Source organism: Haliaeetus leucocephalus, unplaced genomic scaffold, assembly GCF_000737465.1.
Source record: "Haliaeetus leucocephalus isolate CR32 unplaced genomic scaffold, Haliaeetus_leucocephalus-4.0 Scaffold450, whole genome shotgun sequence".
Lineage (NCBI taxonomy): Eukaryota > Metazoa > Chordata > Aves > Accipitriformes > Accipitridae > Haliaeetus > Haliaeetus leucocephalus.
Window position 1 is genome coordinate 16,657,619 of NW_010972886.1, and position 72,089 is coordinate 16,729,707.

Genomic DNA, 72,089 nt, shown 5'->3' on the forward strand with positions numbered 1-72,089 from the left:
CTGAAAGTTGTTGAAAAACATAATAGATTAAAAAATTTATTGGTTTATTTGGTTGCTTTTTTTAATTGGAAGAAGGACGTGGGGAAAACACATCTTGAAGACAATATCCTTATAGACCAGGCAACTGGTGCAGTGTTTTGGAAAAGCCATCTTTTTAAGTGAAAACCCGAACGAAAGACCATAGAGATGTCAGAATTTGACATAGAGATCACACGGTCTGAGCAAAGTAACGGAAATCAGTTTGGCCCACTTCACTTGGGCTCTAAGTTCAAAGGCCCAGTTCTCTTCAGCAATGACGCACTGAACAATCCAAAGACATACTGACATTCCTTTCAAATTTAGCCCAACAGAACAAAGCACATTTAAATAATACTTCTATGAGCATTTCATCACCATATGCAGCACTACAGTATGACATATGATACTATGCAGCAGTGGTTTGAAAGGGGAACAAAGATCCCAGGCGCAAAATTAAAACCAAAAAACACCATAACATAATGAAGAATTTGGGGATTTCACTAACATTCCCAAGAATTTCCCAATAACCTGGATAACATGAACTTACGATGGACAGGACACTAGCAAGCAACAGGCAGGGTGCTGGTGCCCACTGAAAGCTTGACACTGCAATTTAACTCTAACTTTTGCAAAGACATTCAACAAGAGATTTTATTTTCCTACCATTGAGCAGTTGGCCTTGTCTCACCAAGTTACAAGAGCATTCTCAAGGCCACAATCTATATCAGATACATGATTCCCCTAAACAAGCTAGCTCAACTCATTGACCTGCCTTCCTACTCCTTCTCCTTGTCCATCATACATTACAAAACTAATTCTAAAATATGATTCCTCTAGATATTAGATAAGAGCTTATTAATACCTTAAGCCATGTCAGGATTAAAAAGAAAAAAGATAGATAAGCATTGATAAAATTACTCTATTTCAGTCAGGAAAAACATGCTTCAAGTAAGAAAATCTATTCATTAATTATCATGAAGATGACGGAGCAGGGAGGATACATCTGGAAAAGAAATTATTTGTATAGCTAAAAAAGGATACAAATATAGAATGGACCAAAGTTAAGATTTTTACTGAAAAATGATTGCACAAAAAAAGGGAAGTGTTTTAAAGTATTAAAACTAGAGGAAAAAAAAGACCAAGACATTTGCTCCTAATTACCATCCTCTACTTTAGCCAGCATGCAACTATTTAAATAGGCTATTTCAGACTATCCTTACCCAAGTATTCTATCAAAAGAAGGAACAGTATAATTTTCTAGCACTGTGTATTGCAAAAAATACATAATTATTTTCTTCAAAGTCCACAGCCAAAGTCAGAAAGTGGTTTTCATTCCCAAAGTACAAACAATTTAAATGCATGAACTATTTCTTGAAAAATTATATGATGGAAAAATATGGAAAAAGACATCTGAAATGCACATTATTCTAAATTCTACTTCTTTTCTAATGTGAAATATAGTCTTTATCCAAAAAAGACAGTGATGGTACAGACAGATCCTTTGAAATCATGATATTCACGTTCACCTCCCACCATCAGAAAACTTGTCTAGTTTCTAAAAGCATTTTCATTTTGAGAAGCTCAGGGCACTGTTTTTCAGAAGGTCCTAGCAGGCCTTACTAGTATAACCTGTAAACATCAACTCCCCTAAGTATTTCAGAGGATTTTTAGTGAAGCTCTGTTGAGGCAATACATCATAAAACCAAACTGCAACCTGTCTTTCGCACCAACCTAAGTTCTCAGGAGTCACAGGCTCCCTCTTGCACGCATATCTGAACCCCGTGTTTCGTTGTGTGGCACCAGTGTTACTTGCAAACGTGCAGCAAGTATACAATGCATTCACGTCAGCAGAAAAATGACATGTAAAACCCTAAGCCAAACCTTCTCCAGCACCAGAGATGGCAAAGTCGCACTTGGGTGTCAGCAAGTCTGTGCTGCCAATGGACTCACCCCAGTTTACTCCAAACTCAGAGCAACGAGAAAATGGAAAAATGTAAAGTTCTCTTCCACTTTCCTTCCCAGAATTTACACCACTTGACTGCTACAAATGACAACACAGGGAGATACTGAAGCTAATGGCATATAGTAAGGAAAAGAACATATACAGTGATTCAGGCTTTGCATCTATGTTTACAACTGCTTTCATGCATGCATTTCTGTGCAAACAGAAACGGATGACTTCTCAAAGGGAGTGCTCATACTGTCAAATTCAGAATACAGGACACTTGAAAATTTTGTCCAGTATAAACATTAAGGGAATCATTACTCAATTTCTTGGTAAATTCACAACAGTAAAACTGCATTATAAGCTTCAAACTGAATTACTGTTCCCTTTAGCTATAATGGGCGGGGAGTATTGTGTTCAAGGCATACTGGTTTTGTGGGGCTTGGTTGTTTTTTAAGAGCTTAGGAAATTTCAGCTCAAGGGATGAATGTTTAGGGAAGTTATGAGTATGATGGCAAACAAGAGTTATGACAAAAAATATTTCCCACTTCTTGTGTCTGCTATAATAAATCCTTTACTGTAATAAGTAGTAAAAATCTATTCAACTGTCTTTAAAGTATTAATTTTAGTGCCATGATTACAAGATTGTTATTACCTTAATAAAATTCATTCAGTTTACAAGCTAAAAGGTCTATGGTTTGAATATTAGAATAATCCAATTTAATTAGGATAACAATGTGAAAACCGCTCACATAACAATTGTGAACAATTTTCTAATGGACTTAAATTATGTGTTGTAAAGTAAATATATCATCTGTCAATGTCCTTTCCCTAGGAGCACACTGGAGATCTTTAAAGGAGGAATGTCTAAGCCAGAGCGGATTTCGATACCTCAACATGTCTTAAAATTGTGGGTCCAAACCAAAGGTATTATCCAGGTCCCCTCTACCTTTGGTGACTCAGAGTTGATAAGAATAAAGACAGCCCAACTTTCTCCATCTCCCTTGAAAATAAAGAACAACAATTATGTCTTAGACAACAACAATAATTAGTGTCTATATAGCCATTTACAACTGAAAAGTGCTATCCAGGTAATTAAAGATAACAAGCAGTTGGATACCACCATATGGCTAGTTAGTTGAATAAGCTCCTTTCAAAAAGTTTGAACAAACAATTACAGATATTAACGAGCCCAGTGTTAGTCAAGAAGCATACTTTCAATGATAGAAAAGAGAGGGTCTGAATTTCAGCAAACCCAGCTTACATTATTCTTCATATACTGCTCTCAAGGGCCAGGAGACTCTACACTCTAAAGTGTGGACAGAGTGCTATTTCGGATCAGACAGAATACTACTTTCTGATCTTAGAGGCCTAGTGCTTGGCTCAGTCTGGAACAACACATGTTCTGAACATACTGAGCACACTGTCAATGCTTGAAAAATTAGTAATAATTGTTGAAATCTTTGCAGGACTTTTTCCTGTGCCATAGAAGAGAGTTACTGCAATCTGCTCCATTTTAAATTCTTTAAAGAATAGTTCTTGTGCTCCTGGCAGGCTACCAATGGGACCCTGATTTTGGCAAAGCATTGGGTCTTAAGTGTTACACATAACATACAGCTTGTAAGGATGCATTTCCTGATGAAGGTCCTCTTCTCTCAAATGTCTGAGGGCAACAGCTAACCTTGATTTAACTCCACTGATTTCAAGGAAATTCAACTGAAGGGATGAATTTGGAACAAACTCAGAGCTGAGTGCCATCGTATCACAGGGCAATTTATAAGGAATTGTCTCTCCTCATGTTCTTGGTACCTTCCACAATGAGCAAAGTCTAAATACTGATAATTCTTGGACTTATTAGTGAAATCAAGATGAACAGGAAATGAACTTGATTCAAATCATAATATTCAAATAAAATGTAAAAAAGAGTTCACCTATCAGAAGTTTTATCGGAAAACTAAATAATAATCCTTATTGTACACTCCAGTAAAATGATTTATGGCTGTCTTTGTTTTCAAAAGTTTTAAAAACCCAAAGGTGAATTTAAAATAATTATGCAGGTAGGCACTTACTTTAAAAGATGACACACTGATGTAAAGTAATAATGTAACAACTGATTCAAAAATTGTCTGCATTTAGATAAAATATGGTTCTGTATTTCATCATCAGATATTTCTGAGCCTAGTGACAAGAGAAAGAAAAAGACCCTCAAGACTCTCCACAACCATAACCAGAAATGAAATTCTCAGGAAAACAAATACAGTAAGATGTTTAGTGGAATGAAAATATAGGTCTTTCAGAATAAATATTTATGTGTGGTTTTAGAATCAATATACATATAAATATGGGGGGGAGTGCATACATATAGACTGTTTGCATAAATGCTTAACACATGTTTGCATGCCATGTGTATTTAATACACTTTATGAATTTCTACACAGCTGTATGAATTCCCAGCATTTTTTTCCCCATTGTAAGTTAAGGGTTAATGATGTGATCAGTTTGAAAAGAGCAAGTTTTAAATTGAACGCCGAAGTTAGTGGCTACTATTAGACTTGGTTTGTTTTCATCTTCATTGCACAATGGTTTTGTGAAGCTAACAGAAATTGCTGTAATATTTTCTCTTGCAAAGTCTGTTTGCTAATCAGTAGTGGATCTAATCAAGGACCTAATAAGTGCATAATGGTACATTTGCTTCCCAGGAGAAACCACTGTTTCTCATCATACCGGAAAATACCCCCTTGCAAGGTGCAACCAGGATGCATGGACTCACTGCAACAGTCTAATAATTTAATTGCAAGCCCTTAGGCAGGGATAACTTAAATTACAATTAGAGAGCTCTAGCACTGCTGCTAACATTTGTGTGATGAACACTGTACTGATTAAAGGTTTTTAAAAGAGAACTCGGCACTTCACACTCCAGAACAAGTCACTACACTAACTTTGAAGTCTTCTATCTTACTATTTTAATACTTGTGATGCACTCTGCTAGTCTTTTCTGTGGGGATTCAAAGGATCCAAGCTCAGTGTGGTGTCTGCCCTTTGAAAGGCCTATAGGGGCGTGCTTACATTAGAAACAGCTTTTTTGCAGGTGGAATGCACGCAACGGAAAGCCGTTCTACAGCACTACCAGCAAAGCGCCGTGCACAAACACCGCCTTGCCACCACCTCCAAAAACACGGTAAGCGTTGGAAGAACGCAGAGATCCTACAGCAGCAGAAACACAAGGGCTGTCCCCGTTCTCTGCACCGCCGCGCAGCTCCCGCTCCTGCGGTGGGACTCTTCAGCGGAGCACCCGGAGCCGCCCGGGCCGGAGCCGCCGGAGCCCTCCCTCTAGTGGAGCCCAGCCCCGGTTTGCGCTCACATCCATGCAACGCCTCGGCACGAAGGCGGGTTTTTGCACAAGCCAGTGATTTTCCTGCCGGCCTACAGGATTGCAGCGTGTAATATAAAGCACAGAAATAACAGCAGACGTGGGACGTGTAAGTATGTTCAAGACTAACCGGAGCAGAAGTGTTCATGAACGTCGTGACAAATAGCAGGACTCAACAGCAACCTTCCCAGCGGATGAAGAAGTTCAGCAAGCAGCCACAGTGGCACTACGTAGAAACCCTCTCCCAGGTTACTACTCCGTGCCATCTGGTGAAGGCTGAGCCACCCTGCTACACAGAGATGCACACTTCTTCTACAGCCACATGCATAACAAGAACCCTGTAGCAGTGAGACCGTGCCTATGGTACCGACAAAGTCGGCAACACGTAAAGCAATGGTGAACAACTTCCCTCTATTTTACTGCGGTCACCATAACATCACCGTAACAGAGCAGAAGGATGACGCCCAAAGAAATATAAGAAACCGCAGAACCTCTTCCAGATACTGCTAGGCTTCTGGATTGTCCAAAGGGAAAATCATAACCCATCTTACACACTTCATTTTGCGCCATATGTAAACGTATTTAAATAGTTTGTACTTTATACATGCTTTTCTGCTAAAAAGCTTGCACTTGGCGATGACCTACCAATATTAGACCTCCTACAGTGTGGAGCTCTGTTATGGGGGAAGCCCTGCAACACCCTAAAAAGAGAAAACACAGGTACTCAAACTATTCCTCTGCTCCCATCCCCCGTACAACCCACACATTTGGATGAATGACATCAATGTGAAACACCAGCAATCAGACTCAGCCTTATCAAAGCAGGCTGTAGATACATTTTTCTTCAGTTTTTCCACCCTGACTGATTTAATTAAAGTTGTATAAGAAAAGCCACTAGATTCCTTTGAAACCCTGAACCAATGCTTTATAGGTTCCGATTCACTATTTCTTTGCAGCAGTATAAAGTAGGTAAGAACTTCATCAGGTAGGGCTCAGCACATTTTATAGCCTTTATGAAGTGCTAACAAACACCACAAAGCCAGCTCCCTACCTCCTGACCAAGCAAAAAGATGCAGCTGGTGCTTGTTTAGCCCAAGTGGCAGGATACTGCCCACTTCCATAGCTCTAGTAAGAATCCTGCAACTATGTTTTTTAAACTGTTGGGATAAAAATCTGTTGGGTTCAAAACTGGTCCACTCTGTGGAAAAAATCAAAACACTCAAGGGTGCATATAGCACACGGACAACAGATTTTATGATCCAAGCAAGTTATTCCCTTCCAGATAAGCCCTTTTAGGCTTTAGGGAGGGGAAAATATGGTGGCACTACAACTGTTTTTGAGGCAACAGCAAAACCCACCCTCAGAAGATGACACAGCAGATTGTTTCCTTACAGACAGTACCTCTAAGAGTGTGTTGCTCTATGTTTATCTGTCTCCAATACGAGCTTAAATACATGGTCATTCCTCCAAGAAAAATTTGGAACTGCCCCACCAGCAATTCTGCCTACCTGCATACACAATGGAGTTTCCATTCAAGAGCTCTAATAAAGCTTACATTTACTGAAATTTTTTTAAAAGTCATCTCCCCATTCTTACTTTGATGTTCTTGAAGCCCTTCTTCATGAAACACTCTCCAGTGGGTAAATTAAAAGAGAGCCACCTTGCTAGGGACACAAATAGTGTCACCTCACCAGTACCATACTAATGACTGCAGCGGTCAGTCAAGGACTGTTACTTTAGAACAGGAAGACCCCAAAGACCCAATTTCTGGCCTATTATGTAGGTACAAAACTCAGAAAGCAATGAAGGTCCAAGTACCAAGTGGGCCATGAATTTATTCCAATCCTGCCCACAAAGATGCAGTGCTCCAATATGCAGTCTTCCATCCCAAAAGCAGTAACCCATCAGTGGATGGCTGTATCATGAGCTAATCATTCTTCATGGCATATTTTTAAGAAGCCCAACTTTCCCAGCCTGCCTGCAAAGCAGAGAAGCTCCTGTTTGACCCACAACATGCTTACAGCTTGGGAAGCAGTCTCCTCTGTTGGAGAGGGCAGCAGTCCTAGAGAAATGCAAATATTGCATACATGAAGCAAAGGAACTGTGATATGTAACTTTGATTTTGTGAAACACTATGCAAAACTCAGCAATGCATAAGGGTGACAGAGCCTGAAGTATGTGAATAGAAACAGTTTCCCTTTTCTGACAGGAAATTCCACTGTTGGAGACAACAAAACAGAAAGAGCAGCAGCCCTTAAGATACAGCCCACACAAAATAAACTTTTTTTTTTTTAAAAGAAGAATAATCTTGGCATATGGTAACAAAAACTATATAATTCTCTTGATCTTTAATCTCTATGCCAATGTCTGTTTTACAGATTATGGCCTCAGCTACTGACAAATCTGCTTAGTGAGTTTTTGGCTGACAAATCTGGCAACACAAATGCTGTCTGAAATACATTCAAAAGGCTAAACATTTTCATAATAGCTACTTTACACAGCTTAGTAGGTTTCCCTTTAGGACACCAATTTGATTTTTTTAAAGTGACAGTGTTAATTTTTATGATTACACACAGAACTGAGATTTTTATTTAATACAGTGGGTCTTCTAAAGCTTTTCAAGGGGATCAACCACTTTGCCAACAGACGGGTGTTACAGCAGGGGTGATTATAGTAATTTTTCATGTAATTGGGAGTCACCATTTGGTTGCTATCTTTCACATGCTTGTTGCCTCATCGTATAATCCTTCATAATGGGGGTTTGTTGTGTGTCACAAGAATGTGCCAAGCAGCCGGGAAATAATAAACAGAGGAACCCCCTGGCTCATGGGTAGCACGAGTGCTTTAACATCTGCCCAGCTTCTTTCAACTGCAATAAATTTCAGCTGATAGCAGTGACCCAATATGAAGGCATTTTGTGGTTGTTGGTTTTAGGACAAAAATCTTGAACATCACACTTCATTATCTCAGCTACAGTGGCACAATCTGTAAGGACACAACTTGCTGACAAATGACATCGCCTGATGTGAAAGATCATGATTCGTCAGAAATTAGTAGAGACATCAAGTTCTTGCCCCAAGACGTCTGGGCTGTCTGTGAACTGCAAGAGTTGTCCTTTACAATTATTGGCTGTAGCTTGCTTACATTAAATTATAAATAATTTCAGAGGAAATTCTGAAGCCATGCCACCTCTGGTTGTGATCTTATTGAGTCTCCTCCAGCAAAGAAAGAATAAACAGGGTCAGTACACTACAATGGGAGTTCTCACAGGGTTACCAAGTTCAGCCTGACACAACAAAACACATAAGCACCTGCTTAACACTAAACCCAAGAACTGCTCCATTAAAGTTAATAGGACCACTCATTGGCACAAAGTCGAGGAAGTAGAAATGCACTTCGCCTATTCCAAGCCTTTGGGAGACTGCTGGAAGAGAAAATAATTCCCTTTGGGCCATTTATGTTATATGGCTCCATCAGCTGGTCACAGCAGCATGTCAGTACTACCTGAAATAGGACATCATTGTTTTATGGTATAAACAGGTGGCACATGCACCAAAAATGGTCCTGATATAATGCTGCAACCTTCCCTCTATGCCAAAAAGAGATACCAAGTTTCCGGAATGAGTAACCAGCAAAACAAAATTCAGGTACTGCAAAACTATTTTCAGTGATTTAAGAGCATTATGACTCAATAGGAAATGAACGGCCTAGAAAACAGAGATCACTGTATCATATCCTGGATAAGCTATGTGGTACAAGCAAGACCTTGTCCTGCTGTGGTCACTGAAGATCCTATGGACCCACTGTGCTGCAATGCCAGTGTTAGCCCTGGGCCTGGGCAAATCCAGACCAGGGAGTGGTAGTCTGCAAAGTGGACTGCAGATCTAACAGTGAAAGACTCAAATATCAGTGTCTGGAATATTTAGCTCCCATTAACTTCAGTTTGGTGCTCTCAGTGACCTCATTGGAGTTCAAGTATATTCAGCACATCCCAAAATAATCCCAAGGGATTCCGTAAATTTGGGGCCTTATTTGTGATGACAAAGGCAAAATCCAGATTTAAGTTCTTGGTTTTCCTAAGTTAAAAAACAAACAGACAAACCAAAACAACAACACAAAAAAAACCAATCAAAAACCCCAAAAGCAAACACCACAAGAATTATTTCAGATTACCATCAAAATAAACCCACCTCTAATATGTTACTAACTAGAAGAATGCCATTTACCACACTGAATTATTCCTCTCACTTTTAGATTTACGGGTTTTTACATTGTCTCTTCAACTTTCATAGAATGAGATGGACAATACACTAGCTGATACACATAAGCCCTCTGTAGCCATCTATCCTAAAAGCAGCAAAATAGCCTGTCACACAGTGCATTTTACCTTGCCTGTAGTCAGTTGCTGGAATTTCACTTCCTAGATCATTATAATGAGAGTGCAATTTTTCACAGCTATGCTTCAGTGAAATCTTCTCATATTACATCTACTTCTTGCTGACTAAGAAAATGCATATAGATTCACATTCCAATTCTTGCAAAGCTTTTTAAAGTATGCACAAGCAAACAGTACTTAAATTTGTAGAACAAAGTCCTTTGCTGAGGAATAGTTTTAAAGAACACAGGTGACTGCCCTACTGGCCCTTCTGTCTTTCCCATCTAGCTCAAGAGCACAGCAGCATGTTTTGGCAAGTCTGAGAAGCCTATTTCTTCATTACTTGTAAATTAATTCCATAACAAAATGCAGTCAATGCACACATGGTTGGCCTCTTTCATCCTTCATATAGACACACTGATGTCAGTAATAGTAATACAGCATCAATGTATGTATGGTACTAATTACATCAAATAGAAAACTAAACAAGAATCTGAAATACAAAAGGCACTATTTACTACATTAAGACATACATAAAACTGGCTAATGCTCAAGCAGCAGAAGCAAGCCACTGTATCTAGCAAGAGGAAGAAAAGATTATGACATATCCCAAGTATTTTGCAGTTGGTGTAGAAGAAATTAACTTATCTATGGCTGGACATTATTCAGTTTTGCATTAGAAACAGACAAAAGTGCCTTAGGGTCTGAAATGGCATGGACTTGCACTAATGCTCTCACCTAACCTGTACAAAGCTCCTTTTGTTTTTTACTACTGTGATATTTTCAAAATCGGGGGTTTGAAAAGAATGCTTTTGCTGCTATACACTAACAGATACATGCCAATGTAAAGATGTCTTGTGTCAGGAAAGGGAACAAGCTGTCCAGGATGCACCGGGACATGTGCATTCAAAGTAGTGAAATCATATTCATAGTAGGAGTGGTGATAACATCTGTGAAGGCACTGATGAGGTGATGTAATGCATGTGAACAGATAAAGACAGTAGCGAGTTCAGGCTTCAGAGTCAAATAAATTAGGGAGCCTGTCATGTAAAGGAACGGAATGGATCCTGGAAAAATCAGCACAGAACAAAATGGAGGGACAGAAGAGAAATCACAAGACTGTCATGTAGCGGTGAGTGTAAACAGACCTGTCCACTATTCAGGTGGATCCCAATGAGATGTGCAGGGAGGATGACCTCAGGGAGCATATAACTCCTGGAATAGAATAGAGAATTGTAAGATCTGCCTCAAGTAAAGGAAAATGCATAGTACATGTCACACAGAGTGCCTGCATTGCATTGGAGAACAAAACAAAAATTCCCAGGCCGGGACAATGCATTCTGACTGCAGTGTCTTTGAAATGGACAGTTTCTTGAGACAAAATACTTTCAACTCCAGGATGATCCTATTAAGAAACTTAAGCTTCATTGAACTTGGTAGATTCGAACGTTAACATCCTAAACCTGACATTTATCTTGGAGCCAAACTGATTTTTATTTCTGCTAGTCCCACAGTTTCAATATTCAGTATTACAGAAAGTTCTTGCACTGATTTTTGACCAGTTCTATAACAGAAATTGTAGATCTCAGCAGCAAATAGTGTTTGGGCTTTCTGTACCAGAGGGAGCTTAGGAAGGTAGTCTGGGACAGCAGGACAAACATATTATCTTGATGTTCCTGCTAACTGATGGGTTGTTATTAACTGTTGAACTGCTTAATTAGGTTTTATAGTTAACAGCCTGTTATGATTAGAGGGGACAATGCATGTGCATTGTTGAGCTATTGTTTCAAACCATTTGCAAATTCAGAAGAAGCATCACTCAATTCACGCTTGGGAGGCTCTCTCAGCAAGCTGAAAGGAGAGAAGCTTTCTCTTCTACAGAAGAAAACTCTCACTTTAGGCATGAAGTGGGTGGATTCCCCAAACCAACTACGTCCCCCAAAGGATAACAGAGCACCCTGTCTTGGCACATGGGGCCCTGACAGCCCTCCTCCTGCCCTGCAGCACCATCCACATCCCTAGGTCTGACCTTCACTGCATGCCAGAGATCACTGGCCAGCTGACCAGGGCTGACAGTGTGGTTTCAATAGAGTAATTTCACTGGACTCGGGCACCTCAGCTTTGTTTCCATTTTCTGGGAGTTAACACTCACTCGGTTCACCTGCTTTTTAAATTACATTTTCCCTATGCATCTTGATGCCACAGCACAGTCCTTTCCTGCTATTTTAGGCTCTTTCATACTCTTTTTAGAATTCCCATACAGAAGCTCCTTTCTACACTTTCTCCTACTTACCTTTTCTAGTCACCAGCTGGTACTTTTCATCTCTCCCTGGAAGCCACTCAGTCTCCCAATTTAGTCACACATTCATTCCGTTCCTCCTGGCCAGCTGCCACACCTTCCAAGCTTACTTCATCCTCCTCTTTAAAGACATGAAACCCTTCACACAATCTTTGCTAGACTGTCTAGCAAACCCATGCCCTCCAGAAAGACTGCAACTGATAAAAATTTCAGAAGGTACTATCAAATGCCTATTGAACCCATCACTGCTTGTTGTCACCCTTTCTTCTTACTTCGTGTATTCATCATTTCTTCTCAGTTTTATCCAGCCACACAATTGAGAGACGATAACTGCACTCTTGATTTTATAATTATACAAACAGTGCATAACTACACGTTGGGAAAAACTCTCAAATAAATCCTGTTAAGTGAAGATAACATCGTAGGCTGCTCGGGGGAAAATCAGGTCAAGATACATTCTGCATAACCTTCACAATCCTCTTTAACACAAAGATAATAGTGGGCTAAAAAAAAATATTTCAAGCCATCTGATTCTTCCCCTCCAACTATTCAGATGTTACATGCACTTTTGCCCCATTTTTATATAAGCATAGGTCAGCAGAATCACCATCTGTACTATACAGCTAAAATAGTGCTCCATGCCCCTTAAGCACCCTGTTCTAAAACCCTGTAAGGGCATGTCCTTTCCTTTGTGAGAAAATGGACTTTTATGTAAAATGCATACTGCTAAGGAGCAAATTTCTCTTATTCACTGACTAGCCAGTAAAATAAAGGTTCAGTTTCTTTCCACGTTGAGTCTTGACCTTTCTTCAGGTGGAAATTGTGTACAATATGAGGTAGACATATACCTATTGAAAGACAGAATGACTCTCACAAATTATTTCACTCAGTCTAGAGAAAACAGGTGGTAATAATTTTCATTAACTACAGCTCTATGCTAGAGTTGATCCCACAACCCAGCACTTAGAAGTTCTCAATGCAAATTCTCAGCTGCTGCCATCATTCCATTGACTTCAGTATTGATTGATTTCAATCGTACCTCACATCAACGGATTCTGCCTCTAAATCCTGTTGTCCAAAGTATCAAGCATTGAAAATGTTGAAATCGATGTAACGCTAACAAATTCCTCAATCTTCTCTCCAGTCACCAAATAATACCAGAACTACTTTAATTAATACAGTCATATAATTACTTTATGACATAAATTCCTGGCTACATACAGAACAGAAACTCTGCATGTTTCAGCTCCATGGGAATGGCACAGAATGGATTCCAGACAAATAAGGTTTGCCAGCTTGTTTGGTATTCCTCTCTATTTCACTTGTTGCTGTCAGAGACACAGACTTTTCACCAAAAAATAAACTCAGACATTAAATCATTAAGAGGTGGTTTACCATGTTCAAAGCCTGTTTTGGCAATCCACAAAATGATACAAAGGCATCAGGATCCATTAGGTCCCCAGCCTGGGAAATGTTATTCAATACCAAGATAATACAAGACTTACACCTCACTTCTCTAATAATCTTCAACAACTTGGCCCTTATTTTTTTACCTAGCTGAGCCCTCCTAAAACTTTTAAGCAATGCTTTCACACTAGTGATTTAAATTGGAGCAAAATCCAGCATAAAAAAACCCCTCATGAATAAATTTCACCAACTGCAAGCTCCCTGCTACAGGTTTTTCTGAATATTCTAGAAAAAAATTTGTTGCTAATTATGTTATCTATGAAGATGGAAGACAACTGAAATGCTTCAGTTGTCAACCAGTACATGCAACTTTGCTTCCAAATTGAGGCAGTTTTAAAACACTCCCTCCAAGAAGGCAGGAGTTCAGTTGAGTTGTCAGGCGCCAACTGTTAGTGACCACACACAAATTGAAGCCTTTTTCCACATGTGCAGGCCAGACAGTCATTTTTCTGAGCTGTAAATTAATGCTCTGGGTTCTTGACAGACATGGGTTTTTTTTAAGGTGCTGATTTTCTTGAGAAACCTATTTTGTACTGTGCTTGCTTTAAATGAAGACTTCAGAAGGGGTTTTAAGAGGGCCTCTGAAGTAATTATTAAGTACTGCTATTTCCGCAATAAACTGGATTTACATGGTAAGTCATGATTGCACATGTGGATCTGCTGCAGTCCAGAGACTGCCAAAATTCACAAAGAGTAGTGCTGCTCTCTTGCTTTCCGGGCAAACACACAAAATCTTTGCAACAGTGACATGTGAAACAGTTTGTCTAAAGAGCGAGGAACATGTTATCAACCATGTATGATATTACTAACTGCAACTAAGTAAATGCAACTAAGATAGTGGCTGCACACCAAGTGCTTATTTAAGCACGTAGTGCCTTGAGATACCTGCTTTGGGACACAAGCAACTTGACGAGTCACAGCAGCTCTATTCAACCCAACTGGAGATGTTTAAGAAGCCCCAAAATTAGGTGCCATGTGTCAAAAATTGGCCACATGGTGCAAAGCACTAACCCAGCTGCTCAGTACAAGGGACTTCTGTGCTGAACGACATCATGAAAGCTAAAGTTAATCTCTTATCCAAAGGACAGAGAAAAGTAGGGGGGGGTTATGATATTACATACACCTTGGTAGTCCTAAGAGTCTGGGAATCTAGAATATAGTCTCTCATAAGTACACAGGAGAAAAGAATAAAATTGCAGCCAACTGCTACTTCATAAGGAAGAAACCACTTAATTCTGACTATGCAGCAATTGGTGCTATCTCCTGCAACATCTGTCTGGTTTCTTCCAATACATTCTAGTTTATTACTATGAATACAAACAATGTCACTATTTTCTCTGGCTCCATTGCTTCTGCTTTCTTCAGAGCCAGTCTTGGTAGAAATCATCTTTCTTCTACTGCTATAAAGGCTGCATCTGCCAGACAGAGACAGTGCTGATGTCTACAAACAGGTCAAAAGTGTGATTCAGTTCCTATAAAATGAGTAGGAGTCTTGATGCTGATGTTAACGGCGACTGGATCCAGATCCAGAAGTTCTAACTTTTCTGCTGGAAGCCTTCCAAAACCTCCCAAATGTCTGAACTCAGGCTAAAAGAATGAAGATAGCCTCACTAACCAATAAAACACCAAGTACACATGCAAATCCCTACAAAAGCCTTTTTGCCCTTTGTGTCCTTGATCATCCTTTCTCCTACTCTTACCTGACTGTCAGGTCCCTTACGTAGGCATGGTATAGCACTTTGCACAGAAATATTCATAAATGATTCGTGGGTATAAAACACTACTGTTATATTTTGGTGCAGCACCTGCTGTGTACTTATTTGCACAGGTGTGAATGACGATACGAAGGGAAAGGCAATGGTGAATCAGAGAACCATTCGGCGCTCATGCTGGTATGCTGCTGTGCTCCATGCTCCAGCAACGGTCTGTCACAAGCTCTACCCTGACTACATATTGTGCATATACTGAATAGCAGCTGCCAAAGCCACAGCATTTTCTTTCCACCCTCTCGCCAAGTGCACCTGCTGCCCAGAGCCCTCACTCTGCTCCTGCCAGAGCTGCTTGTTGCCTTTACTCTGTTATTTCCTCTCATGCCTGAAGTGCATAATACATTCCTTCAGCAGCGGCAGAAGGAATATTTAATCATTTTAGTTAGTGGAGGATGGACACTGTTGGTCAGCGACTTACAGGGCTTGTGCCACATTTTGTTTTGTTTGCCTGGCTCCAGCTTCCCCGAGGCTAGATTCTGGTCCTGCAGACGTCCGAGGTGGATGTGGGGATAGAGTGGTCCACCTGGACTTTGTTGCAGCACTGCGACCTCTTCTGTGATAGGCATCTACAGATTGCTGCTATTTTACATCCTTGCTGCTGCTGCTACCTTTGTGGATCTGCTGATCATTTTACACTTGCTACTTCCATCACAAGCTTTCCAAGTTGGATTTTCTCACAAAAGCAAACACTCCTTTCAATTTGAAAATGCAACCTCTACAGCCATCTCTAATTGCTGCAAAGTTCAAAACCATCCATCCTCATCATGTAACAAAAGGAAAATGACACAAAAAATGTAAAACCCACACTTAACCAATGCTAATGGCCAGCACCACAAAAACAAGCTGAACTTATGAACCATGAGCCTCATTTGTCCTTTACTGTGAGTGATCTCGTCTTCTGTTGACAGGGATCCGTCACGTTCTCAGCATTACTTGAACTCAGGGGTGTCTGTCTACGAGTGCATAATACAAAGCCTGGCAAACAGTCTTAAAAGTACAAGTAGTCGCACTCACTGAGATCCAGTGAGCCTGCAGGGAGCAAGCTGCTTCACTCTGAGGAGCAAAGTCTTTCATGACAGCCGCTAGCTTTTTCTTCTCTTAAAAAATAAAACAAAATAAAATAAAATAAAATAAAATCAATGGCACAACTGCACCATTGCTGGTGCTAAAAGGATCAGGCCCCTCTGGTGATTTCAGATGTTGCTCATTTACTCAGAAATTAATCCTCCCTCCCCTCATATTCAGAGTCACTTAACGCCAACCAACAATTATGCCATCTGATCACTAAAAATAAAATAACTTTTCTTCTTTGTCTCTGAATGTATTCCTTCAGGACCCATTTTTTTCTGCTGTTCAGTGAGCCAGAGAGAAGGATATTATGAGTTCTGGGTGTTTAACAAACAACATGACATGCCACTCTTGGAGAATACAAGTACAAGTCTTCAGCTTTCACAACAATGGATCTTATTTGGGGGGTAAAAATAAAAGGCATGATTTTAATTTGTTAAATCTTTTGGTTAAGTAAGAAATGTAGTCATAGTCACCATAATAGCATTGAAATACAAGTCATGGTCTGTCCAGAGAAGGAACACTTACGTTTTATAAGCAGCGTTGAAAAGATAAACTGCATTTTTAAAAAAAAAAAACAAAACAAAACACTCATGAAAGACCAGAATAAACATTACGTTATTCTTGGTACATATGTAACAATTAGGAGCTAGGTCTTACAACCTTTATTCCCAACAATATCAATAGGATTACTAAGTAATCCTCAGAGGGCTTCAGGATCAGACAATAGTGTTCTGCTCAGTTCTCATATAACAACATATCTCAACACATCTTTCAACATTTTTAGCCAGAAAGTAAATTGGTCGTGTAGCTATTCTCCGCGAAGGTAGAACAGAAAAGGCTGTCGTACCTCTCTGCACAGAAAGGCACCTTAATACTTAATGTGATTAATTGAGGGTAGATTAATGACTGAGTCAACAATAATTCCCATACGGAGTGTTTGCATAGGAGTGTGTGGGTATGCTTGCAGTAGTATACTTGTGTGCAAAAATCAAACACAAAACCTGATCACATGTTCACAGCTGGAAACAGTGTTAGGCTTTATTCAGTAAGGTATAAGGCACTGTCATTTAGCTCTCCCACAGCAGGAGGAAAAATGGTGCCACAGAAGAGAACTATCACATCAGACACACTCCAGGGGTCTCTTTTACCTACATTGTTCCTCTCCCAAATGTAGCTCTTTAAATTTTAAATAGAAAAAGACGACACAGAAACATTGTACAGCACAAAAATGTCACAGTGAAAAAATGTGGAAAACATTTCTCATTAAGCAAGGTAAATACCCTAAAGTTCACATGTAGCTTTGATGGTGCAGTGTGTGCCTTTAAGACTTAAAGAAACACCCACATCAAAGTGTTGTCTTAAGATGTTGGGGCTTTAGTTCAAACATAGCCAAGTTGTACAATAGATGATGTAGTGAATGTCTACTCTATTTTTATACCGAATAAAAGATGGCAAAAATACAGGCTGGACAGAACATTTTAAATTTGTCTCAATTTTTTTAAATTTACAGAGGATAATAAGTGTATGTTCATATTTTTATAGCGAGCTATGCCCAAAACATCAGCTCAGCCTTATACACTTACTTGTATTTAAAATACAGCCTGAAACGTTCAGAAGGCTAAATGCACAGAAACCTAGCAGAAACACTGGCAAAGCACAAGAATCCCACAAGTGTAAATAAATACATAATATATTTTTTTATTCTCAGTGTATTTTTCAAGGTCGAAAACACATTCTGAGAATTCAGATCTGTATCACTAAGGAAGAGATTTCCTCTAGAAGATACTCAGTATATTTCTCTCTCATCTTGCCTATTCATGTATATCCATTTACCAATACAGCTTCACTGTGCTTTTTTTAATTCCAGTGCACACAGACAACAAACATGCTTCTCTTCATGCCACATCTGAGCCTGTACCTGGCTCCTGGGGAGCATGGGAGCCTCACTGCCTCTCACTGCCAGGGACAAGGACCCCTCAAGTCCCTGCATCTCATGCCCCATTGCTGTACCAACCATGGGAAAAAGCTATGCAGAGCCAGTGAAGGTGCTTTGGAAAGCAAGTGGGACATCACCCGACGGAAGAATAAATGCTTATCACATATGATCCAGAAGAAGTTGGTAGCACTCAAAAAACTTTGAATATCCTTTAACCTACAAATTTCAAGTGTTAAGCATTATCAGAGCTTTCTAGCATTGGCCCCATTTCAGTGAGAATAGGCTTTGGGAAACAATGACTGCTTTTGAAAATCCCACCTATAGAACATTTCAGTATTTCCTATACCTTTTATAGGAGATGCCTAGGATTTTAACGATAGTGCCCTGAGCAACTATTGTTTATTTTTCTATTTATCACATTTAGCTGAAATACAGCTGAAGAAAAATAAACTGTTGTTCACATTGCTTGATGTTTGTTAAATATCAATACGAGCCACTTGAAATGATAGACTGTGTAATTAAAAATAGAGATGAAAAAGTGTAAAATTACTGTTTATCTAAGAGAGCTAAAAAAAGTTCACAAGAGAAATATTGTCAGAGTGCAAACATGAACTGTCAGACCTACGTTCTCTGGTATCAAATTCTGAATAAAAATATATCCATTAAACAAAGGTTTAAAGATAAATTATTTAAAAATACATCAATAAAACATTAAGCAATGCTGGTTGCTAAAGAAATATCCTACAAGGCCAGGCAACCATACCGTAAGATACCTTCCTCAGCCATGATGAAATCATAGAAGAAGAAAAAAAAAACAACAACAACAACAAAAAAAACATAAACCACTTCATGTAGCTCAGTGATGTATTATTTGATAGGGAACACTTTACTGCGAGTGTCCATTAACTGATGCTTACACTGTAACTCACCGTATATGACATCCATATGAATCTCAAATGAATTCACTACTATCAATGCTGTTTAAATGAATACTATGTGGATTGGGGCTCTTTTTTGAACAGATGCAATCTGTTCATGTATGATGAGCTATATCTGAATTGAAGGGGTTGCAGTGTGCTGGGTACAAGGAAAATACAGAAACTAGTACAAGAGGTTTAATCTGGCAGCGTAGGGAGATCAGGAAGCCTGTGTATGTTCTGTGAAATGGGAAGGAAAAAGCAACTGCAGAAGATGACAAAAATCAGATCTTAGCAATGATATTAAGAGCAACAGGAATGCATACACAAAGAATAAGAACTGTTACTGTGTATTGACAGAAGAGAGAGAAACAATGCACCAGAGCGTGAGAGAAAGCTGCTGTTGGGAAAAAAATTTGGAACAGAAGGGAAGTGAACAGCCTTATGGTGTGTAAAGATTAGGTAGTGATTGAGGACATGTTAGAAAAAACAACCTGTGAGGTAGACTAATCGTGACCAAAGATAAAGATAATAAAAGGCCTGAAAAAAACAGCAGAAACAGGTACAAACTCTTGTTTCAGAGACAACAGCATAGGGCCAGTCTAGTATCCCAGGACAGGGATTTCTCTGGGAATGGCCCACAACCAGATGAGGGGAATAGAAATCAAACAGGTCTGCCACACAGGAAGAACAACCTGGTTTTTTCCATAATTAGCCAAGTAGACAGCAGAAATAGTAAAGTAACAGCCAAAGAGTTAGGGCTTAGTCCCACAGAAAACCACTACTTTTTATTCAACCAGCCTGCCAGTTGAGCTAATCCTGTAACCAGCCATGCTGGCAGTCATGATCCAACTCTATAAAGTATCATTGGAACTGCTGCTGCTGCCACTTGTAGCTCCTGCTGCTCATTCTTCACTTCATAGTATTTCTAAAACAGATTGTCTTGGGCTCTGAAGAGTTTACTCAACAGGGAGATGAGCAAAGAAGAAGGAAAAGGGGTTGAAGTTCCGCTACTGATATGGCTCAGAAGTAGGACTGGTTTACTTAAGTTGTCTTCCAGAATTGATACTGCATTTTTTAATGAACGTATCATTTGGGGGATTTATTCCCCATAAATGCTGGCTGACACAGAAATAGGTTAGGTAACCCAAACAGGCTGAACCACTCTCTTTCTCCATCAATGCAAACACATGCACACACACAAAAGACTGAACTGCAACATGAAAATGGCAGTTGTCAACAGATGAGTCTTTGTACTGTTTTGTCCTGTCTAGGCCACAAATGATTTCAGTTTTACATCAATCTGCAATGATCAAAATAAACAGATTTACAGCAAAGGGCAGAAGAAACACAATATACATAGGAGAGTGGTATTCCCTCTTTCATTATTTTTCAGGAAAAAAAAAGGGGGGGGGGACCCAGATATACTTTATCTTTCCTGCATGCCTCCATAAAAGCACAGTTTGTGTCAGCATTTTTAAAAATTGCTTTCTGCCCTTCTTTTTTGATGTTTTTCAACCTTTCTGTTAAGGTAGCTACTTTCTCCCAGAGACACATGCCAATCTTCGCTAAAGACAAATATCCTTGCCAGAATAATAAGCAGAAGGTTTGAAATTGCCACAAAATAAAGCCTGATCTAAAATAAATAGTGTTTGATACAGAGTTCAACAACTTAAGACCTGGAGCAGTTTGCCTGGACACCACTAGTTCACAGGCTGAACACAGCTCTGACATACTTTGTCTCCCTGATTTTGAAGATGGCAATACTGGATCATTGTCACTTATAGTCTCTGCCCTATGGACTGCTGGGATAAAATACCCACTGAAGTTATTAGAAGAGCTTTACATAAAGTCTTGAAGACTGGGACACAGCAGCCACATCTACGTTAGCAGGTATTGCAGTCCACAAAAAGCAGCTCTCTGGGGTGTTACAGCTGATGCTGAAGTCCCCACACACATTTTGGGATATTTACTTGAAAACTGCTTGGTCTCAAAACTGAATGCCCGTAAGTGGTACATGCATATGTGGAGTGTACCCTTATGCTTAGTTTCATGCGGTTCATGGCCAGTCCAAACTGCTCTGCACCGTGAACCAAAGCGCAGGATGTGGAGCCAAGAGGAGATGTACTTCAAAAGCACGCTCCTGATCCTCACTAAAACCCTGGAGTAGAGACCCCCGGGTTGGGCTGTCAGCCTTTTTGTACAATTTAGTTAAAACTGTTTCACACGATATTTTAAAAATACATGAAATCATTGAAAAACTGAAATCGGGGGGGGGGGGGGGGGGGGGGATCCTGACTGTTCTATAGTTAATGCTACATTCAACAGTAATTACTTAACACATGCAAAGCTCAATTGCATAACCTACAGTTCTCCCACTTTGCGTAGGCTCCTTTGCTTCTACTTTAAATAAAAGAAATTCTTTTCATTTTGTCAAGAAAACTTTTCTCTACCTCACTACTGCATGACAAGGGAACAGATGGCAATTTAAGGGGAGAATTTATGAGAGCCACAATCTTAATGTTGCATAAAGAAAAGAAAAAGACTCGCATCAAAACCACTGACAAATGTACTTGCTAATATTAATGCACTCCCCATTCATCCAATATGCTTCCTAATTGCTTTTCTGTACATAATAATGTGGCACCTGCTGCTCAACATTGCAAGCGCATCAGGATTTCTCCAAAGTCAAACAGCTCTGCAACTGGCCCTCTCCCAGTGATAAATGTAGAGCACTGTATCACGCACAGTTCCTGTCAGTGGCATAATTAAAATTTTATACTTACAGAAAAAGATAGTAAACAATCAGTTCTTAAATGGATTCACAAGAGGAACTCTTGTTACAGCCAACTTTATAATTAGTATGCATCATGTAATGCTAATATATCCATGACAAGAAAATAGGAAAAATGTAGAAACTCAGTTGTTCTCTTTAATGCAATGTTAAACTACACAAAAAAATTGAAAGCAATCAGCCTATTGTTATTTCAGTCTTCTATTTCTGCTCTTCATTTTCCATTGAAAATAGCTCGGCACATTTTGCACTGGAATGATGGTTGCTCCCTAGTGCCACATCTCTGGAATTTTCAAACAGCCACTAGGATAGGTTTCAGCTTTATGATATTTATTCATTTTAATTTTACATTAGACAAAAAAAAATGTAATTTATTTTTAACAGAGTTAGGGCCAAAACACACAATCTTTATTAGCTGACAAAACTCCCACTGACAAAGATATCTGAAACATATAAATGTATTTTTCTGCTGCTGTCGTTATGCATCATCCAAAATGTGACATGCTATAAGCAAAAAAAAATAAGCATTCACGTCAAGTGTCCTAAATTAACTCCTGAGCCTGACAATATTAAGCAGAACTGAGATGCCATATGCTTTGTTTCATAGTGAAACTATTCTATGTCTATCTGATATAGAATACACATATATATTTGCATAATGCATGGATACTATGTACATTTCAGATTATAATCTGAATATTTATGATAAAATTTCATTCTGCAGATATACAACTTACATATATTTTTGCTTACAAATATGCTGTTTACACTCATGCATGCTCATTGAAACTTATACACATGCATACACTTTTGCTTAGTTTTCTAATTGTTTTAAAATAATTTGATAGAATAATTTTGGAAATATAGCCATGCAAGAGTCTGCTCTACCCCAAAAAGCCATAAGCTGTACAAGTGCAAGTCTATAATAATTTAATGGTCCAGAGCTTAAAGTAATATGCAACCCAAGACATGCATTTTTAACTAAACCAGTGGTTTGCATTTAAAAATGCAAGCTAGGTACGATATCTAAGAAACTTTTTTTTTTATTCATGGCTTCTATGACTTTGATTTGTAATAATATTTTAATTATCTTCTGAGAAACAGGGCAGGAAAATTATTATACAGCCTATTAAAAAAAAAATTTAAAATACTATTATTTATGATATTACCAGCCAAATCACAAGCATGGGTTTGCAAAACAATACTTCCGTCCTTTTTTAATGGAAACAATATGCAAAAATAATTTAGAGGAGAAATATTTTCTAGAATAAAATACAAAAAAAGATTTACTTTTCACAAATGCCAGTGAAATATAATGCATGCTTGGAATATGTGTTGGCAGGGAGACAATTCAAAATGCACCCGATTCACAAAGACATACTGGTAGCCTGCTTAGAATATAATAGCCAAGATCTAAATCTTCTTTATCTTCACTTGGTGTGATGATGTGCATGCCAAAAATTAAAATACCCTTCCAAATCACTGCTGCTGTGTTACAGAGAGGTAAAGGTTTCTGAGCTGTGAGGCAATCCAAAGGTCTGAGACATACTTGCATTTACACAGTGTTCTTTTCTCTGTGCTTTTCAAACAGGAATTGTGGAAGATTATCTCCATTTATAGCTCCAACATTTTTATTGATAGTGCTATTTCTTCAAAGGAATATTGCAGAACATCTTTTAAAAGTGTTCAAGAATCTGAAAACATGAATAGCAATGAATCCATTTATATATAAACATACTCAGTGTCCGCCTAACTAGAGCTATCAAAAGCTTCATTCTTACAAGCAAGTGAAAAAATTCTGAAGTCAGACTCCTATCACTTAGTTACAGAAATGGCCCTATTTCAAGGGTCAGAATTGCATCGTCAAAACAAGAAAAAGCAAATATTTTTTTCATTCTTTTTTAATGTAAATTCCCATGAACAAGATGGTCACAGGGTGCAAAGGAAATCTGGAAGTGACCTCCAGTATTTTTTCTGAAGATGAATAAAATAACTGCTGGGTTACAGGTATTTGAAAAAAAAATCATCATTTCAGCATTTAGTAATCTGGGAGAATACAGCTATGTAAAAAACAAAACAAAACACACCACACAGCAAAGAAAAAACCCACAACCCTAAGAATTCAAACAAGGGAGCAACGTAATCTGTGACTAGGAATACTTTTTATTGCTAAAGGATGAAACAGGCCCACAGCACACATCAACACAACCTCCTCCACACTCCTAAAGTTTTCTATACGGATTGTGACAAGGAAGAGCAAGTGTTAGTACAGGCTATGGGGAGGGGGGGCAACAATTTAAAAAAAAAAAAAAAAAAAAAATCAAAATAAATGTAAAAAACCCTGCCTTACCAGTTTGTTTTCTGTGATGGGAAGAGCCATTCATGCAATTGCTCATCCCAAGACAAAGCCAGGAACACCAACAAACGTTGGCACTTAATTGTCCAAAAGTCCATTCAAACAGATCAGCGAACCTGGAAGAATTGCAATTGCATGTGCAGATCCTGCACGCTGATCATGTAGGTTTATCCATACTGTAACAGTCAGAGCTGTAGAGAGCTGAATGTTTCCAGGTGGAATGAGAGCGCACATTCGCGCAATGGGTTAGAGTGGGGCAAATTCATGCCTGGTGTAACTTCACAGGCACCAATCAAACTCCTTCTAGAATAATTTTAACCAGTAAATATAAAGAGATGATCCTTTTTCACTGCCCCATTAATCCTGCTTTCACTGCTGCTAAAACCCAAGCTCCCACTGTCTTCAGTAATGCAGAATCTGGCCTTTTCTAAAGATTTCCTAAAATCCGCCGCCCCCCCCAATATTCTAAAAGCACTGTATTCATGGACAGAAAAAATGCCTGTTATTCTCCATTACTGACAAAGGCTTTTTCAAGTGAATTAGAACAGGCAGGGAATGGCATTCCTACGTAAATAACAGGGAGTGGCACTGAAGTATTGGGTATTTCCCCCCCTGCTTTACAGGATCGCTCTCAGCAGGAAACATTATATTTTAATGCAGATTTCCTGGATTCCCAGCAAAATCCCTTGTCGATTCCCCATACAGTGTATGAAGAAGTCAGACAGTGCTTGCAGTTCTATTAAGCACCATTTTAGATTAACCCAACTTCCATAACCTACATAATATAACACATAAATATTAATACATTATAGTTATTTCATCTAATTAGCTTTTCATTGTTTTAACCTAAGTGCAATCTCACATCATGTTCTTCAGTTCTCTAATACTAGATGTACTCGGCACAATATGATAAATGAAAACATGTACTAAGCTAATTAAAACATAGTTAAAAATCTGTCTTAGCAGAAGCCAAACTGAACCCCTCAGTCTCTGGCAAGGACCATTTTTTAATTCTGATGATATGACTTCATGTCACTGAAAACTTCTTCATATGGAACAAGCTCCAGCTTGTATTGAATGTGGCAGCCTGCCTGCTTAGAGGACAAGCTGGTATGAACGTAGCATCCCAGATCTCCTCTGAAAAGTGATTCAAACTCAGTGTCCTAGCCGTGATCGTCAAGGCCTACCATGATGTGTCAGGCTGAGACTGCAGCAAAGAATACTTGCCCTTTCCAAACAGGACCTCTCCTAAAAAACACATTGGTGTAAAGTCTTGTGAATGAACTGTGGGCTTCACAATATTTGCAGTTTTTCCTGGGGTATGACTGTCTGTCTCATGGCAGACTGACCAGTTTATTAGCATGGGCTTAGTACTTCACCAAGCACAGTCATACAGCACCTGGCTCAGACATGACTTGCACATGGGCAGGACCCAGCTGGCGTCCCTCTGCAAAATATCACATTGATCCATAATTTCTTGTTGGAATCTGTTTATTATCAAGAAATTTTAATTTTCCTTTAAAAATGGAACAAAAAAGTGGAAAATTTTCAGCCCTCCTGGTTACACAGAAAAACTGAAAGTAGGTCACAAGTATCTATATCAGAAGGTTAAAAAAAAGAAGGCAAAAAACCCAACACCAACAGTGTATTAATTTTAAAATAAAATAAAATAAATAAAATAAAAATCAAGTGATTTGCAGCCCTATCTCATGATTTTTTAATGCTTGGGTAAGGTCTCCTCTACACGTCCTTTTCTCCAGGCTAAACAACCCCAGTTCCCTCAGCCACTTCTCATAAGACTTGTTCTCTAGACCCTTCACCAGCTTCATTGCTCTTCTTTGGACACACTCCAGGAAAATTTATGAGGAAAATTTTCTTCACTGAAAGGGTTATCAAGCATTGGAACAGGCTGGCCAGGGAAGTGGTTGAGTCACCATCCCTGGAGGTATTTAAAAGACTGTAGATGTGGCACTTGGACATGGTTTAGTGGTGGACTTGGCAGTGTCAGGTTTATGGTTGGACTCGATCTTAAAGGTCTTTTCCAACCTAAACGATTCTATCATTTTATCAAATGCTGTCATGAGCAATAATAAAATTTTAAAGCAACAACAGTGATGCCTGCGAAGAATAGGAATCCCAGATTTTTTGGCAGAAGGGCCACGGGTGTGGAACATACTGTCACAACTTAATAGAAAAGTCACAAAACTTGCCACATTCAGGGCAATATAAGACCCATCACTTCACAGTACGTTCAAATACCTCCAGGATATGGGTAAGAAGAGATAAGATGGAGAAATTAAAAGAAAAAAAATGAGATAAAATAAAATAGTTCAACTGAGTGACTGCGTAATTATTCTAGAGAAATACAATCTCTTGCAACTTCTCAGGGAAGGGAGATACTGCAAAAACATGAAATATTTGTTTTCTCGTTTTTTTAAGTAACATTTCCTTACAAATATCTTCCCACTTTAGAGAGCATTTCGAGTGTTTAAATTTAACTTACACTTATACATACACTGAAGTCACTATCTAAATGTTAAACATATACCTAAAGCATTGCTAAACATGGATACTCCTCCCAAATAAATGCTGTTGGACATTCTTAAATGCCTTCCTGCGCTGTGACTGTAGCTTCTTCATGGTTACTTTCTGCTGGTAGATGCAACTGACAACTGATGGGACCTACAGCAGGACTTCTATGTAGTGTTTTCCAAAACAAACTATTCTCCCTTTCTCAAAGCAAATACACTTATACAAGTATTATCACTTGGTAAAATTCTTCTTTGGTAATTCTACTCCTTCTAGGATTTTCTAAATTGAATTTTTTTTTTAATTTAATCCTCCCCCCCACTCCCCTCCCCTCTCCCCCAAAAAGCCAACATAGCACGCAGTGTAAATATGAGCTCAAATTTACAAGATATATAGCAATAACATGTATGCATTTAGAAGTTTAATCTGCAAATACTTTTTCATAAGAATTTGAGGGGGGCTTCCTATAAAATAAAGTTCTTACAGAAGAAGCCTTTATTTCTGATACCTTTCAGGTGTAGGTAGAGCAGAGAGAATCTTCTCAGCTAATCTTTCTGTCAGACCTGTTATTGTATTACCCCATCACAGGGTAAAGGAAGGTTGGGATATACCTTCCCAGTCCATTAAAAATATGTCAATTAGCCTATCATATTTTAGCATGCCAAGAGGAAAAAAAAAAGCAAGCAGAACCCCCAGTTTGAGAGATTGTTCCCCACATTAGTCACAAAGCCTTGAAAAATTCTAGAAGAACTGCTACTTTCAAACTGGTTCAAAACGTGTTGTAAAATTACTATAACACATAAGGAGTGCAGTTATTTAAGGCAGAGCCTTTCATGTCAAACAGTGTTCCTTGTTAAAGCAAGTGAGTCCTCCTTTAGGTATCATACTGATAAAATAACTATATGATATTTTACAATTTAATATGGACAATGATTCAGAAGAAAATGTTTTTCATGTTATTATTATTAAATCCATATTAAATGTATTTTGTGCTATATTTCATTTTCTGCCAGCTCTGCCATTAACTCCATAACAGCTGGTGCTAACTCTATAAATTGTGATATAATGAGCTCATATATTGCTAGCAATTACAGAGTTAAGCTGAATACATCCTCCGAGTACAAAAATAGGTCTGCTTTCTATCTAGCACTAAATTAAAGGTAACACCTGCCTTAAAATTGCCAAGGCTTTATAAATATATATAATACATATAAAATATATACATATACAACAGGAACAAAGAAAAACCACAATTGAAACGACTTCTCAAAATTTGTTTGATTCCACTATACCTATCTCATGTTTGTCACATGCATCACCACAACAAATCATTTAAATGCTGATTGCACATTTCTGGCTTATGTCATATGGTAACTATAGTGTTAAAAGTTAAAACCCCTAAAAGTAAAGACTGTGCATGGTTATTTGTTTTCTACACAGTTTTGCTGTACAATTTCTAGATCTCATGATTTTAACATCATTTTAGGATGTGATGCTACTGCTGGATGCAATTCAGGAAACTCTTTAATGTTAATTGAGGGCTCTGGTCCTCCTCACACTTGGTTCTTTCAGCTGCTTTTATGAAGGAGATGTGGTGTGTATAAAGAGCCAGGTCAGGAAATTATGAGTATTTCTTGACACCACAGGTCCAACCCAGGACATAGGCCGGAGACAAAAGGAGGTGCCCTCAGTGCATTTGGGGAGCATGACATGGCTCCCACCAATCCTGCCTGCAAACTGGGTGTACAGGCTCAGCAGAGGCAGCAGCTCCCAGACACCAGTCACATCGTTAGACCCACAGAAACATGAGACCAGATGGTAATCCTTTCACCTGCTGCTTATGACAATAATATCTGTGAACGGCACAGCACACATTTGTTCTAAAGGACAAGCCCTGATGTCCTAAAAGAGACATCACTCAGCAGGAACGCTGTAATACCAATCTCCCTCTCAATCTTCCAGTCCACTTCTTGGGATCCATCATTACAAAGAGGGACTGTAGACAAAAAGAACATCTCACAGCTTAGGCTGAGGCCCTTATAGCTACAATAAGGCTACCCCATTTGGTATCTACTATATATGCTACAGTATGAGAGCTACCGTGCCCACATAATGTACATCTCTATCCCATCTCATAGTGGGACAGGACTTATAACAAAGCATTGCATCTCTCACACACTGCATGAAATACCAATACCTCTGAAGAAAAAAAAAAAAAGCATTAGTCAAAATAGCCCTGTGTTCAGGCTATTCCAACAGCTCCAAGGGGATTGCTTACCTCCTGTAGTGCATTGTGTACAGCTACAGCAAAATAACCTAGGTCCAGGAAAGAGTTAGCATTAGTGACCAGATACCTTCCAGACAAGGTCATCATGACAAGATACCATCAACTGAATACAACAGTGAAATAGCATAATATGATGCTATCATTTTTTTGTCATAAGCTAAGAACAAAGAAAGGAAACAGCCCTTTCTTAACATTAAAGATGTCATACCTGATCTTTGGGAGTACAAATAAAGCTCAGAGATCTATGGGACCATGTCAGACAACCTAGCAAGAACCATTAAAAGCATTGGTCATCATGATGCAGAGGTCTTCCACTGAGAGGAGGGGTCCATGGCAGACCATGCCATGAACGGGGTCACCGGAGATGCTGCCCACTCCGTTTGGATGAAATGTCCTGTTGTCCACCACAGGCAACCCCTGCACCTGGCATGGAGGACTCCTCCTTCACATTGCTACAAGCTTCACCTTACACACTTTGTCTTGCTTGGATACTTCATCAACTACAAATTCAGGTTGTGTGCTAGTAAATGGATTTACCCCACAGCTATTTACCTCAAAAGTGATAAATGAAAAGTGTTCCTCAAAAACACAGTTCTCCCAGTTAAAGCCATCACCCACTGGACTGTCTTCCTCCTAATGATGAGTTACACCAAGGTCCCAGGTAACAAGGGAGAAAGACAACAGCAGAGGAATGAACCATCTTGTGCCAAAGAAGAATGGACATGATGAGACGCCACATCTGCATGATAGTGCAGCAAATATACCTCTACTGCCATTAGAATATTACTGATTAGTTTTAAAGAGAGAGCAGTGGGCTTGTATGAGAAATATTCTGACTGCAGACACAGGTTCTCTATATAAAAAGTTTTCTCCATCTTGGGCTATTCATTTCAAAACAGACCACACATGAAGTAACACGGTATCTTTCCAGAACAAGAACAGTGGGATCTGGCCCCACAGGGCCCCATGTATTTAGGGAAACGACTGCTGTTACAGAGAGAGTGTGATTACTGGTTGAAAGAAGCATTTGTCCCTATGAGAAGAGTTTACGAGAGCAAGCAAAGTTGTAGTGCATTTAGGGAGGAAAATAAATTTTTGATGAATCTAAAATGATATGTCTGTGCATAAGTATATACATATGCATACACTGGAGTGTCAGTCTGTAAAATAAATAACAGTATTTCCTTCTGGATTGAAACCCAAATTTCAGTAGTCCTCAGTCTTACTTAACACATGGAGTATTGGGTTAAACCTTTCTAAAGTGGCTACTGATTTTGCTTACCTCAAATTTTAGGGGCACAATCAAAAATGCTATTACAGCTCCTGATTTTTGAGGAGGGGTCATCACTTTCAGGAAACTGACACCTTTTGAGAGCACCCAAACTGGGTATCCCAAATCTGAAGTCATCGACCACATTTGCCATTTCTGCAGTTCCACAAGGCTCAGATTACTGCAATGGTATCCAGCGTTTCTGGGCCAGTATTACCCAATCCCAGCGTACTTACAAACTCCTGAAACAAATCTCAAGCATGGCATTTGAGATCATGTTTCTTATCCATCTATTATGAATTCATTAAGACTTTCTTTGAATCACTCCAGCAGCTTCCCTGGAATCATCACCAGAAATTAAAGTATTTTGCCCTTTCTTCGATGGAACTTCACAATTCTGCCTCTTCCCCATCCATCTACTCACATTTTAATGCATCGCTGGCAGCCTACATACCTTTGATAACTATGACAACTCCCAGACTGCAAGGCCACAATCTCCTCTCAAATCCCTCCTTTAGATCCCTCTTTGCCACAATGTTTATAAACAATCACCTAATTCCTTACAGCTGGGTGGAATCTGGCCTTTACTGCATACACACATATAAAATATTTCTATAAAATGCAATGTGCATAAAAATACAAGGGAAGGAGGGTTCATAAGGAGACAAAATATGTTTTATTTAACCAGCTGATACAGTTTGAAAAAGTGGACACACTCATTTCTTGGCTATATCAACTCATTTGATAAATGAGATTACCTAATCCTTCCGTCTCTCACATCCAGAGGACAACTACAGCAACAGTCCTACTGTAAAAATGTATACATTTTACTGAAACCCTCTTTTTAAACCAATCAGCTGTCAGTTACGCTCCTGCTACATAAAGAATCCACAGCAGGAAACAGTTCTTCACATATGTATTGCACATAAGACAATCAACCTCCACTTTGGCTTAAAAATCTAGATGTTGCTGAAGTAATACAGGAAAAAAATATTACAAGAGTCTTGATACTGTATAAGCATTCAATAAATAGATAGAGGGATACAAACATATGAGCGCATATTAAAAAATATACACCTGCATATTATCCACGTACATGTATACATGCTCAGATCATTACGTAAAGTGACATGTGGGAATATTACAGTAATGATGATGATGAAAGAAGGTATATTATGCTGTGGGTAGAAGGCTATATGCATGTTTTATTTGCTTGAGTTACAGTGAGTTGTGACTGGCTATGACATTTGACCATACTGCAGTCTCCAATAAACATAAAACAAAGTCTATACTGCACCTTTAAAGACATGTTTTTCATTCATTCCATAGGACTGAAATGTGTTCTAATGCTTCTGAAGGGTTTTAATAAATATAAGTATGTATAAAATGCTGCTGATGATTCAATTACTAAATCACTAGTAACAGCTGTAGCACTGTGATCTCTTTTGAAATAAATTATGTCATGGTGATTACCTAAAAAGAAAGGTGCATTTCTCATATGATGTTGTATGATGCATTATAGATTAAATAGGGTACATACTGTGTATTTATTCTACAGCTTGCATTTAGTCGAAGTGGGGAGAATATATAGTTGAGATATACATGTGTCATTTCTATTATACTGTATGCTCATCTGTGGGAAGGACACACATATACTTTTTTGATTCCTATGCTAAATTTCCTCATTTCATCAGTCAACATTTCCTTTTCTTAGGACTGATCAAGGCTTCAAGAAAAACCAGGGGTTTAGTCTCTCTGTTTCATCCAGTGCATTATCATTGTAACATTAATCTTTCTGGAATGGATTTCATTTTATCTGGTTGCATTTCATGGCAATGTAAAAGTAGAAAAAACACACTTTGATTTTCTAAGGGAACATTAGCACCTAACATTAGTAAGGGTAGAAGTAAAGCTCTTGTTCTAAATAAATTTAACAGAGATGCTGGCATCAGAAGGAGGGCCATAATATGAGTATACCTTTATTTTTGCAGTAACTGATTATTTTTTTCTAAAAAAAAAAAAAGTTCTATGCCAACAGAATAAAGAGGTGCTGCTTCAGAAAGAGATACTTCTCACTTAAAGAAAGTACAATATATTTTCATTATTAGAAGTAGAAATGAGTCATTTCCCTCAAAACAATACACCATACTTCACACACATTTTAATGACAGTATCTTAGAGATGTAAGAAAGTAATAGGGCACTGACAAGGTCCAACTGAATATAATGCAGAAGTCATTAAAACACAACAGAAGTCTTCCTAAAAGTTAAAAAATGAAAATATACAAGAAATAATTAAAGGATAGTAGAAGAAAAAATCTTTGATTAAATGTGTTACTGTAGGGGTTCCTTTGACTGTGTTAAGGTCAAATGCTAAGGACTATGAAGCACATAAAACAATCTTTTTAACATTATAAACATACTTTCAAACACTCCGTTAAACTTTCCAACCACTGGCAAAAAAACTTCTATCAACTTTATGTCTTAAAAATGAGACTTTTTGTGACAGGCCTCTACAGATCAGTATAAATTCAATCCAATTTAAAGCACAGTAACGATGTGGGCAGTCTCAGACTATTACTTTCAATGGGATAGAGTCCCTAAGGATGACATAGACTTAGTCCCATTGAAAGTAATGGGGTAAGCAATCACATGCCATTACTTTCAAGGAGACTCAGTCTATACTATCCATAATAACATGGTAATATAAATCTGTACTGACTCATCAGCATGAAGAATGAAAATGTAAAAGAATGGCAAAGCGGCAAACGTGCACCATGAGACAAAAAACAGCCCCTTGGTTTCTCTGCATCCATAACTCATCAATGTTGAAAGTTTATTACAGGAGAGCTAAAAAGGCATATGAACGCAAGGTGAGACGTTAAAACCAAGATGAGGCTTCAGCATTTTATAGTATTGTTAGTCTTCACTGCCCCCCTCTTTTTTTTTTTCTTTTTTTTTTCTTTCCAGTACTATACAAATAGTTCTGGTCCTTAAAGCCCTCAATTTAATTTTTTTGTTTCCTAAATCCAGCAATATGAAAAATATTTGTTCATGGAGAATGTCTCTCTATAAAGCCATTTATTTTTCGTTTTTTCTCAGTGTACAACACAGACATCTACAAATAGCCTCTGCAATCTTCCACTCTGCAAATCAAAGACATTAATAATATATTAAAAAGATAGATAATTCTGAGCAGGTGGACAGGGTGGCGATTGATCCATTACTGTGAAAATACCTTGGTAACGGCTTGTAAAAACTTAAGATCCACAAAACAAAGAGATAACAAATCTCCACCATTAAGACATACACCCATTTATGGCTAGTAAATTTTATACAGATTAATCGAAAAGACCAATTCAAATCCTCCTCTTGATCTAACAATAATGCTCGAGTTAGCAGGGCTCAAGAGTAAAAGCCATTGGTAAAAAGTAAGCAGATCACCCTGCCTTGTGCCTGTGGGGTAGATATGATGATTCATTTTGATGAGGAAGTTGCCACAGTTTTCAGTAGATCAGCCAAAAGCATTTCTACAATATTCACACAATATCTCAAGTCCCTCTGCTGACCTGCCAATATCTTTACAAAAAATAACCCTAATAAGAGCACCTAGTTTGCATATAAGCCAACTTTTTATTTTCCATTTCCTGCCACCTTCCTGGGGAGTTAAAAAACACAAATATAAATTTATATATATATATATATATATATACACACATATATATGTATTAGAACATCTCTTCCCCATTGGAGTGACAGAAAAGCCCTCTGGCTACTGAGCAGTAATTGAGAATACTGAATCTTTGCATTCCATAAATTGTTTAAAGGATAAAAGCTAGAACAAATCACAGGCACCCTAAAAGTTTGGATAAGAATCACAGCTAGTGTTACTCATTTCAGTCATATAACTGTTTTCAAGAGAATTACATCGCTGTGATGCAGTGAATCAGAGTTTAGTGGTTGTCAAATTATAATTGTCAAGAAAAACTCTAATCTTGCTGACTCCAGAATGGATTTTGATGTAGGGAGCAGGGGGATAAACCATGTTTTGAAACTAAACTCTTGCTCTGAATCACAAAAAAAAAAAATTTAAAATAATATAACATAAAGAAGCATAATATAAAAATGTAAGTACATAAAAATAAATGTAAGTATTATCTGAAAGTTGTTCTACAATGATAGTTCCTAGTTTGCAGAAGAGGTGGACATGAGCTAAATTTCGTTCAACTTTAGATATATAAAATCTCTATAGCTATCATAGGTTTACTGCAAGAATTGAACCCTACATTTTTCATCCCATAATAAATTTTTCACTGTGAGGCTACTTCACATGTGGACTCATTGCATCTTTTAATACAGCCTCTGCCATTTTCTCTGAAATTCTCAAATCCCTGTAGTTAAACAGGATCTCTTACTGAAATAACTGTTGATTTGACTGTTGACACTTCACCAATTTTAGCTTGCTCTTGTAAGTGAAGAACTAGGCCAGTTCTCAAAAGGGCATATTTTAAGATACATAATCATAGCAATTTCACAAGCATAATATTGTTATAATGTTTACATTTTAATACACTACCAGTTTTATCTGCTCTTTCTGATAGTATAGAAGATGCTGCCTTGTGCATTTCATAATTCTGAAGCTTTAACCAATTGCCATCTTTCCTTCTTATGACTATGGCCAGATTTCAGCATCACAACACTAGCTAAGAAGCATAATGAAGAAAGAACTGATGGATTAAAACAATCTTGATATGACATTTCCCTTCTTGCTATATACATATACACACTGCAGTATTTCTCCTTTCTCTGCCTTTTTTAAGTAGTAGCTTCCTTTTCCTAAAAAAAAAAAAAAAATCTTTAAAAGAAAAATAGAAGAAAAAAAGCCGCTTTCAAGGAAAGGAAAAGGAAAACAGACTATGCTTCTTAAAAATCATTTAAACACTTTTACTGAGAGAAAAATATTATCTTACCATATGAAGTATTGAAATTAGACTACAAACATTGTAACTTTGAACAGGACCTGTTTACTCAAATCTCTAACAGTGCATATGTAAAACACAGGTCTTAGTAGAGCAATATGATTTTTTTTCCAAAAATATTTTTCTGTCTGTTTGTGCACCTGCCTCTTTGTAAACAATTTTTAAGCTATGAAAAAAAGCTTTGACATGCAGGATCACATATATAGAAACAGTTTGTACTGAATAGAAATGTATTTGGTACATGGTGAAGAATAGAAAAGTGTATGTATTGTATTAAAAAATGAAATGATTGCACTTTTAAGTCATTTAATGTTATGTATAATTTCATAAACAGTAGTTAATAATGACAAAGGTAGCATAATGAAAACTGTCAACTTGCTTAGAAAATATGCTATAGAATATATGGTACAGCACAGCTGTACTATTCAGTTGTATATTGCATCACACAATAAAATTAGATTCAAACATTATAATGCTCTTCATATTTTCTTATAAAGTTCTGAAAATGATTGCACAAACACGAAAAATAAATACTCTCAAAACTAATTTTCCTGAAATGTTCACCCCTTTAAAAAAACAAAACCCAACCAAATAAAAAAAGCCCACACACCACAGGAGGTGCACAAGGTGCACACAAGATCCTAGGAGAACGTGTACACCTTTCTGATACTGTTTTGATAACTTACGTTTTCAAAACATGCTTCCACATTCAAAGGGTGGCTATGTTTTTACAGTTGAATATTTCCTTGGCTTTTTGCCAAAGGTGGCATTCGATCCTCCACTCAGATCTATGGGCATAAGTACCAGCAGGCACTGTACATCTTGTAATACTATCTATCATGATCATACATAGTAACTGATTTTACAACACCCACCAGGCAGTACGCCCAGGTATCTAAGACAAGAATGAGCCTTTAGACCTCTTTTGCACTTGCTGACAACACTCACTGCACTCACCCCTTCCTACATTCCTACATGGTTACAATAGCTTGCATTGAAATGACACGGGTTGCAGGGCAAATCTTTTTGTTGTTTTCAAACAGAAATCCAAGTTATTTTCTTCCTTTTTTTTTTTTTTTTGGTAGATCTAAAGTATGGTAATAAAAACATAGGGGGGTTTTGTGGTTTGCATATTTTAAGATCGTGAAAAAATATGCAGTAAATAAATCATTCATACATTAAGAATGATTACCAGCGTGTAAAGTGGAATGTTGAATTACCTTAGATATATTACCCACAATGCTTTTCAAGGCAGCAGCTAATTAGCAGGAGAAAGGTCATGCAAAAAATAATGTGATTAGAAGAAGTTGAAAAAAAAAATAGCCACATATTTGGACATAGACCAAATTTCCTTTTTGCCACTGTAACTGAAAACCATTGCTTCAATATTTAATGAAATGCTTATGTTGCAGCACCTGGTCACATTGTCAGCATTGCCTAACCACAGCCTCCCATGTGGGTCATTACTGCAGCCATCTGAAAGGGGGCAAACTGTTCATCGACTACAATAATGCCAGTCTTTAAGAATCTACAGCTACAAAACAGCAGGAGACAGAGTTACTTTGGCTCTGATCTTGGGAAAAATGGCTGGGGGCAAAATGCTGTTTCCTACCATCAGAGACTATACAGTTAGCAATAATTCTGTAAGTCAAAGCCCATGCACAAGACCCAGCTTGGCTGCCCTGTTCTGCTTTTTCTCCTTTTGCAGAAAGCTAGCAGCTCCTGGTGAGAGATCCTTGTCAACAGGAAAACAGTAGTTCACACTACCCTGCTAATGATCCAATGCATCAATAGCTCAAACAATCACAACAAGCAGATGTCCTAAGTTAATATAGACTTTCCTGGGATTTTACTTGTGAAACATGGCTTTAAAAGGCATTAGTCTTTTGTCCTCACTAGAGATCTGCTAAATCCTGGCACCAATTCCTTGGGTATGTGAACCCCAGCCTAATGGAATTTAATTACTTTAGTGGTATTAATCATCTGTACAGTAGAGCAAAGAGTATTTTATTACCACTTTTAAGGGTTATCGGCACATTTATTTCAAATGAACTGTCAAACTGCATTACGTGTAAAGCATGCCAGGTTTGAATACTGCAGCACAGGTGAAAAGACATTTGCTGCTTAAAACTCTTTGATATAACGAGGATGCCTCTGCTTAACACAGGAAACATGGATGCAGTTTATTTAAAATGAAAAACAAACTATCATTGATTTTAATGATTTCTTTTTGCTCTTGTTGGTTTTTGTCAACTTCTAATTTCTCACAGTTTTACTCTGAGCTGAAAAGGCTGCTCTTTCCTGAGGAGAACAGAAACACCAGTTGGCACCAAATAACCTGTGACACTATTACAGGATTAGTTACAGAAGAGCAATACCTGTCTTGTCCATTATCTAGCAACAAGCACTGGTTCAGTAACACAAGGTTTCTCTAATTCACTTAAATACATAAAATCCTTTGCATTCACATACATGGAAAAGCATATTTTCATTCAGCATAGCTCCTACAGTTTCTTTGGAAAAAACTACATATTCCTAAAAGACGCTCATCAGTTCATCAGCATCTCACATGAAAAGATGCACGTTGTTATGAGTTTACAGCCCCAACAACCTCAGACAAAACAGGTAAGACCTTGGTGCTCATTTCTGTTTGCTGGGCATGTTGCAGCATATTTTGCACGCTGCAAAGTTGCAATCGTACCTAAAATCTAACAAATATTAATACCTGTTGAAAGATTTTTTTGAACCCTTTGGTGTAAAGTTTCTCATTTCATTTGGTTCCCGGACTCTCCATAGGGTTTAGACCTGTCCTACACCTGGTTAAAGCATTGTTTTGCACTCATCGTCTCTCAGACATTTTGCACTGAGTAGCAAATGAGAGCAATTTGTGACACAAGATACTACGACATGTGGGAAAGACACATAATTAGCGTCAGAATGAATGCATTTGCTTTTTAAAGCCTATTTGTCCTAGGATTTCAAATGAATCAAGCTGCTATGTCTCTCTCAACAGCTCCATACTGCTGTATAATGAATTAAAAGCTAGTGTTGCAAAAACGTGCAAGCTTCACGAATAAAATGACTACTGTATGCATCTCAAAACCAGGGATGAGAGGATCTTAAAAGGCTCTAAACTCTAATGTAGCCTATTTTAAAGCTTTCCAAAAAACTATCCCATTTTGCTAAACAGAGAATTCAAGTGAAATCACCCCTTTCTGTGACATATTACTATGAATTTACAAAGCTATTTTGATTCTAGTCTTTTTGAAAGGAAAATCTCACACTTACATCCTTTTGCCCTACACGTATCATTGAGGTTTGAATCCCCAGCACCCTGCATGCAGCACACACAGTGGTCTATCTCAGCGCCCTGTATATACATAGTTTCTGGCCTCCCTTGAATCTTTCTTCCCTCCTGCCAGATAAACATTCTCATCCGTCACTGTTTCCTTCCCTTCCCATCCAGATATTTAGAACCATTACCTGCCAAAGAAGAGACAGGGCCAAGCACTATCAGTGATGCCATTGTGTCAGTGTCCCACACCCAGGAACAGCTGGGACCATCCCTGAAGAGGAAAGGGCACTTTGGACTTTTTGCCCATTCTCTGTATTTACACGTTGGCTGAGACTCTTTACAAGACTGTTATCTGCAAGATGGAAGTCTGCACCTTTGCCCACAGGCCACCCCTATTAATACCTTATTAGAAAAAGGAAACCAGCTTTTGACAAAACAGAACTGACTCAGAAAACAGGGAAGGCTCTCCTTGTGTTTACTTGTCCTTTTCGGTTTCCAAACCCTGATAATGTTCTTCAATGCCATATGGCCTATATGCTATACCTCTTCTTCTAAAATATTGATACTTTGCCTTTCTGTATTTCAAAGAGCTTCAGTGGATTAAAAAGACAAAAATGTGATGTTCACCAGAGTCTCTTCCCCATGACCCTAAAAACGAGTTAGGAAGTCGATGATAGGGACCCGAGACAGTATTTTTCTTTCAGGCACTTGTAATCCTGATTCATTCCCCTTCTATTAACTGAGGTTGCTTGTAGCAGAAAAATTACTCTTTAACAGGATGTGAGGTTCTCCTAGAATTAACATTCTGGGTAAGTCCAAATAACTAGGCTTTGATCAGGCGAATAATACATTAGTGACAGGAGAACAGAGGGAGTAAGCAGAGCATCTCTGCAGCTTTCTTGATGATGATGATGCCAAACATATACTGGGACAACAGGACCGATGCCCAGCAGGTCACAGGCCCATTTGACAATCCTGTGGACAGCGCATGGTTTTTTCAGCTATTTCCCCACAGAAAGCCCCTTCAGAAATAGGCAGCATGTCCTGCATCCCAGACCCACCAAATGTCCTCATGATTTCCCGCTGCAGCTGAGTCTTCCCTAGCTGCAAAGGTGCCATGTATTTTTCGGCCTCAGCCAGCTGCATGTACAGCTAGATGACCTCATCAGCTAATAGGAAAGCACAATTTTTAAATGCCACTTTATGATTAGGTAACAAAACAAACACACACACATGTTACTGCGAGATAAGTGTCTCGAATGCAGTCTGAGATACAAGGCACAGCCAGATGCCTTCAGTGACCCTGAAAGAATGTTATCTTAATGTAATGCACACCTTTGACTTTCTTGTTGTGTTTAATGCATAAAGTAGCCTCAGACACAGGTTCAGGAAGACTTGTGATATATCCCACATGGTAAGTACAGCACTGGCCTAGTAAGTACTTAATTTCAATATTTAGAAAGATATTGCTAGACCATGTACTAGGTAAAAAGTCAGTTTTATCACTTTATCTGAAGCATTCTGTGTATCACAGCTCAAGCCCTGCTGCAGTGCTCACACAAGCAAATCTCCAAATAGTCTCAGAAAGCATTTTGCTTATGGAAAGAGTGCAGGATCAGACTTAATTTAAGATAGGAAAAGGAATACATACTGTACTTTCAAGTGAAGATTCAATTTTAAAAATAAGGAAATGATTTATCAGTATGATGTCATGAAATCTCAAAATTACACAGTAAGCCCAATCTCGTTCTGATTAGAGCCAAAAAGGGTTCAGTAAAAGGTGGCAGAATTAGACCCAAGTCTTTGAGGATTTGGGACCAATTTTCTCTTAGAGCATTTACTGGAAAGAAGAAAGCCCACTTTTTCCAGGAAGAAAGGGCATGTTTCTTGCCTTACTCTCAGCCTTTTGTCTTCACTCCAGTATGTCTCTGGCCATCACTTTTAGCATCCACTGGGTTGCACAAGCTAAACACAGGGAATTATAACAATGAAATTCAAAGTACAGCTCTATTAGCTTTCAAAGGAACTGTTAAAAACAAGCATCTGATGCTCCAGGAGGGTCAAGACTTGCATATAAGCTGAATCTTACAAAAATGAGCACTCATGGAAGTCAATGGGATTACTTACAGTACATAAAGTTAAACATGTGCATACATTTCAGGAAGGCTCACACAGGTTATAAACACCCCTTAATACTGTGCATTGTGGAACTTCCTTGTAGCATTTCCAAGCTGAGAGGTGTCCTTCCCCTAAAACCTGAGAGTGTGGCCAAAGTCTGATGTTGTATAGCTCAGCCTAACCTATGGATGCTTTTAAAAGGGAACCCACATCAGCCCAAAGCTGCTTGAAAACAGCTGATGCAAGCACTCTGCTAGGAGTTTCTAGCGCTTGCCTTTCCAAACCAGTCTTTCCCCTTCAGTTCAGGTTTAGGAAGGGTTTGGGGTTTTTTTATGTACACAATTAGTGGTTCTTAGAGGCTTCTCTTCTCAATAATAAGATAAACTAGGTTTTGGTACTGCAGAGGATTCTCTGACTTGCAAAGCTTACCTAACATTGTTGTTATTATCATCATCTTATTGTTATTTGCCTGACACCACAGAGGTGTGCCTCTCATTGCTAAGTCACATTCCACATAGCGATCCGGGTTCTCCACAAATAATTGACTCCAAAATTTAAGTATAATGAATAATAGACAGGGTAGTGTTACATTTTTACGACATTGCTTTTTTGTTCTTTCATGAATACATTCATAGAGTTGGTGTCAACAAATTAAAATGCATGGCTCTGGAAGCAGAAGAGTTACAGAGGAGAGCATATCACAGGCACCGATCTGTATTTCTGGGGCCCCTGGAAGGGGCCCAGGTCTGGGCTTTACAGCAGCAAGCACTTGTCTACAGGCAGTAGCTCCCCAAGCTCACGTGTGCACCTAGCTAATGCTTCAGCATTCGATATTAATAATGTAACATTTGCATCAAGCCTGAAGCCTCCCATCAGAGAAGGAGGTTTCCTGGAGCCACGCAGTGGGTGGGCAGTGGGAACACGGTTCTGCAGACGCAACTGTGCCTCGAGCTCATGGGTGGTTTAGGTGTCTGTGCACAGGTAACAGGTCCCTGAGGACGTGCCAAGGTACAAACAGCTTTGGGAAAACTACTAGAACCTGAAATCCTGATGCACTCCCCAGATGTCTGCAACCCAGTGACCTTTTCCATCTAATATAAGATCTGGCTGATTACTAATTTCAATTAGCTGTGCAACAAAACCACAGGCTACAGAGTGAACTATCAGCATGCCAGAGGCTCCTCTTAGACTGAACTGCAAGATGACTATGCAAATGTTTACCAGGCCAACAACAACAAAAAAAACCTAAACAAAACTCCCTCTTCATCATAGCTGTCTCTCCAACCAAAAAAAAAAAGGGGGGGGGGGGGGGGCGAGGGGGAGACGAGGGGGAAAAGAAACCAAAACCCATTCAGAAACATTGCACAGGTGAGGAATACAGCCACACAGTTCGAGTCATGGTTCTAAAGGGGCAAGTGTTAGGAGGCGTTAAATATGCAACACTCTCGGGGAACTGCAAATACCTTGCTAGCAGTCAGCCCCATTTAGACTTTGCCCATAGATTTGCAAATTAACTGTTCTCAATTAAGAGATCTAATGGATTTCTTTTATTAAAAAAAAAACAACAACTTTATACTTAATCTAATCAGAACTAAGATTTTTAGAAAGAAAGTAATTTTGCAAGAAAAAAACAAACAGTTGAAAATAAAACAACTCCTTGAAATTTTTGAGGGCCACTTTTGATCGGACTTTTCAATTTTTAATTAACAGTAAAATAAGCAATGATAAATTAAGAATGCTTTGACGTTCTTCACAGAATTTTGAATTATTCTGAAGTTAAACTACACCATTTAAAGTAATCTCTCACAGCCTTCAAGATACTTTATTGGAAGGTAATTGTTTCTCATCTGCTAATTTGTAAAGAATATCTGCAGTCACACCACAGCCAATATACTGACTGAAAACATTCAGGCAAAATTTCAACAATCAGGTTCTGTTTAGGACCATTCTATTTATTTTTAGCAGATACATTTGTTTTCTAATGCAAAAAGTATCAAATACATATCTCTCTTCTAATTTGTATGAAATATATGTTCACACACCTGGGTTAGCTCTGCACCAGGACAGATACACAGTTTTGATGGAAAATGTTTGGAAGAAGGGTAAAGAAAAAAACAGACCACTGTGTCCACACAAGCAAGCTGGCCTCTGCAATGGGAACTGGGAAATATTTCTTAAACTTCCCACTTCAGTTGCAGGTCTCAAGAAGGGCTCCCATGCCTGAAAGATGATCTGGGATATAAGCAGTTATAAAGAAAATAAGTACCAGCACTCCCTTCAGACTTTATGCCCCTTTGAGGGTCTGCAGTACTACAGCATCACGAGGAACACCAAGATGATGACATCTCTCACATTTCATATGCAGATAGCAGACAGGGCAAGAATTCTTGGACGCTCTGGGCACTCTCCATGGTGAGCAACCCAGGGAGTTTCTGGTTCGTCAGAAAAAGTCACAGAGGCTCAGACAAGCAATGATGGAAGTAAATGCAGGTAAATTATTTTTGTGAGTAAAAGGCAGTATGGAAAAAAAACCAAACTGACCAAAAAACAGAATTAGAAATTTGGTTCCCTGAGATTAACTAGATACATCGATTCCATGTTTACACCTTCAACGAGCTGCAAGGATTTGAGCATCCACGCTGAGTATTTATGAGCACAATACAATTATGTACCTTTAACCAACATTAATTAGACAATTCCTCCCACATGTAGATGACTTCCTGTCAAAGAAGGGGGAAGAAGGCATGTGTTTATTCCTTGCTGAAAATACAACTGCTGGCAATAGCAGGTGTGAATACACCTAGCACTTCCAGCAAGGTCTCATCCAATTCAAAACACATACTGAAGCAGTTAAACTTAGTTTCTCATGATGAGGAACCTAAAAGCATCTGTTCTTACTGATCTGACAGATAGGAAGTGACAAGCTATAGTTTTCCATTTAGGGCTCCTGTTCAGATTAGACTAAGTCAAGTCCAGTGCATCTTTGTCACTGCTTTGTTATACCTCACTTACTTCAAACCAGAGCACCACAACCTTGGGAATCTCACTCCATACACTACCCTACAGAGAATTTTCCTTCATGCTTTTATGTAACCCTGTAGGCATCCAATGCACTTACTTAATTGTACAATTTAGTGTGATTATTTTTTTTTCTGAAACCAAGCTTGATGCATGAAAATGCAAATAACTGAAAATTGCATTTCTGTGAACAGATATTATTCTTACTGCTTTCAAATACTTGGTTGAAATATAAAGCCTAATTTTCTCTGAAAAAAAAAAACAAACCAACCATAACTTCTAACAAAAGCAAACTGTGATAACAAAAGTACTGTAGTATGTGGTAGATTCCATTTTGGAACTGTGTAATGCACAGTGGTTTTGTCTCACGATTACCAAAGAATGAATGTGTCGTGGTTTACCCCCAGCCAGCAACTAAGCACCACACAGCCGCTCACTCACTTCCCCCCCACCCAGTGAGATGGGGGAGAAAATTGGGAAAAGAAGTAAAACTTGTGGGTTGAGATAAGAACGGTTTAATAGAACAGAAAAGAAGAAACTAATAATGATAACACTAATAAAATGACAACATTAATGATAAAAGGATTGGAATGTACAAATGATGCGCAGGGCAATTGCTCACCACCCACCGACCAACACCCAGTTAGTCCCCGAGCGGCGATTCCCCACCCCCACTTCCCAGTTCCTATACTAGATGGGACGTCCCATGGTATGGAATACCCTGTTGGCCACTTTGGGTCAGGTGCCCTGGCTGCGTCCTGTACCAACTTCTTGTGCCCCTCCAGCTTTCTCGCTGGCTGGGCATGAGAAGCTGAAAAATCCTTGACTTTAGTCTAAACACTACTGAGCAACAACTGACAACATCAGTGTTATCAACATTTTTTGCATACTGAACTCAAAACATAGCACTGTACCAGCTACTAGGAAAAGAGTTAACTCTATCCCAGCTGAAACCAGGACAGAATGTCACCAATTGTTTTTATTATTATATTAAGACTCTAGTCACATACAAATTCAAATCCATGACTGAAAACCTACAGATTGAATATGACCACCCTTATTCTTACTCTCTTAATGATCTTTAAGAGAGTTGCATCTCTTCCTAGTAATGCAGAATATCTGTAAAGAACAACTTCTCCATCAAGCACCATTTCTTTGGGAACATTAAAAAATTGTTCACCTAGGAACATCCCCAGTTTTAATCTTTAAAATAAGCAACCAAACTGTGTATAAAATGAAGAGCAGGCAATCATGAAACACAGTCCTCTATTTCAAATTTTAAAAAAAAATTCAAAAGCCAGAGAATCATGAAGTTAGTTTTCTTTAAAGAATGTAGAAAAATGGCTGTTGCAAGACAAACTTAGGACACCAAGTCAGAAGAAAGACCAACTGCCAATAACTCTGTTATTAGAGGAAGAAAATAATTTACCAATAGCAGATGGTTTTTTTGGTATCACATAAAATTTTCCAAGCATACCAAGCATGAACAAATCGCAAACACCAAGGATTTAAAACAGGTACTATCACAGCACGTGACACCTTTGTGGGACTCCCAGTGCAAAGTATAAGTGTTGTACCAGCTACTGGCCCTTTTCTCCCTGCCCATATAGGGAAGCTGTATATTGGTGAAGACACTGGATGAACTAGGCATTGTGCAAGCAGATGCTCACGTTACACCTGTGCTGGTTTTGGCTGGGATAGAGTTAATTTTCTTCATAGTAGCTAGTGTGGGGCTATGTTTTGGATTTGTGCTGAAAACAGTGTGGATAATGCCAAGATGTTTTTGTTACTGCTGAGCAGTGCTTACACAGAGTCAAGGCCTTCTATGCTTCTCACCCCACCCCACCAGTGAGGAGGCTGGGGGTGCACAAGAAGTTGGGAGGGGACACAGCTGGGACAGCTGACCCCAACTGACCCAAGGGATACTCCAGACCATATGACACCATGCTCAGCATATAAAGCTGGGGAAAGAAGAAGGAAGGGTGGGGGGGATGTTCAAAGTGATGGCGTTTGTCTTCCCAAGTCACCATTACGCGTGATGAAGCCCTGCTTTCCTGGAGATGGCGGTACACCTGCCTGCCGATGGGAAGTGGCGACTGAATTCCTTGTTTTGCTTTGCTTGCGTGCACGGCTTTTGCTTTACTTATTAAACTGTCTTTATCTCAGCCCATGAGTTTTCTCACTTTGACCCTTCTGATTCTCTCCCCCATCCCACTGTGAGGGAGGTGAGTCAGCAGCTGCGTGGTGCTTAGTTGCCAGCTGGGGTTAAACCATGACAACACCTGATCTCTGCCAAGGCACACAAGGGAAAAAAAGACTCCCCTTGCCACATCATCTTTCAATGTTTACATGTTACTGTAGGGCTGGGAAAAGCCTGGCCAAAGTTACTTGATGCAAATGAACACTCAAGACTTCAGTTGTGAAAGTTAATTTGAAAAGACAGAAGTTGACAGTCTATACAATCAGTTATTTAGAGATCTAATTGAAATTGCTGATACAAGCAGTCTGTCACATTGTACCAAGAAACTTCACTATTAACAAAAATCAATAATAAATCAATAAGATTAAAGTTGAATATGTACTCTAGGAACAGTAAAAATGCATCAGGAATTTACAAGCAACACACAATGCTTTTGCCAGCTTTCATCTCTGGATTTTGTATCATGTATGGAGTTCTTGAAATAACTGTGCTAGAAAGAAAAAAAATGTGTGTGTATGTACATAAAAATGAGAACTGTGCAGCTAGTTGTATAGTTAGCACTGTCTACAGATAATTAGCGTCCTGGATGTTTCCCCAGTACATGTGTTGACTATCTTTTTTCAGATACAAGCAATATCTGGGCTTTCATGTTATTTAGATGAGATAAATGCTGAAATGGTCTCTCAGCTTACATTATGCTAAAGAAGAATGTCTCCTTTGTAAAAACAGCTCACACCTCAAGACCTGCAGACTCTGTTTAGGTGTGTGACAGCCGTAAAAGACAACAACAAAAGTAAATAAAAAACATGGGCTGCCATATAAGATACTGAAATGTTTATATGTGTAAATAAAATACTGATGTTATGCTACTTCTGTAATTTCTCATACCCGTGACGTTTCTACTGTCACAAATGCTACAGTTTATAGTTCCTGTTTCCCTTCATCCTCACATTGTTCTATATTCCACAAATTTTGTTTCTTTTGGAACACTGGAAAGCACTGCAAGAGGGAGTGAAACGCTACATTAAAAAAAAAAAAAATCATCAAATCAATCTGGTTCAAACATGGACATGAATGCACTGGTTTGGCTGGAAATTGAGATATTGGAATACTGTCTTGCCATTCCCAACCTAAGTTGAGGCATCAGAAACCTGCACTGAAACTTATTGCCTCAAAATTCATATTTTGAAGGCTAAGATGATTTCTAATGTTTCCAAAGACCAGAAAAAGCATCCATTACCATGCCTGGGTGGAACCTAAGAGGCTGGCTCCTTTTTAGCTTGCATCATCATGACTACAAACACAAAATTTTTTTTTTTTCTATAAAATCTTACATACTTTGCACCAGTCTAAATCACTGCACAAAGTACAAGGATATGAAGAACATAGCTGAGTGATATGAAAAAAACCCCAAGATGTATGGTCACACCATGTGAATCACATGACTATTGTTTTATATGCTGTGTAAGCAAGATGATATGAATGAGCTCATTAGAATCCCAGTGTTTGAGATTTTTTCCACGTTAATGCTTCTTGTCTTCAGTTTCTACATTCCCCAGCATATGACAAACCCATGCTTGAAGGAGGTAAAGCTCAGTTTCATTCCATTATTGATCTATCAGACAAGAACTTAATCAATCTTCTTTATAAGCTATTAAAGCAGAGCAAGAGAAATGAACTCACCTGATACATTCAACATTGATTGCTTCTTTCTAAGAACTGAATGTCAGCCTTATCTGCTACTACAGCTGTGATTCAATTTTTCAGAAACAAGTTTTTCCCCTCATTAGCTCCCCAGAAACAGTGCAATTAAAAATGTATTTTAAACAAAATAGATAATGTAATAAAAATTAAATGGACAATACTTTCTTTTAAGTTTCATTAGTTAAGTGTGTTCCTGAGAGCACCGAGACTACGAGATTAAGTCCAGTTAAAGAAAATCTTCAAATAAAACATAAGCTAGCCTGTGACCACCCCATCACTAATTTGAGTGGAAATTCTGCATGCCAAGCAACTATGGAATCCAACAATAGGAATTTCCACCTCACTGGATCAATTAAAAAAAAAATTAAAAAGGCAAACATACTTGGTATAAAATTGAATGTATTCAAGGGATTTTCAATGTTCAAATTATCATTTTAGGTTAGTTTGGCAACAATTGAAACATACTGACTTGCTGAACTATAGCAAAATAATTTTTTTAACAATTCAATCTTACATTATGTACATCTACATCCAGTACTAGCATGCCTCCTGGAAGCTGTAGCTCAAGTGCGTCCTTTGAAACCTCCCACAAGGCTTCACAATTGAACCACCTTTCCTTCACCTCTTTACCTAATCCTTCCTTTAAGAGAGTTTAAGGTCTGTAAAACACTAGGTGAATGATGGGAAGTGTAGTTTACAATTACTGTGCCTAATTCAGAAGGGGGAAAAACCTGGTGCAAATTACGGCTGAATTATACATCTTATCACCTGTGTTATTACCTGTTTTGTGGTGTAGCACCTCAAAAGGGAGGAAGCTGAATGTGGAAGTGACTGTAGAAAAACAAAACATTTCTATGTCATAAAACAAACTGCTGGGTTCTTTTAGCAATAAAAGATTTTTATATAAATGAATTTATTTGTAGGTGTTTACTCTACTAAACATTGTGAAAGTTGGCAGCTTTTGTGTAATTTGAGATGGAAGCAGTGATCAAAATCAGAATTTCCATTGGATAGAAATCATGGGGTTTTTCCTTGCTTTGCCAGGAGTTAATGTATACATAAATTAGGATTGTAAGCTTCTGACAGCTGAAAAATAGCTGAGTAAAGTTACCAATGCAACTTTACATTCATTATCCCCTACTGTTGTATTAGACAACTTGTTATGGCTTCTGGTTTTGCTATCAGAGCACTTTTTGTGTGTGTGTCTTTCCTTTTTGTCTTTTTTTATCTACCTATAGCATTGAAACATCAATATTTACATCCTTTTTAAAAGTCCTTGAGAGGCAAAACCTATCCACTTGTGACTAGCCACTTCTGTAATCAAATGCTACACTTTTATTACTAGCCAAGGAACAAGAGAGAGAGACCTCCAAGCTTAGTATTAAGTTCTTTGTAGGATGCAATTCTTCAGGTTTTTACACCAGGTCCACCATTTCTGTTCTAGCAGAACGGAGAGCAGGTGGAAAGCACTATCCTGACTGGTACAGTGACAGTGCAGTTTGGTAAAGGTCCGCATCACCCCTCAACACAAGAAATGACTCTCATGATCACTGCAAATCTTATGACATTTGGATAACAAAGTGAACTTTCTTTTGCTAAACTGTAGAGAAGTGCCCTCATTTACTACATACAATCTTTACGATGCAAGACACTGGAGCTGGAAGGAAGCACAACAGTCAGGTGCCAACAAATCTTCCTGGAATCTCAGATGGAACAGAATGGAAAGCACTTTGTCTTGCCAAACAATAAAATAAAAATGTTGCTTTTGAGCTTTTTTTTTTTCCTTTTACTAGAAGGAAAAAAACAGCCTTTGCTGTTAAGCATGTCTATTTTCATGGGAAATCCTTCCATTTGTAATATCTGCATATCATGTTTAAATATCTCCCCCAGGAAGATATACCACTTAATAATGCTTCTGTTTATTTATTGCAAAAATCAAGAATAGCTGGAAGTCCATTATGAGAATCTTTTAGCAAATTTAATTAATTTGTAATTAATTTTATTGGTATTTATGAGAGAAATCTTCAATCAGCATAATTTAGACTGAAAATTACAATATTAACTAATATTAATTAAACAACGATGTAATAATTTCAATAGTTTTAATTATTTTTAGATTAAATTACCTGCTAGTCAATTCTACACTGCTTTTGAAATTAATTAGCCAACTTAAGCATGTTCTGTACCCGGTCATCTACCAAGGATAGGACACAATGTCTAAACAAGCCAAGAAAAACTACTTCCAAATGTCAGCTGATTTTCAATCCTAATTTTAAATAAGCCATGTTCTGTTTAAACTTGGGGGCATGCTTTCAGATAATGCGGGGCCTTCGATTTTGGAGTTGACTTTCCTTTTAGTCTCTTTCCACCCCGTGACTGTATCATCTCATCTTGATAGAGCAGAGTTAGTGTAACCTTATTATTTGTACGGGACACTGCAGAGGACACAGGATATCTCATCTATCTCACTGCTTTGCAGTTACTTCATTCTTTTGCCAGGGTTAAATATTAAAAAATCAGGGTTTAAATTGCTACAGCTTCACCTCTGCACTGTGGCCCCATTAACAAAATATGGCAAACAAATAATGGGTTCTTTTATTTGCCTCCTGATCTGGGACCCTTAATGGCTTATGCTATCAAGACTTTCTCCACCATCACAGAGTACTTTACTTTTAATGAGGGAAGGGAATTTCACTGAAGACCCTGAGATTCCCACAATCATAAGTAAAGTTAGGGGTTTTTTTACACCTGCTCGAAGTGAAAAGGGGCAAAAGAGGAGGCATGTTACCTCCAAACTTAATGGGAGCTACTAAATACTGCAGCAGATGGACAAGTACCTGTCAGGTTATCAACAACACAGGTCCCCCATAGAAAAAAAAGACTTTCTGCTTCCTACTGAATTCTTGCAGCTAGAGAAGCCCTTCTCTTTCTCACACAACGTCTGTCTCATGACAAGACGCAAGAAAACAACACTGTTGGTCAGAATGCTTGATGCTAGAATGTAGTTAATTGCCCCAGTTCATCTACTGATGGTACAGCTGTAAAATCGTAAGTAAATGCCTATCTATAAACCATACTTCAGTTTGCATGGCTTTCCACATTTGAACTCTCCTTGGAATTTTCCATAAAGTGAAAAAAAAGGCGAAACCACAATGTTTCTTCTGGTTCTTAATATTCTGAGTTTCATTGTGATAATATCATGCCTCTCAAATACTGTCTACAACCAGTAACAAAAGAACAAATTTTGTCACATTCATTGCTTCCTTTGCTAACCAACAATACTCTTTTTATCTGTGAGGAATAGCATAGTATCTGCAGGGTATGGATCTATATGCGTGGTGGCACAGAGCATATACAGGTTGGTTTAGAACCTTGGCCTCTTACGACATCAATATGCTTTCATTGATCTCTGGGTCACCTAGATGAAGACCAGGGTGAGGAAATATTTGAGTCTTGAAACAACTTCCATTCATCTGTTTATACTTCAGGCACGGAAATTTGCTGACTGAAAATTCTTTAAATGTTAGCCACAGTTTTCAAAAGCAACTAGTCATTTTGGGAATCTGAGTTTTATGTTCCTAACTTGGAGCTCGTTGAAGGGATGTGAATTTCAAAGGGCAGCTTTGCACATAGTTTAGCACATTCTGAAACTCAGACCTTTCCAGGGCAAATCAGCTTGGAGATGGAGTGATTAGTCAAATTTGGAAAGGTTGGTGGTTCTTTTTGCTTTCTGTGCTTACTTCCCCCCCCCGCCCCCGTTATCAGGCCAGATATTAAACAGATTTGATCATGGCAAAGCTGTTGTTATACATATAGAAAGCAGAATATACAAACAAACAGTGCTCAGAAGGTAAAGTACGTACCCGAAGCAATGCATTATCTGGCAGGCTAACTGTCATCCTTATTTGCTTCAGAATTTCTCAATAAAACACCTCCATGACCTTAGAGGAATTATACAGAATTACTCCAATGAATAAAGACTAGGTTTTCAAATGTATTTTAGCAACTACAGTTTCTTAGGTGCTGTGGAAATTCTTACTGTGTGTTTATTTAGATCTTTAAATCCTAAGAATCTTAGAAAATCTCTCAGTGTTGCAGGATCGGCGTTACTCTTCTGAATGTCACAGCAGAGACTCACAAGAATACAGCATGCTTTACGGGGAAAAAATTAAAACAAAAAGCTGACCTTTAAATAGAAACCATCCATGGTGCAGAGGGTCAGGTTGGCACACACAGAGTTAAACTGGCTAAGTCTACAACAAAGGAAAAAATATTAGCATTGCTATCTGTGTAAATGACTTTAGTAGCAAGACTGAATTATCTTCTGAATTATTTTATTCCAATTATATTTTGATATAATTCAAGGTCTAGTGATTTTTTTAATGTTTGCAGTCCCCCAGTTTAATACCAGAATAGCAATCAGTCATTTGCTTCTCAGACACCAAGTGGCTGGAATAGTTTTTTCATCCATTTGAAAAATATACAATCTGTATTTGCCTTTAAGTATATATTAGATGACTATTGTAAGTGATTTGTAATTGGTTTTAAATTGTTGAACTTATTTTAATATGTATTTGCAGTTATATAGTTGTTTAAATGTTCATGTTATAATCAGTTTTTTGAATTAACAAATTTTTCATTCATCTTCCAGTTTTTAAAAGGGGTAAATAGGAAAAAGACTAAAATCTGCTATATTAGAGCACATTTTATTCTTTTGCTTATTAAAAATCTCCTCTGTAACAACTGCTAATATAAGAAGCTGAAAAGAGACCTAGAAAAATACTCAAAATTATCCATTTGGAAGTCCAACACTACTTCTGTTTTGAAAGGCAATATAGGGGACAGTTTAAGACCTGGGGTTTTAAGTTCAGTTTTCTGAGTTTTCAAAAGTTCCTCTAACTACAAAGGCACATGTGTTTACCCAAAGGTATGATTTTAAACTAACATAATTTGGTACCGAAGCAGGGACTTGTATTTTGCTTAAACTAGCTTTATTTTAGTTCAGCTTGATGAGAAAGCCTGTGTGCACAAAGAAAATATGGATTAACTTAGCTGAACTGGTACAAATTTATATATGGATACACTTTTTATTACTTGACATTCTCACTAGCACCACTGACCATCAGGAATGTAGACGATAGTTCCATTCCACAGAAGGGTTATAGCTGTGCAATGGTATCTCTGTTAAAAAGGCTTGTGCTATCATATCCTATTCTAAGTGCAGTGCGCCTAGTCTTAGCAATATAAAATAATACCCATTTTGCTGCTGGGTTTAAAATAAAGTATGCAGCAAGTCAGATACTCTTTCAGCACCAGAAGTCACTCAAATGCCCTCCTTCAAATAGGAGACATTGCACATACATATATACACACACACACATTTATGTATGTTCAGAAAGGTTAATGATGTCATATGAGATGATGGGGAAGTAAGAAAAGCAGGGGCAATACCATGTGCATAGACTATGACACATTGTCTAATAATTATGATCAATATTCTGCTTTTAAAGTCACTCAGTGTTAGATAGGATTTCTGGCATACACATGTGCCTGTAGATGTAATATCTCACATTTTGTTTGCAGCATAATTCTCACATGGATGGGTCACATGTGTCTAGCATAGCTAGAATAGGACACAGTGCCTTGTCTTTGTGCTTGTAAAAAATATGTTCTATTTTCTCTGCTTATACTATTTTGTACATGTTTCCTTGTATTTAAATACCAGAATAAGGAAAAAGTCATGTGATCACATGGCCCTGTGTGGTTAATACCCTTGAACACTACTGTAGGTCTTATATGAAACCCCCTCAAAATTTCATACAGCTGTAATTTACTTCCACAATGCCTAGGAACCCTGAGTGAGAGGGAAACTTCACTGCACGAGGTACCTGACATGTATAGCAAAAGGCAATCCATCATGAGTTTAAGACCAAAATGAGAGATGGTACACAGGGGAGTGAGGACACAGGGAGGTGGTGTGACTTCACTGTCACCCAGAAAGCCTGGAACAGAGACGTAGCACAGCCTAGAAAAGCCCCATGTCAGGGCTCAGCCACCCAAGCACAGTGTATTCCTGCTCCTGAGAGATGTGTGAAACTGGTAGTAAGAGAAATCCTAAACAGAAATATTAAACTCTAGGAAACAAACATTTCCAGTTCCTCAGGTCTAGGTAGCTATGCCACCCAAGAGCAACCCTTCCATCGCTGAAACAATTTTTGACCCAAACTGAAATTAAAAACCAATTTACAAACTTACTATAAACCAATTTAGAGACTTACTATGCAATAAAAATTGTGAATTATTCCATTTCAGAATTGCTTAAGTGTGTCCAGGCAGCAAGCAGTCCAGGATAAGAGACAGCCTGCCTGCGCTCCAATAAGACCAGGTACCCAGTGGTCCAACCCAGTCACCTACATGCCCCCACTCATGTCTATGGCTCCCATGGGAACCCTGACACCCATGAGCCACCAACTGCCTGGGGATGTGACCCTCAGCTTCTTGCTGATGGGCAGCAGCTCATACAAGCCAACAGTGCCCTGATTTGCCCATCAGCTGCTGGGCTGTAGATTCATACTCTTTAGCACTAGATCCATGCAGTGCTGGAACATACCATAGCATTATGTACATCATAAAAGTGAGTTTTAAACTTTTCTGAATGTTTCTGACACTCAGAGATTTCATGTGTACACACTTCTACACAACAGCTTCTAACAGAAAGCATGCCCATACTTTTCTAATTACCTAAAATGTCAGAAATTTTACCTCAAAATTTCTGCGTCTGTCAAGGCCATTGAGTAAAAAATGTATTAGCAAACCATGTACGTTGATAAATTTTCCAACTACGCACATCAGCTCTTGGTTCCCAAGAGATAGGTACACGCTGTTTTACTGAAGGACACTTGGGTCTACCTGAGAAGTGATGATCTGAGAAGTAATGGCCACCCTGTGGGCCAAACTCTACCTGCTTATACCCTCACATTACACTATTTCTGTGTCGTGGTTTAACCCCAGCCAGCAACTAAGCACCACGCAGCCGCTCACTCACTTCCCCCCCACCCAGTGAGATGGGGGAGAAAATCGGGAAAAGAAGTAAAACTCGTGGGTTGAGATAAGAACGGTTTAATAGAACAGAAAAGAAGAAACTAATAATGATAATGATAACACTAATAAAACGACAACACTAATGATAAAAGGATTGGAATGTACAAATGATGCGCAGGGCAATTGCTCACCACCCGCCGACCAACACCCAGTTAGTCCCCGAGCGGCGATTCCCTGCCCCCACTTCCCAGTTCCTATACTAGATGGGACGTCCCATGGTATGGAATACCCTGTTGGCCACTTTGGGTCAGGTGCCCTGGCTGTGTCCTGTGCCATCTTCCTGTGCCCCTCCAGCCTTCTCGCTGGCTGGGCTTGAGAAGCTGAAAAATCCTTGACTTGACATGACCAGGACATTCTGTTAGGCTTCAAATAGCTGACACATTGTTGACCAATAAGAGTGATCTGAGCACCCTGTTTGGTACAGTAGGTTTCAGGTCACAAGCATGACCTCCTTGCATGCCTATGCATTCACTTATATACGCTGGTTTTGCAAAATGTATCTTATATGCACAAATTGAATTACAAACAAAACTTGTTTTACCAAGAAAATTAAGCAGAAATCATGTATGAAATAGTTCAGGCAAATTCTTTTGTCTCTGAAAAGAGCAGTACACAACACTCGCATTGACTGGTAAAACCCAATCTGCATGCTAAACTGCTTAGCTGTGCACTAAGAAAAGCTCAAATGAGCCTACTTTGAAAAGCTGGCCCGAAGTGCCTTGGTGTTTCCTCTTGTGGGAGGCACACTCCAGTTTTTCATCACCTGCACCAGCATCTGACTGGCTTTAAGACAGATATTTTGGATTTATGAAGTACAGGTACCTGAGGGACTAGATGTCTTCTCATGTAGTAGGTATCAGAAAAGACAGTTGAACTAGCAGTCTAAGACAGCATGGTATATTTTGTGAAGGCTAAACATTTTCTTCCTTATTGACGCGATGAAGCCCAAGATTATTGACTTTCAGAAGCCTTCTACAGTCTTATTTATTATCCTTAGCATTTGAAAATGGAAGTGGTTTTGTGGGATCAAACATAGGTCATTACTGCCTAATGGCCATTTGTTAGTATATACAAACTGAATTTGGTAGTTCCAGGTCCGATTCCTAATGTATGTTTGCCATTATTATTTATCATCATCAACACACCTGACAACACTTCTAATGGCTTTCACAGGAGAGAAGGGAGGGGCTGAATGGACCAAAGGAGTGAGCTTTCTCTTAATCTCTAAGTGCTGGTTGCTCCAGCAATGGCTGGAGGCCTCTCAGCTAGGCAACGGGGGGAAGCTGGCCTCTGGTCTGCCAAATTTATAACAAAAGTTCTTTAAAAATATCTTCATATATATGGGGAAAGTGGGTAAGGCTGCACACATGCCAGCAGTGGGTAAGTCTGTACACTTACACGTAGCATACTGATCGTGATGCGCACCGAATAAGCGTCATTTTCACAGTTACCTTGACACATATCTATAGCTCTGCAATTATTATTTTTGCAGTATCTTGTGCCTTCCTTCATGTCCAGGAACTATTTACATCTATTTCCTAACACATTGAGCTTCTCACATGTATATACTTGATCCTTACACCGATTCCAGACATAACCTTTTGCAGTATTCTAGTGTATATGCGGAGATAATGAAGTCACCCCAAAGGGCATTCACATAAGCGGTAAGGACCTCAGAACTGATCACAATCAGTTACACTATCAATTCAAGGTAACAATTATCCTTCTTCTTTTGTTCCTTTTTCCTTATGTACTTAAGTAGCAGAGTTGGAAGAGAAGCTGTCCCCTTGTGGATAATAATTGATTTTCTACCAATCAGAGCTCAGGATGGGCTCAACCAGACCTATGATATTTTAAAAATTAATTATATTTTAGACAGGTCAAGGTATAGCATCCAAGTCAGTTGACAGACTGTGTAAAACCCAGACAAAGAGAAGAGCTATACAACCAGCTGCGATGTTGATTATTCTCACTGTTCCTATTATTGACTAATTTTCAGTAAAATCTGTGGCTAATTGTCTTTTAACGTTTAGTAAGCATACATTTATCTAAATCTTACAAGATTGGATGACACTGGATATGATCATCTGAAGCATAACTTTATTCTAAGATCATTTGTAAAGCTAACATTTTTTGTAAAGAAACAGTTTGGAACTGAGGGCCACATTATGACAGCCCTCTCACGAATGTGTGCATAGGCACGGGGGCAGAAAAAGCCCCTGCCCGTATAATCCTCCAGAGCTGCAAACAACATTCCTGCCTCCTTCTCTTCAAGGCTGGAGAGCAGGCAAGCATCTCCTTGGAACAGCTGGCTTCTCCCAGGAACACATGTTCTTGCTTGCTTCCCAACACGGTATGGAGCAAGCTACTGGCTGAATACACAGAAATAATCCTTACCCTGTCCAAAAGTCTGCTGCCTGGAAGTGGAACTGCATGAATAACCATATTTTTATTTTCTTGGTCTGTGCCTATTTGGGTAAAACTAGTATTTTTCTGAATTTACACAGTGATAGAGCTGCTAGGAAAACAAAAACCAGAAAACAGCAATAGCAAAATATTAATATGAGCATAAGATTTCTCAAAATTAAGAATAAAAGTTGAGAAAAAGTTATTGTAAATTTTCTTTTAAAATGTTTAAAGTGGAAATTTCTTTGAAACATTTCTATTAAAAAATACAACCTTAAAATCTGCTGGGATTTTAAATTTTGGCTGGCCTAAATTCTTCTCTGCAATGGAACTCCCTTGAATTGCAGTGTGAATAGGATATACATATTAGAAGAATTTGGCAACCAACTAATTTTTTTGTTTGCTTTTCTTTAAGGAGCAGTTACAGTATACCTCTCCATAATGAGCAGCTTATTTGCAGATGCAGCCTCAAAAGTAATGCTTTCAAAACCCACTGGGCTTTCTCCCCAGCTCATTACAGATGTTGCAATATTCCCCAGATATTCATACTACAGCTTGTCTTGAGTACGTGAACTGCTCTGTTTGAAGTTGGTTGAGAGTCCATAAGCATGCTGGGAGATGTGATTTCCTTACAGGAAATACAAGATGACTACAGGTCAGAGTGGCAAGTGAGTTGGTGACTATGTACGTATGTATGCATATATAGGTACATATATCTACAAAAATATGCAAGAAGTAAGAGTATAAGTATTTGGGGCATACATAGTTATGGTAGAATTAACAGCACATTAAAAAGGAGAAAAGGCTCCTTTCACCGTTCTGACCAAAAATTCTCTGTAGCCAACAGCCCTACAGTACTGGCATGTGGATTAGACATTTGTTGATTTAATCCTGTGTGTTGTCCTAGTAGATCTATATACAAACAGGAAAAAATTTAGAAATATGTTGTTATCACAGAAGTGAAATGCTTGGTTAAGAAATGAAGTATTTAGTCAAAAAGAAGGTTATTATGGGTCTGCCATTTATCAGGTTAAAAGTCTAGGCAATGCATGCATTCTGTTTACACACAAATACATTATTGATTTCTAGCAGTTCATTCATTTGCATAAAAAAATCTGTATCTAAATATGATCTTCAGTTTTAAGCCATATGTACTACGAGCTTGACAGACTAGATGGTATTTAAAAGTGTATGCCTTACATAAGGCAAAATGGAAAAATATTGAAGTTCTGTGTTGCAGAAAACAGAAGATTTTTAACAATGCATAGGAATATGCATATGGTTAGATTTTACCTGTTCTCAAGGCACTACAGCTACATACTTGAAATGTATCTTCTTTGAACAGCTTTGTAGATTTTATATCATAATATCACTTCAGACATTTGTTTGAAGGCAGACAGCAACTCTGTTTTAGAAGCAAAGCCATTTAAATCCCATGCAGTCCCAGATTTTTGCATCCAATTCCTATTGCAATGCCTACAAGTTTCCATAGTACAGAACAAAATAATGCTGTTGTACAGACACGCATGTACATAAAACTTTAAGAAAATGTTCTAATGTAAACAAATGAGGTTAAAGAGAATAGCAATAGAGACACCCTCAAGATTCAATTATTCAAAACAATAGTTTATCATCTGTTCCTACTTCTGAGCTACATATGTGTATACTTCAGAGCTAACAGTGGGGACGGCAAAACACAGTTGCTGCAGTTTGCTTTTGGCTTACAGACCTTTGAAGTTTCTATCTGGGAGGCAGCACATACATAATCAACAGGGAGGCAGTCAGGTTTCAATCATCTTCTGCACCCATTGCTGAGGTCTCCTGACTAGCTTATTTAACCTTATCCCTTTCCCTCCTCTTTTATTAATCTGAAGGCTCCCAAGCTTCATGTTCTGAAACTTCTTTTCTCTTTCTATCGGTAGAGTTAGTTGTTTCAGGCAGATCAGCCAGTTGAAGGGGAACAGTGCAAAAAAAATTAGAGTGCTCACTGGCTACAGCAGTACAATTATGTTTACAATGCACATATGTGAAATCCCTGGCCTCTATTTGACAACCAAGAACACATGTTAATTTTCTACAAACCAGGTCAAGGCTATCTAGCTAAATAGGGTTTATGGATATGTACCTAATCTCAGAAGGGAAAAGATGTCATCTTTTAGTTACACCATTTACTTACTTATATCGTGCTCACTGAACATGATGAAATTGTCCTCTTTCTCCTCTTGCTGTGTATCTAACTTTTCAAAATATTGTACAAATATGCTACAAGACAACAAAATGAGGGGTGACACAGTCAGCCTGCCTTTGGAGTACACTAACATGGACTCTTGTGACAAGGTCTGTATCAGAGAGAGACAGCAGGTCTCTGTCTCTCGGCAAAATAAATATTTCTGGGAACAGCAATGGGCAGGGACTCATTTTAAATTGGAATGAAGAAAGTTGAAACAAAGAGGAGCTGAAATAAATAAAAAATGCAAAGTCAGTGGGAAATCCCAGGGTGTGCAGCCTTTCTGAAATTAAGCTACTTTTGCAGACATCTGAAAAGTCTTAGGAAAACAAGTGTCCACCAGAACTTGGAACAGCTATCTTTCAGTAGCCCAACTATGCCAACAGCAGCTCATTCAAAACAGCTGAAAAAGTGAACTCCACTGGCAAAAATCAAGCAGATGTTTACCTGCAATGAAAGGCAAAGCTGTTGTTTTGATATATGAAAGAGAGTGGCTTACAAGAACAGATTGTATTATAGCTGGGATAAAACATTAACTAACACTCTCACTACATCCCTATATCTGTTAAGCTTGAGCAACTGGAGAGACTTGAGTTGAATGGGAATATACAAATCTGAGTGACATCTATATATCAGTCAAAATGCCAGACTGTCTTACCTTACCGTCCTAGGAAGAGAGAGAAATACTTATTACTCAAAGAGAAAGAAGCTGACCCACTGAAGGACCTTCCTACCCATCCCTGCAAGCTTTCTCAAGCAAATCAACAAAACCTTTATGGATACTTTACCAGTATTGATCTAGAGATCACCTACCTTAGATAATAATGCTGTCTCTGTATTGTATCCATGCCTAAACCCAGGGATGTACAAGTAAGAATGACTAGTGAGAAAAAGACACAAATGTTTATTGATGTAGAACTACTGTAAAGTTTGGACATGAAGGAAAATAATAAACCTCTGAACTTATCCCTAACTCTCATTTTAACCTGCTATATGTCTGACTTCCACAAAGACATAGTCAAAGATTTCTGTGGCCGTTCTAGGCCACAAAACGGTCATTAATTTCAAACTTACCACCCTGTTCATTTCCATTTAAGTCCCCTCTACTGACATGCCTGATACTCCTTCAAATATTTAAACACTGGGATTTTTAAACAAATCCATTGAATTTCACTGGAATTTGGGCACTGATACTCTTTAATCTCCTTTCAAGATTCCAGTCATAGTTCCTTAATGTTTAAACATTTTCTGTAACTTATTAACTCCAGAAATACTTAGATATAACAAAAAAAAAAACAAAAAACAAAAAAACCCCACACCAAACCACACCAACTTTTAAATGAACACACAGGATAGTGCATAAGAGCAAGCACACAAGTTCATATTTAGGACTAGATCATATTATAGATTCTGGAAGGATTTACAGGTTTCAGTTGCTTGTTGTGTTTGGTGTAACACACTACATTATGTTTATGTGTACCATTGCCCTCTACAGGATGGAATTCTGGATTTATGTAAGCATTGTGATTATTTTGCTTTCCAGTAGCAAGCTCACAAAGCAGTACATATTTAATTCCAAAGGTGGAAGTCTGTAATTTTGTCACAGAAGGTTCTGGATTCCATATCTGATAACATATTCTGTGTTATAAAAGAGGCAACCAAGTAGACAATGTAGATCACCTGCACAAAAATGTATTCAGAATCATTCCTTCAAAGAATAAACATGATTGCAAATACAAATGCAGAAAGCACCTAGCATCTTTACATGCCAATAATGTCTTTCTTTATAAAATCAGTAGTTTGTACAGGACATGTCCAATAAGCACTTTTGAATATCTGGACTGTTTTGAAAATATGTCACATTTTCAAAATGTGAAATGTGAAAAGCATTTAAAACATACAAGTACAAGAACAAACCTGCAAGTACTGATCTGGCATTCTAAGCGTATAGTTCTATCATTTTATTTCACCATTATTTGCATTCACAAACCTGCAACAGCAATCCTGGATACAGAAAAATAAGATAGTTAACTTTTACATGACATTACTTACAAAATATGCCCATATTTTTACTTAAAATCTGGCCACTGCGCACACTTAGAATGCTGGAAAAGGTCCACTGTGTAAACAAAACCCGAGGTGTGTTTATAAGTACAAACTGACCCTGAATAAGAATGAGTATAGCAAATGAGAAATTTTGGCACCAATTAAAAAAAAAAAAAGCAAAGTCCACATGGTATTCTGATCTGTACTTTACCTGAAATTTCAGGCTTCACAAAGTATTTATCTCTGGACTTCAAAGTGTGCAAAAAATGAGTTTTAGCAGAAACACTGAGATCATCCTAACTTCTACCATTATCTGAACTATCACGTCTCCAGTTTCATGTAATTTTCAGTTTTCAGATTAAATCAAATTATTTTTATAAAGACAGACCAAGAGACCACTGCTTCAGATTACTTGTTAAGAAGGTTCCCTTCATTTGGAGATTAAACTTCTCTGTGTAAACCTCATACATAAAAAAATTGAACAGATACATGTAGGCCTTCTAAAACTGAATGAGATATCTCTATCAGGACTTTCACATGTGTCAGTGGTATATGGATCTCTTTTATTATTATTCATTTTGCTTTTTGTTAATTACAGAAAAGAGAAATATCCCTTATGGAAAGAAAAGTTTTTTTAAAAAATACATTTCAGAAAAGCATTGAACAAGACATTAATAACAAACTGAAAGGATAAGCAGAATGGAAGTCTGAAAAATTCTATATTTGTATTATACAGGCATTGTTTTCATTCTTGGCACCTTATTTTTCATGTACATAAAGAGAACGCAAGCTACAGCAGGGTGAGGCAAAGATCAATGCTGAATGTATTACTTGGCATTGGTCAGACTCAGTTTAATAAGAAAAGAATTGATCCATTAAGCTAAACCTAATTCTTGGCCAAGAATGTTGAAATCTCTTCTTTATACTGCTAGCTTCATAAAGACCTATAATATTCGGAAGAAACAACTCAGAGCTGAGTTTAATAAGATTAAATGTATTGCAAATATACTTAACAAGAATCTATCAAGTTGTTAATGATTACTATTAATATCAAACAATTTTTGTATAGAATTTTTTATTAGAGAAGTTGTAAAATATAGCCATGTGAAATGCAATATAAAAAGGGGTTTAGGTAATTTGTAACAGCTACAATTGCAGAACCAAAACCTTAACCTATAAGATATAGTAATTTATTTTATCAATCCACTTTCTCATACAAGTGCAATTCAATTTGTAAAGTATTTAAGTGCCAGTCATTAACACTGTATAGCAAAGTGCAGAAGGACAGAATCTACTATATGTGATTGTGTTATTATATGTGAAGAGACTGCAAAATAAATTACTTTTTCTGTCAGCAAGGCTGGAGACCTATTGTTAAAATACAACTTCAGATTTCTATGAACTACTCTACAAAGCACTGTTTCATAGCTAAGATAGCTACAAGCAGTTATTGGTACTGTAAGGATGCCCTACACTGTCAAAGGGACATACTGACATTCATTTGCCTCTGTCACTGCTTCCTCACAGAGTATGTCTCCTTTGAAGACCAGAGGTGCCCTGCATCACTGGAGAGCCACCATCCCAAAGGCGCTGCAAGCTCCCACCCTGCAGCACTGCATCGCCAGGGCAAGGCAGGGAGGAAAATCCCACCCTCCTGAGCAACACCAGCGCTCTGTGCTGAAACACATTGGCTGTGTTGCCCTGCGGAGCCTGCACCTATGCTTCTGTGTTGTGCCCTCTCCTTAGACAAATACAGGACCACAGGTTAAAATTTTGCCCGTCAAAACAGCTTCTTTATAACTGCTTTTAATAACACGTTTTAGAGACAGGAGTGGCTCTTTAAACAATACATAAAAGAATGAGAGCAGGAATTATTGCTTCACCTAGGATTTGAACAGAAGACGACATAACCGGAATCAGTTCAGCAGTGGTTATAATCTAGTTAAAGTTTTAATTAAGATGACAATGCGACAAAAATACATCCACACAAAAAAACCCAAAACTCTGAATTCAGTGAAGAGAATTACTGAAACAGTGGGTGAGACTGAATGGAAAACAGCACTGGAGGAAAAGGACAGAGAAAGAAATGGAAAGTACTGAAAGTCAATTATTACATGCCCGAAGGTTCGATGTGCTGTCTAGCATCAGAACATTGTGTGTTAAAATATATATTGTGGATGAAGAGGAAAATGCAAGAAAATTACTTTAAGAAAAAGGCATATTTAAGGTATAAAAATATAGCTAGGGAAGACAACTAGAAAGATTATAGCATGAAGTTAAAAGACTGTAACATACTGATAAGGAAAGCAAGAGGGGAAAATGAAAGGAAAAGTTCACATAAGGTGAGGCAATTGTAAATAAAGTTTTTTTTCTTTTCAAGCACTTAAAGAGCATAAGGTCACTGAGAGAAACAGAAGCACACCTATGAAATGGCAAATAGCAGTTTACTAACTGCTTAAAAATGAACTCTCTGTTTTATTGTCCATAAAACAAGGTTGAGACTGATGACAGGATCAGACATAAATTTCCTGGGGGAGGAAGAATAAACACCAAAGAAAATCAGTAACACGCCAGAACAGCTCATCAAGAAATTAGAAAGTCTGAAGGTTGACATAACTCCAGGAATAGACAGAATTAATTCAGAGCTCAGAAAGATATGTCAGAAGAGATAGAGCAATCATTAGCAGATATATTTAAAACCTGGTCGGAAATATGAGCTGGACTGAAGAGAGGTTAGTGATAACCACTATCTAGAAAAAACCCTGACTTCACATCAGTGTCATACTCTTGAAACATTATTATTCCAGGAAATGATACGATTAAGAGTTTGTATAGCTGCAAGAGAAATTGCTAGCACAGCTCACCAAAGGGATATCATGCCTAAAAATGCCCTCAGCACTTTTTTAAGAATTACAAATTATTGATCATAATGGAAGGTACAAACATATAGTCCACACCCTTTAGAAAAGCTTTGGATAGACTAACACATAGAAGACTAATCTACAAGGTCAGGAGGTGTGGGAACAATCAGTAAGATGACAGGGTATGTTTGAAAGAGACAACCTGGTAGGCTAGTCAATGAAAAGAAATGGGATAAAATTCAGAATGACTGAAGTATGCTCAGAGAGACTGAAAACCTGGCAGAGTAGAAGTGTAGACAAATTTATGCTAATAAAACTAGCAGCAAATAACAAGCAATGGGGCTCTACCCTTGAAAGGCATAAAGTTCAAGTCTCTCACATTGATGTACTCCATCAATTTCAAATTTCTGGTTTTCACAAGAGAAAGAGTTGAGAAGCAAGCCCTCTAAACATTAGAAGAATTAAGAAAGGGAAACAATTTTTAAAAAACCCAGTGCAAATTGCAAATGATGGTGGAAGTAAGCCTCCTGAATTTTCTCTATCACTGTAATATAAAGCAATATGAGAACATGCTGGCATACTCAAGGATCTTGGGGATTGGCCCAAACCTTACAGATTTCCTTCACCAATGTCAATGCACCTTTTTTTCTTCACCAATGTCAATGCACTTTTAGGTCAGACCATTGCTTACTTTAGAAAATTACAGAATTTTCAGTAGAGAAAAAAAAAAATCACACGTTTCAAAATGAAATAAAGACATTGACTATATGTATGACTATTACTATTGGGGTGATGTGCTAAAAAGCATGGAAAGAGGTGTCCCACAATTATTTCTCTCTAGCTTTCAACTGTTCATAAGCCACTAAGTGTTCTTTTCCTTTGGTTGTCCTCTAAAACTATCTACTTTGTTTCTTGGGTTAGTCCTCATTAGCAAGTCCTTTGGTACTTCTAGCAATTCTAACATGAGCACTTCCTCCTTAGTGGAATCAGAATATTCTATATAAACCAGGGCCACTGATTTATTGGCATAGTAGTAGTATTCATCCCATCCCACTGAAAAACTGATCATCACCCACTGAAATCAGCTGCAGTATTGCTACTGATTTAAGTGGAAGCAGGATCGGATTCAATGGTGAAGTTAGCAGGGAGAGTTTTTCATTGATCTGTCCACATTGACACAGAGATCTCCACAAGAAGTTAAAGCTAATATAGAATCTGGAAATATACTTTAAAAAAAAAAAAAAAAAAAGCTTTCTAATACATATTTCCAAGAATTGTACCTCTCATCTCATTAGCCTGTTAATTTACTCAAATTTGGCAGATGCTTCTAAAATTCCTGTCCAGACTTTTAAAATCTTGATTACCCTAGATAGCAGCATATCATCTGCAAATTCTGTTCAAAGTTCACCCGATTTTAAAACACAATAATATTGAATAACACCAGTCCTAATCTAGCACAACTGATAACACCATTGGTACAAGCGTCAGCTTTATCACTCTAGCCTGAATTAGATTTTTCTTTTAAATAATACATGTTGATTTATACAAATCACAAACTAATTGCAACAGAATACTCTTTAAAACATTTTTTAACTTCCAATTTTCCAGCATAGTAACTGGTTTTAAAAGGAAGTTATATTAAATTATTATCAACATACTAGTACAAGCAGTGGAATAGTGTAGCGATTGCTACAGAAATGGGAAACTGATAGTTAAAATGAAAACATACCATGGACAAAAGAAAAGGGAAAATTATTTCTTAACTTTACCAGCCATAGAAGACAGTCGCTTTTACAAAGCAGGCTGGCATGTAACATCTGAAAAAAATGGGGTGAATGAAAAAACACTTACATGTTTAATCCACATATAGTTACTGCCAACATAGAAAATGATCTCTTCAACTAAAAATAGATTACCTAACTCCAAGTCTTGATATATAAATTCTCTTATACCAATGAGATGATGTGTTTTCTCCTTTACCTCCACTTCAGTTTTTCCACTGTCTACTTTATACATGTCTTTGTAATCAGACACAGCTGCCATTGGCTTCAAGGCAGGATGTCATTCAATGCTATTAGAAGTATTACACTGAAGTAGAAGAATGAAGATGGAGTTCATACCTGTTTGGTTGTTGATGCTTAGATAAAGAGGTTTGCCATAAATTGCTTTAGTAAAGCAAAAATTATATATGCATAATTAAAAAAATAACTAAAAAAATATGAAGTGTGTGATGTTCAAAAGTACTCAGTTGGCCTAATTCTGTTGTTAATAGTAGAATTCCCATCGACTTCAACAGATGCAAAATTAGGCTGCCACTGAGCACGTGTGAAAAATCACTGCATATAGGATGAACTCTGATCAATGAAGGTTTATTTTTTAATGACTTAACAGCTTGTGAAAGGAGCACATTGACAGCTCTCTGTTTCTATACACAGCACATCTCATCACGAATCAGTGCAGCACAAGTTTATTTATGAAATTAAGGTATCTCATACCTATCCTTCAGAAGTGAGGTGACTTTTCTCCATGTCTATCCAACCAGATGAAAAAGCTCCCAAAATTAATATGAAAAATGGTGAGTTTTATGATGAACATCTTTTAAGCAGACTGATCACATAAGACATGGCATGACCAGCTGATAGTCAAAGCTTTTAATCAGTACCACAATGGAATAAAATAAAATTATATGACTAGTGCTTTTGCATCCAGTGCCTAATTCTCCGAGTGAGCTAGTTTCTTAAAAGCTTAGGGGAAAAAAACAAATCACAGTAAAAAAAACCACGGACACCACCAATTATAGCACCTGAGATTTCTGTCATGCCTATGGTGTTTCACTTACTGCAGTTTTAAGGGACTGATTTAGTCCTGGTAGGTGGAAAACAAAGAGGAGTGCCCGAAAACTAGCATTTATCATGCAACTTGATTCATGGAAGTCCCTTCGTGTTTGCAAATGAAGCTGTTAAACCATCCCAGAAAAAGTTACTAGAAAGTATCATTGTGGCAGAACATATGTGCGCAGTGTATGGGAGGCGTAGGTGGTGGATAGGGGAAATTGTTAGCTAAAAGGACCAAATGACTGAAAGAGGAAAAAGAAATTATGGTACAGCTAATAATATGCCTGTTATACAGTGAATGCTCTTGCATTTACTCTATTTGAAATCTGTTACATGTTATTGTCTATTTTGCTTTTTAATTTTCAGCATGGTCTCCTTCACTGGTATTCGTGTTGAACTCAGGAGTTCCTTGTTTCAAATTGTAGTGGAAACCTCATTTTGAACAATTTAGTCAGGCAATGAAGGAAAGCTGGAGGTAGTCAGGCAGCAGAAGTTTCTGCTATACCTTAGCATGCTGTCCTGATTATAGTGCTATTATAGTTTGCTGTTCATAGAAATCAAAGAATTTATGAATCATTAAAAGGTGCAGGTGATAGAGAAGTTATTATAATAGCATTCAGAAATATTACAGGAACTATCACAAAAGCTACAGTGTTAACACCATTGACTGAATATAAATGCAGTTGTGAAATTATGTGATAGCTGAGGATGTAGATATGCCAAATTTTCAACCAGCCTCAAACCAGTCACTAGTCATTTGCATGTTTTTCATATACAGCTACTTTTGTACAAAACTGTTTTGGGTGTATAGAAAATGTACCAACACTCATTAGAAGTACATTGTGATTGTGTAAAGACCCTGGGCTGGAGCTTGTGAAAACATGGGCTTGTGAATATTAATAGGTCTATACAAAGTCACTCATTTTCTTATCTTTTGCTCAAAATCCCCCAATGTATTAAAAATATATTAGGTAAAAACCCACTAGGCCTTAATTACATTAGAGACCAATTACTTACATGCATTGTTCATCGCCGAGAGCAAGACTTATTTTTCAGTCATTCAACAAGGCTTCTATAGAACAACAGCTGAAGCATTTCTCTTTGTGTGTGTAAACATCAAGTATTCAAAAGATAGGATATAAAAATAGGGGAAAATTATTATTTTGGTTATCTGAAGACCTGATTTCTAAAAGTCTGACTTTCTGAATTTCAAACATGTCTCCTGAACAACATGAACAACTAGTACTTAACATGCACTGCTACCACCACCAAAGGCATCTATTTTTTGTTATTAATGTTATTATTTTAGGTGCATAACCATAAAACTATCAAGACCAAAACCAGCCCTCTTTAAGCATTATGCTTTCAGAAAGTTATTCAGCTGCTTTTTAAAAAAAACACATCCTTTCAAAAAAAGCAGTAGAAATTGAACAAGATTCAGGAGAAAGGATGACATTTTTTACATGTAAATAGAATCTGTTATATCCAAAAATTTGCTGACTTTTTTTTTCTGGTCTTTCTTACACATATCATCTTAATTGGCTGTTTAAATTTCTGCAGGACTCAAGTGGGCAGAACCACAGCTATTCTGCTCAGCTGCTATGGAAGGTTCTTAGCTACGGTCATTTTGCCTCACATGACACTCTTCCTGCTCCTGATATCAGCCCTCACATTAGTCCTCTGCTTGATATCTTTCCAACATCCTTTAAAACAAAGAGTCAAGACTCCATGCAACAGAAAAACAGATGAACCTGTTAACTGTAGCCCAATTCCCCTTTATACTCTTTGAACTAGAGAGGCCTGACAGTTCACTGAAGAGGTACAGCAGGTCAGGTTTGAAGTCCATTAATACAGCTGTGAGGGCTTGCTTGCACAACACCTTTCCACACTGTCTCTCACTCTAGTTAGAGCTACAGTGAAACTTCCTTTGCTTTGATGAATACTGAAATTCATCAAATTCAGCTCTCGGAATACATTTAAGACAGAAGAAAAACTATCTATACCAATCTGCACCATTCTTTCTTGACTAATGCATGGGACACATTAGGCAAAATTCCCCACTTCTATGCTAGCTGTATTACCTTCCCAGGGACACCTTGGGAAAGTCCTTTACTTTCTCTGAGTCCCGGTTTATCCACCTATAATATAGGCCTTCTTGACCAACTGTGCTGCAGAATGTGACTCTCTCTTCCAGAGGCCCAGCCATTTCAATATTGCATTCACAGACTCTTAAATTTAACAGAGTATAAAGGTCCAAGAAAAAAAGCATTTAAAGGATGGTCATTCCTTTCTCACGATGTTCCTCAGCTGTACCTGGCAACATCAAATGCAAAACATTGGCCTATATGGAGAAAATATACTGCTTGCATAAAGATCTTAAAGAACAGCAAGCAAACTACAGAAAAGAAGGTATGGGGAAGGAGGTGTTCTTTACCTGTGAGGAGACATTTAGCTGCTGACAAATCCCTAGTAATAGTAAGCTGTAGTTTTACTCTTCATCCTAATAGCCAGGGTAGAGGAATTTATACATATAGGTTTTCACAATGTTTTGTTTCAGAAATATTTATCATTATGAGAGGCAATAGATGACATTCCATAATGCTACCTTTTACTGTAGTTAACACTGCAGGGAAGAAATCTGTCTCTATCCTCAAGTTCCATTATAATAAAAAAAGCAATAAAAGAAAACTAACAAGTGCATATAAAGTAAATAACTATTTCTGATAAATATGTATTTGTCATGGTAGCTGCCAAGTGATGTAATCACTTGCTCTGTCACAAATGAGGACCACCACAAACCAGTAATAGCAACAGTTTACTTTTACATAGCACAACACATTTTAATCTGAAAGCTCTCTGCAGAATATGGGCAAGATGGCGAGGGACCACAGGCAAAATCTGTCCTACATCTACAGCAACCTACAAAAGATAGTTGGGAACCCAGTGCAAAAAATTGCCAAGGTTTGGGATTTCAGTCTGTCTGGGTAACCTGTTCCAGCGTTTGACTAGCCCGCCTGTAATAAATTCTTCCTAATACCTAATCAGGATTTCCCCTGTTGCAGCTCACATCCATTGCCTCTTCCCCTTTCACTTTGAAACTCTGAGAAAAGTCTAGCTCTCTCTTCTCAGAAAGACACATACTTTCCCATTACGTACACAAAGACAGCAATAAAGTCTCACTTCAGCCTCAAATCTAATTTTTCAAGAACATGCTAAAACACCATGTGAGACAAATTACTCTGTACTACAAAGTTTATCTCTCTCTGAAGGAGAAAGTGTTGTGTCAATCCAACTGATATTTTAACTTTTCCTAGAGACACTTCTGATAGAATTACTCATTGATAATTGCTGAATTTAAATTACTTCTGACAATTATCAAAATTACAAGTGCAAAGTACTGCTTATTGGCAAATACAATATCCTGGAATCTGCCTGCCTTCCTCATGTAATATCCCCTATGCTGGCTCCCCAGTGGGATTTTTCACAATAAAATAAGCTGGTTTGTGCCCAAAAAGCATATGATAATAAAGCTTTCCCTTTATATAGCTTATATCGTGCAACACATCTTGTTTATTTGTGTAAATTTATATTGTGCACTTCTGGATGTATTCAACCTCAGGTCAGAATTATTAGAGAACTGCCACAATTACATGAACACAAAATCTTTATTTAGCAATAATACGTAACAGAACTTCTGGCAGATAACATGCCTTCCTGGCAAGGATGGATGCCATACAAACAAAAAAGGGTGGGAGAAGTGAAGACTGTAAACATTCACCTGGTGAAAAGCTGAAGAACCTGCAAAACCTTCAAAGAATCTGAATAACTTGCAGGATTAGGATGAACATGTAAAAGATGACAACTCCTGTATGTTAACTCAAGTGTAAAGCTTGGAAGTGTTACAAAACCAGCAAATGTTTATATTTTTAAATGGAAAACAGAGTAGAAAAATGACACAGAAACTGACCTTGACAAGTTCCACAGGGATAGCACTTACACAAAGAGGATCAGTTATTCTAATTGTACTGGGTGCCACAGGGCTGTCCCAACAAGAGAGAGGCATCTTCTATTTTTTACTTCTCAAACGCAAGGATTTGTTGTGGAGAATGCAAAAAATGAAGACTTTTAAAATTTAAACCATTTAAATATGGTTTCTACACAACCTGAAGTTATTGCTCTCACATTTGGTTCTCTAATCCCTTACATCCCCTGTTTTCATTTGCTGGTTTCAAAGACTAACCAGTCAGGTAATGCTGTTTATCTAGTTTCCACAAGTAAAAAGCACCATGCAAGAAATAAGAATTAGGCTCCTGCTATTTAATAATTTTTTCTACCAGCTTTGTGCTTTTAACACAGGATTGATATTGACTTTCCCTTTGGTCTTTGAAGCTCCAGGTCACTTAACCAAATATCCAAACGTGTGCACTGGCGTCAGTAACAACATCTGGGAAGATCCATAGCAAAAAATAACAGAAGTATATCTTGTTGAGGCTTTTCTTTCCCTGTGCAAGTCAATTTCTGCATATTTCACTTGATAAAACATCTTCTTTATTTCTGAATAGATACTTCACCAAAGTTGACGCTATACTGTTCATTGCCAAGGAAAGACAAAACCTTCAGCCCTTTACCTGATACTTTCAGTCAAAATATATGACCAGCCTATACAGTGCAGCTGAACACCTCGACCTCAAACCATTGTTAAAACATACTTGCATATTTCATTACATTTAAGGCATGTCTATAAATGGGGCTCCCAACAGTTCAAATTCTCTTAACTCAAATGTTTTAATGAAACTAACAGTGAGGATCAAAGGTTTCTCTCATACTCTATTTCGTTACTAAATGCATAAGGTCTGGCTAAGCTAAATGTCAGATTCTGACTTGCTTGATTTAGCCTT